General features: G+C 47.5%; 2 protein-coding genes across 2 annotated transcripts in view; both read right to left on the minus strand.

Moving 5' to 3' along the window:
• The window catches only part of LOC144170353 (uncharacterized), a 313,794-nt gene extending 286,976 nt beyond the window's left edge, over positions 1-26,818 (minus strand). The window contains exon 1 of the mRNA XM_077700102.1: positions 26,587-26,818. The gene's annotated coding sequence lies outside the window, so the exon portion shown is untranslated. The remainder of the gene's footprint in view (positions 1-26,586) is intronic.
• A 6,178-nt stretch (positions 26,819-32,996) lies between these two features.
• Viaf (viral IAP-associated factor) lies at positions 32,997-57,523 on the minus strand. Its single transcript, XM_077700108.1, has 6 exons — positions 57,352-57,523; positions 56,629-56,767; positions 53,730-53,817; positions 50,902-51,045; positions 47,566-47,774; positions 32,997-36,411 (listed from the first exon to the last, which is right to left on the minus strand). The coding sequence occupies exons 1-6, from the start codon at positions 57,355-57,357 to the stop codon at positions 36,284-36,286; spliced, it is 714 nt and encodes a 237-aa protein (XP_077556234.1). The 5' UTR covers positions 57,358-57,523; the 3' UTR covers positions 32,997-36,283.
• Positions 57,524-63,469: the final 5,946 nt, after the last annotated feature.

The raw sequence follows: 63,469 nt of genomic DNA on the forward strand, positions 1-63,469 counted from the left end.
TCGGCACTTGTCCGCGCACATGCAATCGGGCCGGAATGAAACCGTTCCCCGGAACGCTCGCTCTTTTTTTACACAACTCCCCCGCTATGCGGCGCTCGGCGCAAAAAAAAGAAAAGAGAAAAGAATTTAGAACAGCGGGGGGAGAAAAAAGGGGGGGTGAGGACAATGAGAGTTTAAAACAGGGGTGAGGGGGAGACGGGGGAAGGAAGCAAATCTATTAGGTTAGCTAGGAGTAGGGCAAGTAAGTGGAATATAACAGGCAAGTCGGTTGCTGACAACCGACGCCCCGATTCAAAGGGAGAGCCACTAATCATCATCATCATCATCATCAGGCAGCACAGACGACCGGTTGCGTACGGTAATTCGCACCCAAGATGCGGTAGGTCGACACCCACAGCAATGTCCACTCACTTACGAACATATAGTAGCACCATAAACGAATGTGGCAAACTAGCAGTTGCATCAAAACATGCCGTTTAAAAGCGACTGGTGCGCTGCAAAACTAAAAACGTTAAAGACGTGAGGGCTGAAATTATGCATAAAAATATGGAACAAAGACGGACGGCTAAACGAAAAATTTGGAAGAGCTGCCGCTCCAAGATTTTCTCAAACAATGCGAGGCATGACGGAAGGCTAAACGAAAAATTTGGAAGAGCTGCCGCTCCAAGATTTTCTCAAACAATACGAGGCATATACGTTCAATCCCGAAAGCATATGCTAACCTTGAAAGATGCTACGTTTAGCTCGTTTCAAATCAAGCGGGCCTGTACGGTACGACTAGATTTAGTATTTCCGGCGGCCTCCTAGTTTCGCGGCCCTGTATAAGCAGATCCTCCAAATAACATCAGCGTTCACAACGAAAGAAAGCATTCTTAACCTGGGACTTTACACTGTATGTTTAAACATGCCCGCATTTTTGTGACTGAAACCCCGTCGTTCCTGCCCGTAACTTCATATTTTTTTTACGGCAGGGGTCGGCAACCCGCGGGGCAGTATTATGCACCTCCAGCACGACGTCAGAACTCCCCCCCCTCCTCGTGTCCCTACATGGCAGTTTCGACATCAAATGGGACCTCAAAGGAAGTTAATCAAACCATGCTTGCATTACCGATTAACCGATGGATGCCTTCACGACTCTGCGTCTGTCGGTGAGCAACCTTGATGCAGATATTTGCGAGTTGGCTAAGAATACGCCACCAAAAGCTGAATTGAAAAAATATTTTTGCTTGTAACATATGTTTGTAAATTGCAACCTTGTGACATGCGTGTGAAAATAAACACGATTTCAATTAGTTTTGTACATTACTGAACAATTCGCCAATTGTTTTTGTTTTTGCCTGCAAAGCCCCCTCCGCCGATTTGCCATCCGGCCACCGCCGTGTCGGCTTCATGCAGCCCGGCCCTGTGCCCCAAAAGGCTGCCGACAACTTCTTTACACCAAGATGGAGGAGCCGGCCAAAGACGGGACGATTGCACGCGGTGTTTTTTAACTGTACTCAATCTATTTACACAACCTCAATAGCTTCCACCCTTTTCTGCTGAGCGGTCAAAACTCCTGTGGGAATGTTCGACGTCATTTGAGCGCCCGACCTACAAATTCGTGGCATGTTTGCGAGCCGACGTCCCGGAAGGGTTATTAAAAGCGAAAGAGCCCTCATCTGACAACTGTGCGATACTTGCCTTAGAAGAACGGTGGAACCCAGCTTTGAAGACGCGTACACGAGGTACACGCGTACACGAGAGAGGCTGGGTTCCACCGTTCTTCAAAGTTGTACCAACAGGCCCAACACCAAACTCTTCTGCGAAACTTGCCCCCGAAAGTTCTCGATCAGCGAAAACCGACGCGGTGTCAACTTGGCGCCAGGCGCCATGCCGAGCGTTGTCTCGCAGGCACATCATCTTCCCGCCGCACCTCGCCAGCATTCCGGACGAAGCCACGGACACGAGACGGCTCTCCGAAGGGGAATCGCAGTCACGCCCGATTGGTTAGCCCTCGACTTCGCAGGGATGGCGTGGGAGAGGCCGCCCAAGCAAACGACGGACAAGCACCGCGGCGCCCACACGCCAGGCCGCCCTGCGGCGACATAACGCCGAGTGCAGCCTCGAGCACGCCCGCAGGCCTCTTTCCATTTTTCATTTTTTTCCGCGAGTCGCATACCGGCAGCAGACATAACAGCGTGGGTCCGCTTGCTCTGCAAGGGGAAAGGAAACGGACCCCGCACAACCCGACGTCCACAATAGAACGCCGGCAGCAATAAAAACGGCGAGTTGTCTTTCTGGAAAAGCTCGCAGCCAGTCAGCTGCGTGTGTACCGGAGGCCTTTCGCAACCAGGCCAGAGGGTTAAATATCGAAAGGTTCAGCGTGCCTTCTCAACTGCACGAGTGTCTGCTAATGATGCACTCTTCCACTTGAGCAGTTGTGAAGCCTGGCCTAACGATCAGCGTTTCCTGCATTACTGCTGTCTCGACAACGTCACCAAGAAGGGTTAAAAGTGCTCAAGCTGAACGGCTGTACACGTACAGGGAAGCGGAACCCGCGGAAATGGAGACATTCCAATAGCCACGCTGTAAACAAAGAATTCAGCTAGACCTATTAGGTTTGCATAACTTGAGGGCGCCAGGCGCGAGTGCTGAGCTGCTTGACGCTGGTCATATGCGCACTGCACCCGGACCTTAGCATGCAGTGTGCTGAGCGTTTAGTAAAAACATGTTCACGGTATTTAGGACACCGAGAAGCCAACGAACTTGTGCGGAGAGCACCGCCTCATTCTACGAAGCGTAACTTTTTTCTTTACTTTTGTATCTTGCAATAGCAGACTACTGTTCTAGCATCTGTTTCTGCGGCATAAAGATAAAAAAAACTCGGCCACATTTATGTAAGCTTGCGTTATTTCGGTGGAGCACGGCACGACGGCAACTCCCGGAAACACACTCCAAATTTAACCAACCGCACCCTTACTGGACTCATTCCGAATGCCATTATCCAGAAAGAAAGCAAAGGCCCTTTCTGCGTGCCGGCAAAAAGAAAAAAAAAAAAAAAACTCTACAGACGTGTAATGCTCGATTGCATCCCAGAAGCCGCACAACGCGCCGGTACAGCCTTACCGGAGGCCCATTTAGGCTCACTAAAAAAAGGACAAGGAAATTCCAACGCCCGCTTCCCCGAGCATCAGGCGGAGGAGGACGCTGCATTATTAGCGGATTCCTGCCGGCACGCGCAACCCGAGCGCGATTATTGGCTTCATTATGCGCAGCGGAGGAACGCGCAACACGCCGCGCGGGTTGGGACATTCCATCGCTGCGCAGCCATAACCGGAAATGCCTCGCACGAAGCCGGCTTTACACGAAGCGGCCACGCCATCGATCAGCATGCCGCCGGGGGCAAGGTCACTTTCCCCCACCCGAACCATCGGCAACGTCCGTACGAAAGAAAGCACGGACTCGAATGTTCGCGACATTCACCTGCGCACGCCGGCACGCGTCAGGAGTCACGCGTTCCGTTATTGACGAGCAAAGGCAGCTGGGCCGCCTATTCCGGAGATCCGTTGAGAATGCCCGTTCCGGAATATCCTCGGACGGCACGGACGACTGAGCGCACGTGCCCAGCTCGAGAAACGCGAGGCTGGAAAAGAGCCCCTCTCCCCCAGAAGGAGTCAATGCGCCGACAAATCTCCATTCCGGCCAGTCGCTGCGCTATTTCTTTCCTCGGAAATGCCGTCGCCATCCGATAAGAGAGGACCGAATCCAATCGACCGGACAACCTCCGACACGTTTCCTCGCGACGGCGGCGGCCGTTTCGGGAAACGTGTTGCCCGCGCCCAACTGTGCGCCACGCCACCTTTGTATCAACGTGTCGGGCAAAGACTGGGAAAACGCCGCGCTCTTTTTCTCTTCTTTCAACCTTCCGGTTTGCGCGAGTACGCTGCACCTCCCGGGGGCTTTAAATTCCGCTTTGTGCGAAGAGGGTGTATATAAAAACAGACGCGGCTACGGCACGCTGCTTCCGAGACGTGATCTCAACGACCCCGCTTCCGCCTTCCGTCTTACACGTGCGGAGAAGCCAAGAGTCAATCCGAGCCAAGAAGAGACCGTATTCCGCCAGAAGAAGGAAGCACTCAAGTGAGCAATTATCACGCCGACGACAGCGGCAGAAAAAAAAAGGAAGTCGGCTTTTCTTGCCTCCATAAACAACGGCGGAGTTTTTCCCCACCACGACGGCTGGTTTTTCCACTGAAACAATTCGCATACACACAACACTGGAACTAAGTAGACTAGGAAAGGAAAAATGGGCGGGAAAAGCAACCAGAAACACGCGGCAGCGCGGCGGATGCGAGCGCGTAGAGAGAAAACCCGCTGGGTGAATCGAGCTTCACGGCAAGCCAGAGCGCGCGCTCCAAGCTTCCGCTGCCACGAGCCTTCATTTGAGACGGTTTTCGCGCACATTCATGTTGCCGGGCAGTGAAACTATCTGAAGTTGGCTTGTCGAGAGAAAACAGGGCTCTGCGATCCACGGAAACAGCGATAATATTTTGAATCACATTTCGAGCACAAGCACTAAATATTCTGTCAACAGCTGTTGTTTTACATAATTAACGCTTGCAAATTTCGTCTGACACCTCAATTATTCAAATACATACAGTAAACATCCTGTAAACTGATGTTCTTTTACATAACTAAAGCGTGCCAATTTCGCCCGGTATTTCAATTATTAAAATTAATGAGCAAATATCGCCGGGGGCAACGGGTAGGAAGGAACCAACCGGAAGGACTGTGGGCAGTAATGAAACAAGCATCTCGCGCGCGAGGTCAGGTCACGGTCTGGTGGGTCCACTAAAACTTGCAAAAATAAAAATCGTTTCTGCAGCGGAAAATAGAGCAGGTCACACGCCCAGCAAAGTGTTTACTATACAAACAGCGCTGATGCCTGCTTTTGTAGCCCTATTTATTATACACGCTGTGCGCTGGTTTCTCTATATTCTTCCTCATTTTTTTTCTTTTTTTTGCTCATAAAGAAGTTTATTCTCTCTCTCTATCTCTGTTTCGCCGCCTGCGCCTCGTGAGTTCATTTCATTCATTTGGTCGGTCTTAAAGGCTCAATGGAATAGCAACAAAAAAATGAGGAGATAGAGGCCGGTGGGGGTTGGTAGAGATCAAGGTTGGTAGAGCTTCAGAAGAAAGTAACAAAAGCGAAATGTACTGTAGCGAATGGTTTTAGCCTGCCGCTACGATAGCATGTTCGGTCCAGGCATGAAGTACGCAATGGCCGCGTGGGTCCTCGGGTTAACTCTTTTTAATCTATGGACGACGACATTTGCTTTCAACTCAAAATATACCAAATAGTTTAATGAAATAGTTAAATGCACTCAGCTAAACATATTTAACTCTCGGGGGTCAACTGATCGTCGTTAGGTCAACTGGTCCTACCTCTAGCTGAGCCTCAAAACACCTAACACTTCAGTTATATTACACAAAAACCATGCCTCAAACGGCATGTCGCAACAAAGAGTGAGGAGGGCCTACTAACACACTCTAGGACTCTAATTGGCCACGTCAATAAGAACAAGGGTTTTAACGCAGTCACGTGATCCACGCTCTCATTCACCAACAATAAGGTATTCATCAAAAATACAAGCACACCCCGAACAAAGGTAAAAAAAAAAACTAAAAACGACTCTCAGCGCTGGCCACCAACCTTCGGGCAGAATCTCAAAGTATTGTCCATACGAGGCGCTTCGAAATTATGCCCAAAGCCGACGAAATTCGTCTCTTTGTCAACCTAGCGCGCGCCTAACAAAAGGAGCCATCAGCCCCTCGACACCCGTCCCCGTCGTCGTGGCGACACATTAGGGAGTTTTAGAATAGGGGGCCCCAACGCTCTGGGGCCCCCAAGCGTCTTGGGGCGTCGTACTGCGCATGCGCAGAACCCAAGCCGTCCTTGGTGTTTTGGGTTTGCGTTTAGCGCGCACGCTATTTTGCAGAAATAGCGGGCGCCCCAAAGCTGGCGTCTGCGTTCTTGCGTCGCTCTCGCAGCCAGCGAGACTGCGCGTTACCATGGCTGAAGCGAAACCTGCGGCTCGTCACCCGATCAACTACGACGATCGCTGAGCTGAATTTGTTCATTCCGCGCGTCGTTCGCTAGAGATGGATAAAGCAGGTAATCGTGAAGCGTTTTCTGCCTTCAGAAACAGTCCGCGCACACGCCGGCCGCGCCTGCCAGATCGGCACGCTCAGCGGCTCGAACCGGCGCAGACCACGGCAGCAACCGCTTGTCGCTGCTCTTCCGAATCAATCTGATCGCTAAAAAGAAACTCCACATGCGAGAAAGTAAGTGTTAGTGTGATGAAAAATTGTGCTAGGGCTTGTTGTCAAGGCTTATTTTAAGAGCGGCGATCAGATATCTGCCGCGATGCTAAGCCTACGCTGAGCGGCCGCGGACGTTCGGCGATCCGACCGATCGCCGCGGCGCGCGGTGCGCGGAGCGGCTGAGAGATGGCGCTACCTGCGCTGAAGCATCGAAACAGACAATGCAGATGTCTTGGTCACCGATCGCTGAAACGGCAGTTATAGCTGAAATACACTTCCACATGCGAGAAAGGGGATGATAGTGTGGTGAAAAGTTGTGTTACGGATTGTCATTCGCAGTTGCACAGATAGCGGCGATCAAATTTCCGCCACGACGCTAAGCCTAAAGTTTCCATCACCCGAGCCGAGCTGAGCAACGCAAGCCGGTTGCGGGTAGAGTTCCTGTATATACAGGAACTCTAGTTGCGGGCTGTCGGGGGCGCCCCTCTTCTAAAACTCTCCGCGCGCGAGCGCCTTGCGTTTGGGTTCCCCTAACTTCTTGGGGGCCCCCAACGCCGGCTTCCCCTATTCTAAAACTCCCATCGGAAATACGCTGCGTACCTTGGTCTCTACAACCTCTCCAGACGCGGGGCCGCGCCTTTCTCTATTCATAGTGGGTGACCCTTGAGATGATCTCACAGCGAACGCCACGCCCTTGACCAGAACGCACATGCGCCTCGCATGCACTAACGCGGTAATTACCCCCGACTATTGGTCAGACAGTGATACAGCGGATGGTGCTAGAATCCCTGGGTCCGGACAGGCCGCCTCTGGGACTTGAACTAAGCAACGCTCAACACACGAACCCTCTCTAGCGAGGGTAGCTGAGCTGTACTATTAGGAGAACTCAAAGACGTTAAATGGGACATTATTTGGCTAAATGAGGTTACAAGAATGGGAGAAGGCTTCATAGAACGGGTCAAGGACATTTCAGTGAAGCAGTGAAGAACATTTTGGAGGGAACATTTCGGTGCGCAAACTTTCCGGCAAACGGTGCTTACTTGTTTTAAACAGCCATTATATATTTCCGCGTAACGTGGGTTACGGAGCACAACAATCTACTGCAGTGCCTGCGCATTTATATCGATGCCATGTTTGATTTTTGCCAGGTATTTGTATAAATTGAGCATTTCTATATTTTTGTTTAATACCTCGTCAGGAAACACCTATAATGCAGCCAACTAAATTCTTTTGCAGACCCCTTTATTTACGATAAGACTTTACAATGTATATTCGCTCTTTTTTGCCGCATGCACACCAGCTAAGGAAATCAGCCGGTGTTTACGACGCATTTTGCGAGTAATTTTTTCTAAATAAGAGGCACACTCTCACTATCGCAAGAAAGCAGCTCTACAAGCATTCTGTTGCCCCCGAAAATTCAGAAATTAAGTGTTTCATGCGGGTAATGCTGTGACGCTAAAACAAACTTGCAATACTGCTGTCGGTAGCTTTTTCTTGCGGAGAAGTCCAAAATATTGTCGCGGAAAAAGAATGGGCCTCTGATGTTTGGATTTTAATGGCGCAAGGCCAACTAAGGGCAAAGAGCGCCGAAAAGGGTCTTTTTAATGGCGCAAATACCAGTCAATCCCGTGCTCAGGGAACTTCAGGCAAAAGCGCGATGTCATTCTCCTTTAACCCCAAGCACAGAAAACGCGAAGGAAAGGGTCCGCAATGTTCCAAGCTATGTCAGTTTTTTTTTTCTGTCTGCTTTTTTGTGCGCCGCGGGATGAGGGGCCTTTTAATATCTGTAAAAGTGCTTATGCACACGTGCTTGTGGTGTCGCAAATTAGTATGACCATCATTCAGCGGAACCAATGGGTAATTTGGTTGGATAAATTTACTATAAGTAGGACCCACACAACATACAATGAAGATAAGCATTTGGCTGCGATCTGTCTGGTTGGGAAACTACAAATGAAAAGCTATAATTACACTGCAAACAATTGTACAAGAAAAACTCCCACCTCCCCTCGCGGGAACCGCTGTGTAGATGCGACGCGTAGGCGGAGCGGCGAAGGGACCGCGTTTTATAGCGCGCATAACGTTGAGGGGGCTGCGTAAGCCGGTCCCAGTCGATGACGACGTTGGCGTACTTGTAAAGCGGCGTGGACTCTAGGTGTTTGAGCCAAGCGTGAATGTTGCTTCGCCGGAGAACGGCACAGAGGAAACCGCGGAAGAGAGTACTGCACATGCGCCGGCCCCAGCGCGTCTGCCGCGGCTATGACGAAACGTGGCGCGGCTATTACGCAACACAATCCAACAAAATCCACTTTAATCCAATCCAAATCCAATCCAATCCAATCCAATTCAATGCCCCTCGCGAGAGAGTGTTCGCTATCGGAGAGGAGAGGGGGTGAGCGGCGGAGAGCTCAGCTGGCACGGCGAGGAGAATGGGGGAGGGGTGGACAACGCCGACGACAACGACGACGACGCCGGAGGGACAAGGCGAGTGAATCAGATGCTCAGAATCTAAAACGGAGAACCCCAAGTACCTTTCTTTCTCATGGGTGACTGGGCTGGTGCGGCGTCTGATAGTCTTTCAACGCGTTAGGTATCTCACAAAGCCCTTCTCGGCGGAGCGCAGCGGGTGCGTGTGCACAAAGGTGAGAGTTCGAAGGTAGCAAATAAGGTATTGTGAAGTTCGCTGAATGTGGCAACACTTAAGTAGAAGCCTCTTCGTCCAGTGTTGTTTTGTTCTCGACGATGGCCGTCCCGACGAAGTCGATTCTATGGCCCGATGCCTGGCAGGGCTATAGCTATACATGCGCCATGAGCTGCCCCAATCTCTTTTGAGTGCAACAAAAAGCCACCGAAGAAGCCCCCGAGGACACAATGACCAGTCTTGTTGGCCCTAGTGTCGCCCACCTCTAGGAACAAGCTTGCTGACTGCAACCTTCCCCGAGTCGCTGTCATACCCAAGAGCCTTAGTCATACCGACCGCGCCCCTCTCCAGGAATCGCTCCTTCTTCGCCACGGTGGCCCCATCGGCAATTAACTCTTCAAGCCCGGTATACTAACACACCATTACATTATATTAACGTGCCATTACATCCAACGCTGGATGTGCTGGCTCATTGGATGTAATGGCACGATGGATGTTTTTGGATGTAGTGGCATGCTTTTTGGATGTAGCTGCTCGTTGGATGTGGTGGCAGGTTGGATGCAGTTGCTCACCCTTCTGAAGAGGAAAGGTGTAATGACGGCAGCGTCGTAGACCCTGTCGGGACGATTACCCCCTTCCCTTCTCGTGGCTTTGTTGTGTCCCCCTCCGTCGGCGGGAGCGAGTTGTGGCCTCCGCCGACGCCAGCGAGTCGCAACCCTTTGTATGGACCTAGCCGGCGGCTGTTTACACGGCGTCGGGGAAGGCTTTCCTGTCCTCCTCCTGACCTTCGGGGGGGGGGGGGGGGGGGGTGGAGGACAAAACCCTAATTGGTACGTGCACTGAGGTGGGGAGCCAGCTTCGCTTACGACCGCTCGAAAGCTGCCTTTAACGAGTTCGTACGGAGCTGTGACCAAGAGCGGTCGCATGAAGACTTGCTCCCGTGGCGGTTTCTGGGCTCCTGAGGATTTCTGATGATCCTTCCGAGGATTTTTTTTCATCGATACCCTCGCGTTAACCATCCCGTGATCTTTTTCGCTTCCTCACGTTCTGCGGAAAAAATAGGGCATTGGCACCCCCTTGCCTTGGCTAGCCCAAGCTGCAGCGCGTAATTAGCGACACAAAGGGCAGCGGTGGCCCGATCCAAGGGCGATTGTTTTAGGCGAGCTCCCGCGCAAGCAGGCGCCACGCACGCTCGTTCCCCACTTCCCGTGCGTCCAGAGGAATTCGGGGAAGACAGGTGGCTGACCCCGACAGCGAACGTCCATCGGAATTCCGCAGCCCTTTCGGTCCAAAATCCCGGCCCACCATAACAAAATTTCGGGTTTTAATGAGTTTTCGGTGCATTAAGATATACATTTGTCTTTTTATTTTCCTTTTATTTTGATTTGTTTTTGGACAGGATCTCCAGGTTCTATTTTTTTTAATACGGCACCTGTGCTCTTGGAATTACGTAACGCCTACTTATAAATCCGCATACTTTTCAAGCGATTTCTCCTGTAAATAATTGTCGGGTTAGTTCCTCGATCCTCTTTCATTTGCTTGCTTTTCTCGTAAATGTTATTTGAATTGATTATTCAGTTACTTAAAGATATTCCTTTAATTTTTTTCTGAGTAGCGAAGTTCTATTTTACAAAAGTACCGAATGTGAGCTTCAGAGACGCCAATGAACCGCGATCCAACGTCGCTGATATTCGGGGACGCTGCTTTGACGTGCACGACTGCTGCGGAAAATATTTGTTACGCACTAAGCGCTCTTCCGTGCTGTTAAACAAAGTAAGCACCTAACTTATAAAACTCATTGTAATAAACAAACGCAACGTTTTTTTATGAGATGGTTTAACACTGCAGTTAGAAAAAAAATATCAGTCGGAAAAGTAGCATTAAAGTGTTACAAAACTTTAGGCTCATTGTAATAAACAAAACGCAATGTTTTCTTTATTACAAAACCCAGAGTCCCTCAAACAAATGTCTGCACCACCTGCCATTTTCACGGTGGTCAAATTAGGATTCCTCGTACCAAACACTTGCACGTGGAAGAGAAGGCGTAGCGTAGCGCACGCTGCCCGCGACGCTAAAACACTCCGTTCGCGGAGTTCAGTCAGACTGCGTGGAATTAAGGCTAAAAATGTAGTTAAGCTACGCAACAGGGCATTACGCGCTGGAAGCAATGAAACGTTGGATGTGGTGGCGCATTGGATGTACTTGCCGAAATTGGATGTAATGACACAGCTTTGGACGAAGTTGCTCGATGGATGTAATGGCACGTTGGATCTAATGGCGCGTTGGATGTAATGGCACGTTGGATGCAGTGGCCAAAATTGGATGTTTCTGCTCGTTGGATGTAATGGCACGATGGATATGCTGGCACGTTGGATGTAACGGCACGAAATTGGATGTTTCTGCTCGTTGGATGTAATGGCACGATGGATGTGTTGGCCCCAAGCGGAGGTCTCCTCGCCTTTTTCCATTATAATAGACAGGAAATTTTAATCGGCTGGTGTGGCGAGAGCTGCAACAGTCGCTTATCAGCTCTCGGCGCGCACTTTGCACATTGGAAAGGAACAAATGGCACCCCACGTCCTAGGAGGCTGGTCCCCCAGCAACCCCCCCTCTACGAATCCCCTTAGCAATACCACTGTAAGTGTGATTGCTGACTATTTTTAAGTAGAACCTACACCGAATGCAACGACAACGGGGGGGGGGGGGGGGGGGGGTGAGGGGGGGATATAGAAAATCACGAAATTCGAATGCACGCGTGCTTTTATTAAAAGCCAGCTTGGTTTCTTTCCTTTTCATTTTTTTCGTGACGGTTGAGGGGTCGGGGGAAAAGAGTTCAAAATCAAAGCGCTTCAGTAACACTGAGAATGAAGGATTGGGGCTGTTCATTTGTACAATAGAATTTTAAAACAAGTTGAACGAAAGTAATATTTCAAAGGGACACAAATCTAAAATGTTAGTCATATCGTCTGACAAAATTAAAATATTAAAGAATCGTAGAAGAATTCTTCAGTGTTAACGAAAGGTTCGGAGTCGTTGTGATCAAGCTTAACGAGCGGTACAGGTTCGCCAAGCGCTATAGATAGTTTAGATAGATAGATAGATAGACAGGCCGTAGATAGTTTCTACGAAGACGTCGAGTCAGCAATGAATAAGGGAACCGCACAGTTCACAATTGGAATGGGAGAATTTAATGCAAAAGTGGGTGCAAAGAGAGCAAGAGAAAAATCAGTGGGAAATTTTAGAATAGGTACTCGGAACTGTCGATGTGATACACTGGTTGGTTTTGCAGAGAGACATAACCTCAAACTACTGAACAGATTATTCCGCAAACGCAAGAGTAGAAAATGGACACGGAAAAGTCCTGACGGGATGACCGAAAACGAAATTGACTTCATTCTGAGTGACAACCCAGGAATTGGCCAGGACGTGGAGGTACTAAGCGAGATTCAGTGCAGTGATCACAGGATGGTTAGGTGAAAAGTAAGGCTAAATCTCAAAAAAGGAGAGAAGGAAGCTCGTAAGAAACCCAGCGTCAAGTCAGTCAGACACAGGACGCAGGAGTTTAAAGATAACGTTTCAGAACAAGTTCGCGCTTCAAGACAGTCAGAACGAGGACAGTTTTGACACCCTAAATGATAACCTAACAGCAGCAACGCCGCGACGCGCGCAAATACGCGACGTCCCGGTCATCCCAGAAAACGATGAAAAGCGGAAAGTGTTCCCACGGCTGCTCAGCGTCCCTCGAACACGCCAGCCTCACCGGCACAAAGCCACGCAGGCTATAAACAACAACAACGCAGCTGCCCGCGGTAATCATTGATTAACAGAGGTACTTGAACTTAGCCGCCCGTGTACCCGACAAAGACGTTTTCAACCGAATGCAACGTGGCCTGCTCGCAAAGCGGGAAAACAGCAAACTGGACCATGACTTCGCGACAGTACACTGAATGTAATAAATAAAAATAAATAAGTAAATCAAATAAATAAAATAAATAAATAAAGTTAAGTAAAAATAAATAAGGGGATGAATGAATTCTAGCATCTGAGTTTGGGGCATGTGGAAAGCGACGTTTGGGTTACGAAAACCGGTAAGTTTTTCGCGAAATGCTTTGCAGTCGCTGCACGAAGCAGTAAACTATCGGGGAGTGCGCTCGCGCTCCAAAGGGTTTATGGCAAGAGAGCAGACTGAGTTGCTCATCGCCGACTTCCGGCCTGTTATCGCCGCCAAGGGGTCACTGTGAGTGAAACCAGACGATGCCCCAAACAGGCGCTTTTCAGAGTGGGCGAAGCAGAAGTGTGAAGAACGCCAAGGCTATAAGTTATGCAACATAACGCCAGCGAAGGAAGATATGTTTTGCACGGCTTCTGAATTATCAATGAGATAAGCTTGCGAGGGATTACAGATGGGTGATGAGCACTGAGGTTTTGGTCGTACGCATGTTAGATATTTCAGACTCTTTACCCTACCGCATGCGCGAAGCTTCACAGTGAGTGATTTGAATATGCTTCACCAATGATAGTGACGGCGTCATGCGAACTTCTAGATATCCGTAAGCGCACGCTTCGTCAATATAGCAACAGAATGAATGCGATAAGTTCGGTGTATGGTGGAGAACTGCACGGTTAATGATTACAAGGGCCCCGTTGGGTATACGCGAACCACGTTTAGAGAATCGCTTTCAAAAACGACGTCTTTTTTTAATGATGTCGAGGTCGTCGCGGGGATCGCATGGATCGCGACATTATATTGTGCCGCAAACCATGACGCGGACATCGCGTTGTATACATTAGACAGGCAACAAAAAATCCGCGCTATTTCTCTCTTTTTTTTTTTTAAGCTGGTGACGTGCGGATAAAATCTTGAACCAACTACCCCTACCCCGCCTGTGCACTCCCGAAGCAGTCCGCTTAAACACAGCGCAGAATAATACCCAGCTCGCCTGAAAGACGGTGCACGATAAGCAGCTGCGCGACGAGACGCGTCCTCGGCATTTATTATGTGTGTACGTGCGGCAGCCAGACAAGGCAAGGCACGAGTGACAAGCCGGGCGCGGGCTGCCTGTCGCCGTGGGTGCAACCCCCTGTAGCGACGCCTGCTCGAGGCTGTCCTCGCGTGAGAGGCCGCGATGCGCGACGCAAGGAGCAGCGAGTGAATCAGCGACGACTCCCCAAGGCTAGATCGCTGGATTTCCTGGTGTACAGGTGTGCGTGGCAGCGCGACCGGTTAGCAGGCAGCGTTTAGCGTTAAGGAGACTGCGCGCGGCAAGCAACGCATCCAGGCGTGCTGCCACGTGAATCACACACACTTTGCGTTGCTTACGGACGACCTGGACTGTCCAGAAGGCGTGAGAAAGGCACGCTACTAGTTGAAGCCGTTGCGATGTCCACCCACCGCCCGCCCAGTCTCACTCGACGAAATAATAACATCGTTTTCCCACTCAATGCAGGCAAGTTGCCAGTAGAAGCGGCAAGCCTTAAGGCGACAAAATTCGCGCCGGCGAAGAAAAGAAGGGTGGTAATAGAGAGTTGTAGCAGTCCGTCTGTTCCGTCGTGTACGTAGTTAGCGTGTTGACCGGGACCCGTCTGGGCACTAGGGCATTCGTCGCGGTAGGGGGATTAGTTCCGCGGGCCTGCCTTCGCCATGTCCGCGCCTCCTCGCCCTTCCGCTCGCGCAGGCGCAGACGGGTCCCGGCCAACCCGGTAACGGAACAGACTGACTGCTAAAACTCTCTAATAACTCAAAGGTCGAAACACCTTAGGTGCTCGGGCTGTCGGCGTCTTTTGTCGTCGTATTCTCATGTGATCACAGAACTAAAACACGGGGCACTCCTTCCAACCCCTCTTGCTAGAACGTAACGCGTTCTAAAAGAACACACCGGGACACCCGTTTTCCAGCGCCTCGCGATACTTCTTAGCATACTTCTTAGCTTGCTGCTGCGTGTGACACGAAGACAACTTGTATTCTGTCTGTCTGTATCTCATTTAATTGCTTAAATCCGGTTCAACGCAAGAGAGGGCGCCACCGCCTCAGCAAGCGCGCGATTGCTCCTTCCAACGGCGCTTCTCCGGCGCCCAATCAGCGCGCGCCGTGTGGCGCAAGAGAGACTTACAATCTTTGAATACGCTTGTACACTGCATGCTTCGCCCCTCTCACGCTTTCACGTTAGTGGAGATGGCCGGGGATTTTTTTTTAACTCGTTAAGCTCAGAAAGAAGGACCACGTGACGATGCTCCCATAAGAGAGAACCAAAAGCAATACGGGGGGGGGGGGGGGAGAGGAGGGAGCGAGGGGGAGGCAGAATTTACTAACAGCCCAGCCGGCGATAAATATACATCATAATGAGCAGGCCCGGGCACTCGGCCTGGTTTTATAACCGACCAGTTACAGCGTGGGGCAGTCATCTTGCCCAGATCCGCCGCCACAGTTCACCCACTCACGACGCCTGCACCACCGACCGCGAGGGCGGGTGGTGGCACACTGCGTTACACTGATTTTTTACACCGGCTTTTACATTACAAAAAGTGAACAGCCGCATTTTCTGACAGCATTTCCATCTGCACCCCCCCCCCCCCTCCTTTTCTCTTCCTCCTTGCCGTGTACGCCGAACCCCTAACATAACGAAGGGAAAGATATTCCGGCTTCTTTTCCTCAGCAGCCGCGGGCATTGCATACCCGTAAATAGCAAAATACTGAAGTAGGGATGCCAAGACGGTGCGGTTACTTTCCTCGGCGCATGCCACTATGACCGATGACACGGGAAAGCCTTTGTTACGAAGGACGAAAACCGACGATGTCCCCTTTCCACCCCCGCAATGTGCCAACGGCGATGTATTTACTCCTCGCCATCAGCTTTCCTGGTACCGTACCTTGCAAAGGACCAGGTGTATTTGAAGCCACTGCCAACAAAAATCCCCTGGATTAAATATAAGGTCTTCAGGTACCGACACTGCACCTGTGTTAAGAGGAGCACAATAAGGAGTGCTAGAGACTCATTTGGACCATCTGAGAATATTTAACCGGCGCTTTCGCTTCTCTGTTCCGCACACAAAAGAACACGGCAGGCAGGCAGACAGGTCGGCCAAGGAATTGAACCCGCGTACTCGTGAAAATTGCCTTAGCCACCGTCACACTGCGGCCGGCCAACAAAATTCCCTAACTTCTTTCTCTGTGAACTTTCATGCACGCACACCAATTTCTAAAATGGGTGGGGCCGCGCCAAAAGCATTCCACGCCTCACAAAAAAGCGTCCTCTGTGATCAGGGCGGATAACGTAATCCCTTTTTATACGGTAGCGCGAGGTGCAGTAAGCATGGACCTTCCGAAAGGCCGGCAGTCAGCGCTGCGCAAGCTGCTGCGACGACAATGCACCTGAAATGACGGCATGGTCGGCGAACAGTTTTCCACGAAAAGAAGAAATGAAGAGAGAAGTCGTGCGTTCCTCAACGCTCGTTATAGCCACGACGGAAACTGCCGCCCGAAAGAGGCGGGCGCCAATCTTTGTGTGTCATCGATTGTGCAAGCGCGGAAGGGCTTCAGCTACGAGCTGGAAACACAAACGAGCACCGCAGACACCGCCGCGCTCACATCTTTCTCTTTAAGTAAGTGCCCCGAGAAACGAGAAAATGAACTGTTCTCGATTGTTGGCCGAAAAAGGCGCAGGTCGGGAGCGAAGTGAAACACAATCGCCGGAACAGAGCGGCCGAAGGGAATAATAAAGTGAGGCGCAGGAGCAGACTCGGCGGTGAACGCGGCCGGATTGGGCCGACGGAACGGAACCAGAGGCTGTTCGGTTTCGACACTCGGGCGGCGTCCAGTCCCGCGGCAGCCGAACGGGGCTTCACGGCGGGAGGAGCGAACGACATCGACGGATGTGGCTCGCTCTCAACTCAATCGCTGTAAACCACGGACGAAGTTACCGCCGGGAGCGCGGGACCCCGCCTTGGAGGGGACCGGGCGGATACGCATTTCTGACGCTCAGCACGACACTTCCCGATACGCAGCCGGGCTAAATATAGACAGCAGATGCTTTTGTTCCTTACGCACCTGTCTTTCGTTTTCCTTTGAGGTCCTAAGGTGTGCAGTATGCTTTGAGCAGGTACACTGCGAGAACGCGTGAGAGCATGTCCCGGGTGATAACTTGTACAGGCATACTTTCGAAAACCTTCCGCATACTTTACGTAAAGTTACGAAAGAATGTCCACCCAAAGTGCAGATAGATATCAAGTAAAAAATGCGGCATGTGCGAACTTTCGGGTCAGGTGCGAAACAACTGCAAAGCAGTGGCCGCATCGCCAACCAAAACTGTAGAGATAAAGAAAAAAAAAACGATATAGGCAAACTTTCGAACCAAGTGCGGAAAGGGTAAATACGTGACGGAATCAACAGATAAATAGACAACTTGTGTTTATTGTTCACTGATTGGCGCTAAAGCCATCGATTTTAAGGGGTGGGCGATCGTTGGGGTCTTTTAGCAAATTGAGTATTTCGCGCCTAAACGGGATGCGCCAGATTGCGGGGAAGATGTTCTCTCGGAACTTTACGGTACGTAAAGAATTGGAGTGGGGCGGAAGAACACCGGTTATGCGTTCCGACACTTGACGCCAAGCGCTGTTAACACACAGACAATAAAAAGTACTTTTATTTTGTTAAGCAAGCCTCGTTTACGTACTCAATTACGTACTCGGCACATCACTGGCTTACGTTAGGGTAACGACAGATTCGACAGAACAACAGAAGCAAGCCTTGGCGTGGTGGAGGATGAGGCAATGACGGCGTTTAGGAAGAGGTTTACAGAAGGGTGTGTTCAGATAAGGACAGCCAAAGGGGTGTCATGACCATTTTAAGTGCGAATGCACTTCTTAAGCGACCCTGAACCTGCGTCCACCGGCGATGTCCGCATAGCATACCCACGTGGGGGATTGGCCAGGAATCTCCTCGTCTTCCTTGGCAACGGGGGGAGATGGGCGCGCGCTGCCTGGCCGATGACATGGCACATACCCACGTGGGGGATTGGCCAGGAATCGGGCGTGAGAAGGGCTAATGCACCCGCTTAAAGGAGTACTGACACGAAATTTCAAAGCTGAGATCCGCTCTAGCAATCAAGTACAACGACAACACAAATAGGTGTCTGTGAATAAATGCATCTTTCTTTCTTTGTAGTTATGTGTGTGTGTGTGATCTCTCTTTCGCGAACATTACCGAACCGCGCAAATTCAACTTGTGCATTCGCACTTTCACATTCTTCCCCTCGGGGAAATGCGGGGAAATTTTTGTTTGAGATGAAACATTAATATAGTGTAGAAAAGTGTATCCTCCCATGGAGCTGGCAATATTTTAGTGAGAAACGCCATAGTTGGTTTATTACAAAATATTTAGAACGCGATCGGCCAGGGCTACTTTCGCCATTGCGTAGTATGGCCACTTTGGGGACCTGTAAAACAAAGCGAATTTTTTTCTGAACATTCGTGATTTTTGCGCCAAATATCTACAAACATTGCTGCTCGATCCAGAAAAAATGACTTCGTCATCCTTATAGTTTTTGAGAAAATAATTCTCAAACTTAGTAGCGAGAGCAGTGCCGTTCAAACGTGGCACTTTAAAAACAAGATTTTTTTACACATTGCCATCAGGGCTAAGCTGTCTTACTTTTTTAAATTGTTTACCAGGGGCTGCTGAACACTTCACATCCTGTTCATTGCTTTAAAAAGGAAACTTTAAAATCATCAACACCAGCCTATCTGCGCCCACTGCAGGGCAAAGGCCTCTCCCATTATTTTCCAATTATCCCGGTCCTGTGCTAACTGCGACCAATTTATCCCCGCAAACTTCTTGATCTCATCTGCCCATCTAACTTTCTGCCGCCCCCTGCCACGCTTGCCTTCTCTAGAGATCCACTCTGTTACCCTCAATGACCAACGGGTTATCTTGAATTCGCATTACATGCCCTGTCCACGTCCATTTCTTCTTAATTTCTACTAATATGTCCTTAACACGCGTTTGTTCCCTGACCTACTCCGCTCTCTCCTTGTGCCTTAATGTTACACCTATCATCTTTCAATCAAATCACGTCTTTATTTATTTTCCTTTTGTTACAGAGCATGAGCCAATCCCAAAAAGCTGCTGTTTCAAGCAGCTTGACGAGGTGGCTGGCCCAGTACTGGCAGCAATGATCGGCTGTGATTTTAACAGAAAAGTAAAGTGATACATACTCACACACAGTATACATTTTCATTCGTGTGACCTAATACAGCATACAGATAAAAAACGTAACGAGGAACACAATTGAACTCGCACACACGAAAATATAATGATAACCGCTATCTTACTATTCGTGATAGCAAAAAAAAAAAAAAAAAGAAAACAGAAGAAAAGGATGCCCTCTCTGCAACTTCGTTTTTTCCAGTTGCGAACATCAGTTGAACAAAAGAAACCAAATATAAGAGCGCATCAAAGGAACAAATCGTGAAGACGTTTTCTTGACAAAATAGCAATATGAATGTTTTGCGCTTCAAATTTGTTGAGTAGTTGTGGAAGAATGTAAGAGAGTGATTGCATGTCATAATTATTGCGTGGTATCGGTACAAGCCATGTTTCGGTAAAGCGCGTATCATACAATCCCGTTTTCTTCTTTAACTCAGATAGGCCAGCCAAATATGCATCATTATTCTTCACTCGCAGGCAAAATGAACGCGCTAAGTGGTAATCATAAAAACTATTTGCTTTGATTATGCGGTACTGGCGAAATAATTCCGCTGCAGGATCCAAAAACGGCACGTTTGCAATGATTCGCGCAGCTCTTTTCTGCAACAGATAAAGCGTGTTCAAATTCTTCATAGTAGTCGTTCCCCAGACTAAATGAGCGTATCTGATATGAGGTAGAATTAAAGAATTATACAGAAAAAGTTTTATACGCTCAGGTAATACAAACCTATGTTTGTTTATTATGCCTACAGTTTGGTAAACCTTTTTACTTATTGCTTCGACATGCTTATCCCAACTAAGAGTACTAGAAAGATGAACCCCTAGGACTTTAAAATTTTCTACTACCTCAATGTGTTCAGTACCAAGTGTTATTTTAGGCGAAGTGACAATTTTATTTTTTGGACGAAAAAGAATTGCTTTTGTTTTTGCTAGGTTAATTGTTAGGGCATTTTGTTTTGTCCAGTTTAAGAGCTGGTATAGGCTGCGGTTGGAGATTGTTTCGATTTCGCTAGTACTCCTTCCTGTGACTAAGAGACTGGTGTCGTCTGCGTAACAAATCAACGAAAGTTCAGGCTTTTGGAATAGTGTGTGAAGATCGTTTATGTACACACTGAAAAGCAGTGGCCCTAAAATACTTCCCTGAGGGACATTGCTCGCTGAGTCGTCCTCAATTTAAGTCGAACCCTCTTAGTGAGCCTCCATGATATCAGAAAGGCGTGCTCATTGAATAGAGTGCATAAGGTGCATTTTTTTGCAATTCCTCTGCCTACGGCCCGTGGAAAGAAATAAAAAGATGAGGGGGGAACGGAAATTCAAGAACTAAAGGTAAAGCTGGCGAAAGTACGGGCGAAGTTGCAGCTCCCAGTTTATTTAATTGTTCAGTGAAAAAATCAGACGCGTGCACGTAGCAATAAGGCAAAGCCACTCCCACTCCCGTCTAGGCTTGCGCTGCGAAACTCCGCGGAAGGAGAAAAAACAAAACAAGGAAAAAGGTGGCTGGTTCGTACCTGTACAAACAGATAGGGAAAAAAATAAAAATATTCTGAAGACAGAATTTTTTGTGGATTTCGTGGTGAAATTTAGAATCGATTCACACGACGCTCTGGTCACTAAGGGAACGCCGAAGTCCACAATATCTTTACCGCACGCGCTGCAATTGGTGTAAATGGGGGCACCGCAACAAATTAAAGCTGCCATGTCCGTGCAGCGGCTACATGGCACTGTTTTAATGCAGATCACTTTATGGGCTCGCCTTGTCGTAGCTCGCTAACGGTCGATGCGACTGCCGGAATCAGGCGGCGCAGCGAGATAACGGACCCAAGTAGAGGCTTATGTACCCTCGTCAGGGAGTCACGCTGAGGCTTCGAAAACCACGCGGTTTAAATAGTCATAACCGCTCGAACCTCGTGAACCGCTGGTGCTGGTCATACATCTCCCCGTTATTTAGCGCAAAGAAAACTGCAGGTACATTTCAGGCAAAATCTGTCTGTATAACCCCCGCATTCATTTAGTGAGGAACGCTCGTTGGGTTGGTTTTTACGACAGTAAGCGAAAAAAGCGGCCGCGCAAAAAAAAAAAAAAAAAAAAAAAAAATGGCGCGTTGGAAATGACGCAGAAAGGCTCGAGCCTCGCAAGAAAAAAAATTACGCGTTCGAAATGACGCAAAACAGCTCCAGCATACGAAATTAAAGCAAGCACAAAAAGAACAGAACTCCCGCTGGCGCAGTTTCAGGCAGGGGGCGCGCGAGCACTGCGAAGGCGGGAAATTCGAAATGCATTGGGTGGCAGCAGTGAGCGGATAACGGCGCTGCAGCCCATTATGGCGAATCACTGCTCTGCACTTCCGACAGCTTTCACATTGAGTGGAACGGCTGAAAAAAAAATTTGTTTTTTTCTCCATTGCTCGAGCGAGGAGCGCCGCTGATTTCGCTAGCAAGCATGAATGTGGCACAAAGTCACACGTCATACCGTGAGAAAACTACAGTGCGATCCAAAGTGCTCCCTCACCTGCAAGCATGCGTGTCGGCGACGACGGAAGAGGTACGGAAGGGGCATCTGCCACACCTTGGGTCTAAAATCGAGGCTGCCAAGAGCTGAAGTTTAAATGTTGAGATGGACTCAGAGGCTCATAAACATTTGTTTTTTTAATAAGAATAGCTTAGAGGTATACTACTGTTTGTTTTCCCTTGGTTTTGTTTTTCAGATTTTCAACGAAAAAAGTTCAGCAGGAAAGAAAGTCGAGCCATAGATGAATGGGTTGCATACTTAGAAGAGCGCTAACATTTTGTCCTTGTCCCCGTAATGTTAACGCTGTTCGAAGGAAGAAGTTCATTGCACCATTAGATATACAAGTCACGATTGAAATCCTTGGGGAAATTGCCGTTAAAGTTTCCTAGATGGACAAATTTAATCTATAACCGTCCGCTACAGCGCGCCTGATATCCCAGGTGCGAATTTGAGAACCTGAAAAGGTTGCTGCCGATGCCCATGCTTGCGACTCCTCCTGTGTAGATAAACATTATTTCTGTGAGCAGGCCTACTGTTGTTTCCCCCTAAAGAAAGTGGAGTGGTCATCGCACCAGAAGCGTATTCTGGAGGTCGTGGGTTCGGATCCCACATGGCGGGCATTTTTTCTCCCCTTTCTTTCTTTCAAAAATATATATGACCTACCACATTTTCCCCTTTAGTTTCCTTGGCTTTCTTGACTTCCTCCCTTATTTCTGTCTTCATTCAACGAGCCCCTCATTTCCCACTCTAATTGGTTTTCATTGAGGCATTTAACCTAGCCCATCCTAGTATTTCCTATTTCCCTTGCTCATTCCTATTCGGAGCACAGTGTAAACTTTCTGGACGTCACCGTTACTACCTCCCAAGGTCGGCTTCAAACTAAACTGTATAGAAAACTGACAGACACGCGGCAGTATTTGCACTTCCAAAGTAGCCATGTCAGACACTGCAAGACAGCAATACCTTACAGCCAAGCCCACCGATTTAGGAGAATTTGCTCACACCAAGCCCACTTTGACTCAAACTGTCGAGAACTCAAGACCGCCCTCCTGAATAAAAAATATCCGGAACAAGTTATCGACGACACTATTGTGCGAGCCAACCAATTAGACCGTAACGAAATCTGTAAGAAGAAAGCCCCGAACGGTAACCCGCAAACTAACTTAGTTTCAACCCACTCATCCTCCGCTCCAAGAGTGTCAACCGTACTAAAAAAAAAACATCACAACATCCTAATGCAAAGTGACCCCTTAAAAAGCATATTCCCCGAACCACCACGCGTTGTCTACCGGCGTAATAAGAATTTAGGCGACTTTCTTACTAACTCTCGTATCAACCGACCGGAAACTACTGACTGCATGCCCTGTAATAAACCCCGATGTAAAGTATGCCCACACATGACCACTACACAGCGCGCCACCAGCACGGCTTCAGACTACTACGTAAATATAAAAGGTAACTTTAACTGTGACTCCGATAATGTCGTATACCTTCTAGAGTGAACTGTTTGTAGGCAACAATATATCGGCCAAACTGAAACGCCCTTCCGAATACGGTTCAATAATCACCCCTCTCATGCAAAAAGCTGCCCTTATTTGCCCCTGTCAAGACATGTGAACAGCCTCGGGCATGCATTTGAACATTTTAAAGCAACGATTTTAGAATACGCCTTCAAAACCCTCCACGACCGCGAGGTTCGGGAATCTTATCTCATTTATAAGTTTGGGTCAGCGACGCTTGGGATTAATGAAAGCCACGGAAAACTAACGTGCTTATCCCTCGATTAAAATTGGAGGCCTCATAATTTTTATAACCATGTTCATTAATCCTACCCTTGAGTTTCCCATCAGAATTCGCAGAAACTCTCCAAATACAGCAGCTTTATTAGCCTAATGCGGCTCAACAATGCCATTTGTCCTTGGGAAGGAGGCCGCGTTCCCACCACCACTTAGGAATTTTTAACCCTTTGTGATCTATAGACCCTACCTATTTCCTGTTCAGTTGCTAGGTTCTGTGCAATGCTCTTTTGTGCCCTGTATCTATTCTCTCCACCCGCGGGGGCACACCCATCTTCGCTTCCGACCCAACCAGTCTCCCCAGCCACTGAATACCTTACTGTATACTCTTCCCTTCCTTTTGAAACCGCGATTGTCCAGTTTTCCGCATTGTCTGAACTTGCAGCCCACGCCGCGTACGTTGCCCCGTCATGGTGCAACCTTGAACGCTGCTTTGTTAACACGACCCCTTTCTCTCTCTCGCTCTTTTTTTTGTTGTTGTTGTTGTTGTAACATAGGCGTAGCCGGACTGCATGCATACTCTCCGTTCCCGAAACATCTTCCGCTCCTTCTCACAGTTTTCTGCAAAGCTATGGGTCTATTCGTTTCACCTGCACCGCGTGAACCAGTTCAGGCGGTGCCGCACTTCGCCATTCGTTTCAGCGGTGCAGCTCGCGGCACCTGAACCGCGCCGTTCGATTCACCGGTGGTGCCGACGGATGCAGGACGGGTTCATGGCTTTGCCTGCACTCCCTGCCGAGGAGGTGCAGAAGCAGGCGAAAAATGTGCAGGTCTGGTTCCGCCGATGGCGGAACCCGCTTTGCACCGCTGTGAACTGGTTCAAGAGGTGCAGGCTGAATCGAATAGACCTTATATAATACCCCTGTCACACGGGCACTTTCAATCGCGATTGAGTTTTCGAGCGCGCTCGACGCACTGCCGCTGCTACACGGCACGTTTCAATCGCAGGAGGGTTGCAAGCTGGGCTAGTTTGAAAGACATTCTTGGATAAAACCAGCGCGAACTCAGACGAAGACGAAGGAAGTGAAACACAAGGGCAGACCAGTGGCTGTGCTTGTGTTTCACTTCCTTCGTCTTCGTCTGGGTTCGCGCTGGTTTTATCCAAGAGTTTCAATCGCGATCGAGAAGTTGCACCGGTTGCACTTGTGTACGACAGGCGTAACTATGTAAATGTTACCGCAGGCTTAATCGGGTCAAGTTATTTGACACAATTTTTGGCGTTAGTTGAAGTTGTCACCTTCTGTGCAATCACTGAGCGGGGACGAGAGTATCGCCGCTTTCATTCGATCGCGCTTGAGAAACCAGGATTGAGTTCGAGCGGGATCGAGCTCGATCGCGATTGAAACTGCCGTGTAGCAGCGCCCGATCCGTATTGAGCTCTATCCGGATCGACTCAATCGCGATTGAAAGTGCCCGTGTGACAGGGGTATAACAAATGTATTCCAAATGTTTGTGACAGCAAAATCATTTAACTGTACTCTGATGAAGGTAAGTCCCGTTGCCGCTACGTAAGTAAACCTTGTTTGTTATTGTTCTTGCTGTGTATCCGACTTTTTACTTATACTATTTCTGCGCGCTTTGTGAGTTGTATCTGTCTCTAGATTTATATATATTGACAGCATGGATGCCAAGCCACACGAAACCAGGGCACGGGCCACAATCGGTGAGCAAGAAATGCCCAAAACAGTGCATTGCCTGTCCGGCAGCAACCCCGCAGGCAACGTGACCGCAGCGTTCGGCGAAACCAGAACAAAAGGCCAACATTCTTCCGATCAGCCCCCCTTCCCCGTTTCATGGAACTCCCACGAAGCAGCGACATGGACCGAAGAGCGCCGCCAACTCCTCCTCCGGCTTCATGCATAGGTCGCCCACTCAAGGCCGTGACGCACAAACACGCCGGCAAAGGAAATGCAACCGCGCGTTGTGTAATCTATCGCTACAGTACGGCCCGCTGCCATCCGCGCAGGCGGAATGTATCAGCACAACTGGAAATGCTATCCGCGAGACGGCGCTATTTTTGTGTTCATTTGCTTGGCTCGCCGCCATACCCACAGAAGAACGCGTCCGCGCGGAAAAGCCAACACGCGCATCCTCGGTTTTGTGCACCGGCGGACGTATCTTATGAATCAGAAGGTACGCGATTCGACCGCCGCACAAAGAGTTGCTTACGAGCCGTGGTGCGGAGGCTGCTTGTTTTCCTAGAAGATGACTGGCTGTGAAGCGCACCAAGAATGCTAATGAAAGGGACCAAAGCGGCGGCGGCTTGTCCGCGAAAGCGTCACAGTTCTAAAACGTTGCCGGCGGATGAGCGAATACCGATGTCGACATGGCGGAAGCGAAGGGTCGAGAAAAGATGACGGCACGAAATGATCCACAAGATCTCGTTCTGAATCAACAGGCAGATCGAAGTTTAGCCACAGGCGGCTTGTGCACCAAACTTTTCTTGTTAAGCAGCTGATTGCTGACGCACCATGGGTAAGCGATAATTACTTCGCTTCGTTTCTGAGCTAAGCGGTAAAGTTGTCAAAACACATGACTTTCGACCAGTGTCAATGACCCTGCACTAGCGACCACAAAATGTTTGCGGTACAGCAGCTTCGAATCGACCGGGGGTAGATTTCGCTGCAAACACTGTGGTAAGCTGAACCCCTGTGGCAAGTTGTTCGGAAAAAGGTAAGTACGTAAACACCTACCGCCTATCAAATGAGTTTCAAAATGAGCAACTGATTACATCGCTGCTGCGTCATGACCACCGCGCCAAATCTCCGTTATTCTAACTTTTGTACTATAACTTACACGGCCATTGAAAGCTTTACAGTGTTTATACAGGATTTACGTTACAGCACGCCTTTAGCGTACGACGCAAAAATCACCGGGCCACGTGATGAGAAACGCAACTTTCACTGCCGTGTAGCAACCGGACGTTTCTTTCAGGCGCGCTCGGCAAGCACTGAAGCATTCACCGCTCGCCCTGACAATTTTGCGGCTATTCGACATTGTAACAACTTTGTGTAGTCTTTAACACGCCCACTAAATGCACCTAGAGATGCCCACGGCGAGCCTACGTTCCACGGAACGTCCTTTCGGGAGTCACCCCGAAGAACGTGCAGCGATGACAGGTGTCTGCCAGCTCTTACCTGTTGTTCGGTGCTGTCCCAAACAGAGTTGACGCCGTCGACCAGTTGTTAATCCTCGTCTTTTCGAAGCACCGGGGTTATCCTGTGAACGCTTACCACACTTGGACAATCACACAGTAAAGCCTCGTTGCCCGACATACCGAAACACACGCACGTCAGGCAAAAGCCACCGGCCAACTTGAATCGTTCACGCGCGCCCGCAGCACGCCCGCCTACCGAGCCTCTTTTCGCTGCTCCGCGCCACTCTCTCCAAACTCGTTTTGCAAAATGGCCGCCAGGGGCGCCCCACTCTGACACCGAAAACGAAACTGCAAGCGATAACGTGCGCACGAGGCTGTTCCTCATTTTTATTTGCTAGTTTGTAAGGTCTATTTTCTCAGTGTGCAACCTTCACCTACTCAGAAACGTTTTTCATGTGGCAGTATGTCGGATCACTCCCAAAATAATTTAACAAATTTGATGAAAGGACTCGCTCGATCATTTTCATACATTGGCGATGGAAAAAACCAAACATTCCAAACGTCTGCGGGAAGGGACTTTCAATAGAACACGACGTTTTCTGCCGAACTAATTTTGAGGTAATTTGATTTCGGTCCCACTTCTTCCTAAAGTAGACTTAACTGCGGTATCACGGCATGGCAAGTTGCTCGGATTTTGTGAATGGAAATATGCGAGTAAAATGATGGGCATACGCCGTATACCCTGCGTTCCGTTTTAGCGATGTTTTACAGTGAAGTGTGTGTGGCTAGGATGCGGGATTTTGTGGCGTCCAAGTGAAAAAACGGAATGTGGAAAGACAGCGATTACAAAGCTCAAGCTTACACCGATAACGTCCTTGGGCCTTGTTGCCCCTGGAAGATTGTATTTTGTGCAAGGCATTTGTGTTTACAAGTGAAGCCGACTTTCACTGGCTTTCCCACATTGTGTATTGCACAGTGAAGACTACTCGCAAAAAAAATGCGATGCGAGCGGGGTCCGATAACAGCGACCCCCCGAAAAAATGGAAAGAGCATTTCTAGCAAGAAATCATCATTTCCGGCTTCATTTCTGACTACATTATTAGATTCTAGCTGTAATCGACATCATCTAACTAGAAAAATTCCTAGTCTAGCTAGAGAAGATTATTTCCAGCTTGCGGGGTTTTTTTTCTTCTAACTGTACTGACAAATGCTAGCTCGAAGTAAATCGCAAACCAGCTAGAAATAAACTAGAAACTGAATTTATAGCTAGAAATTCTATTTCTTGCTAGAATATTTCTAGCCAGAGGAAATTTCTGGTTCAATAATCCAACTAGAAAAAAACATATTTTCACCTGGGACGCGAGTGTAATCGTCGACGGCGTGCCGATACTAATACTGCGTCTGACTAGGGTGCCCGCGAGACGTACTGCACATAAAGCTCAATTTAGAACCGAAGATGCATGTCAGAGAATGAGGCGCCTTCATCGCCAATTGGTACCAATTGGAAGAGTTCGAGGGTGTGTACGCCAGGTTCGGAAGCTATTTTCTCTGTCGTCATTTCGGCTGGGGCTGCAACGTGTGCGACATACTATGGTTTGATTTTTTTTTTCATTTTTGAATGAGCAGGAGATAGCACATAACAGTTTTGGAGGGTGACTATCTTGGCCACTGACTGGGCCGTCCAATGATCTTGCCCCCCCCCCCCCCCCACCCCCTTACAGACAGCTGGAGCACCACTGTGAAAGGCCGCACGAGGATACCGCGTTTTAAAAAGAGCGTATACCTGTTCGCCCCTTCCTCCGATGTCATCTCTTTGACGTAGCTCCTGCGAAACTCTTAATTGTCCTTCTCGGCAAATAACTTGACAGAAGACACCAAGGTGGCATTAACGTAGTCAGGCTGCAGGCAACATGAGGACACTACGAAATCGGGCAGGTTGTCCCGATGAATGTTACGGCATTAAAAACGTGCAAGGAATGCAGTTGACAAGCATGCTAAATTCTCTCTTTTCGGCAGCAAATGTTTTATCCGGTTTTTGTAATAAAACCTAGTCATTTACTTTGGTGGACCCTCCCAACACGCCTGACGTAAAAGAACCTCAGGGCATCAATCCTACCAATTTAGGGTCTCACAAATAAAGGGTTGCTCACAAAGAGCTAGTTTGCCAAAAGCCAGGGTCTACTCCCCTTAGCAAAAATTACACACACGCTAGCTGTCTCGTGTTGAGTATGCTCAGTCTACATCACTTTGAGCACCATGCGAAGGCCAGCAGCCTACTTATGCAACTCTGTGTTTCCAGACAATATTCGCGAGCTCTTGGCCAGTGCGTAACCATTTTACAGTGGAGCATTTAAAGGAAGGGCTTCCAGCAGCTCTGTGTCAGTCCGTACTCGTGGTTCCAAGTTTTCGCTCACCATCTGGCAGATAGCACGAACATCTTACCTTTCAGGTCGGGTTGCTTTGCAATACCGCGCATGGGTAACAAGACGCGTAGTAATGGATTGCAACAGGTTTGTTGAAGTTCACTAAAGTCTCGGACAAACAAACACTGTAACTCACATTTATTTTTAAAAACGCAAATTCGACTAGCGACCATGTGCTGAACATATGCGGAAACTAGCGACCCTGTGCCGAAATGTCTTTTTGGTTTCTATGAACATTCATGGTCGGTGTCAGTTATCAATTGTTGTCATGTGCTGAACAGCGCAGTCAACCTAGCCATCGCTGCAGGCATAATTTTGTCAGCACCATGTTACCCGAGAAACAGGTACTAAAAGAACACTGCATTTGTTCTTCGAGTGATTATTTCAAATGCACTTGCATTGAGGAGTTGTACCCCGCTCATTAACAATTATGGTGTTCCACTGAAAAGAAACAAAGTAAAACAAAAAGAAAAACTCAATAAATATATGACTGCCTCATTTTCTTTCTTTCACTGTACCCCGCTCATAAACAATTATGGTGTTCCACTGAAAAGAAACAAAGTAAAACAAAAAGAAAAACTCAATAAATATATGACTGCCTTATTTTCTTTCTTTCACAAAAGCTGTTCATTTCAAGCAGTTTGTATCCCCACCGAGTCGTCATTCATTCCCCTGCGATGAAATGTACCTCTAGCCCGTTTTTATTCGCAGTGAGCAGTCAAAACCACACATACATGAAGCAGGGCATATGAGTGCGGCACAGCTGTGATATTGCCCTTCTCATTAAGCAGTCATGCACAAATGCTGTCTCATTTCCTACTCTGGATTACTAAAAAGCCTTTTATTTTGATCAAAATGCTACGATCCCTCAGCTGCCAAGACATCTGTCCAACCAAAAGACGATTTCGGCGCTGTTGTTCGTGTGGTCCTTGAAGACCTCCAGAAGTTTCAGCGTTTCATTAAGAGTGTGTTCCTGCTAGCAAAGACAGTTTGTCTTGATGGAAACCTGCAATTAGAAGCTACAACAAAAAGAAAATTCAGGGAAGCTTGCACTCACGTGCAAGACTTGAATGGTGAAGCTGTTGTAGGTGAGCATTGCCGGAAACACAATTACGTGTCAGTATAATTGTTTATTTGCAAAGTTGCGGTGCTAGCAATGCTCATCATGTGCATTGAAGAGGTCGTCAACTTCTTCGCAGCGAGTGGTGCATACGAAGTCATCCTCAGCACTGTAGACTTCCACCAGCTCTTCGTCATCGACTCGAGGCAGCGGTGGGGGGATCTGCAAGTCGCCCTAGGAAGGATTGGCACACCCACAGCCATACCTCCAATTACCCATAATGCCTTCTAGAGAATGCGGCAGCCGCAGTGATTCCTCCCAGGCAGGGTGTCTTTTCATCTTTAGCATTAGCGCCGGAGTTTTTCTTTTTACATGCGCAGTAGCTCTTGACGACAGTGCTGGAGTTTTTTGGGTTTGTTTGTTAAAGCCTCTGCACGAGCAAGGAATTCGGCAGTCGCTGCGAGGCATGCGCTCACAAGCGCTCGGCATTTTCTCTCACCTCGGGGTTTTCGCCTGTAATTTTTTTTTGCTAATGCCACTACACATGCCGAGGACGCCCGGCGGTCGCTGTGAGGCATGCGCTCATGAGCACTCGCCATTTTCTTCACATTTTTTCCTGCAATGGTGAACTTTACAGCTTTTATAACAACTCCGCTGTTAAAATCTCAGCCCAGGAGCAAGGAAAAGTTGCGCGAGCCTGCATGCACCAGCCATCCTGGTTGTTTTGCATATTGTTGCCAGATTACAAGACAAACTTCAAGTTTTCAATGTCAAGAGCATAAATATATGGTCTTTAGTTATTACAAGGTGCTGCCAGTGATGACTTATGTTGCATCCCTTAAGTTGTATAGTGTCGTTAGTTGTATACCATAGTTGTTAGTAAAAGAGGTAGCCTACTATTCATATTTATGAGCGCTTACCAAATGCATCCCAACCAACACTAATAGTAATTCTACAGCTGGTTTCTTTCGCGTGCTTTAGGTCAGCACTGACAGCTCCTTCAAGGTAGTTATATCCATCCAAATCTTTATTTGATTACATTGAGTGATGAGGAGGATTTGTACATGGAACATCTAATTAACGTTGCTTTCGATTTCTTCATAGGTATCTAAGGGGGACACTGGTCTTAAAAGGACTTTCAATTTTCAAGTAAACTTTGTGAAACTTGTCAGCCTTGCTGTTTTTTTTCCCAAATTTCAAATATGCCATTATATCTTCAGTTGGTCAATTAGTTCCCAAGATAATTAGAGATAATGATCCATTTTTAGTCAACCAATAGACAAAACCATGTGTAGGTCATAAAACTGTAACCTTTATATTTTCCAGTTCTATGAACACTGGTGAATTCAATAATCGAAGCATTTTTCTGATGCATCGCTTAGAACTAATTTTACAGCTCATTAAACTTTGGTGTTTGAAATGGGCTCTCAAAATGGTTCCTTGCCACTGATGCCACCGAAGTTTAATGAGCTGTAAAATTAGTTCTAAGCGATGCATCAGAAAACTGCTTCGATTATTGCATTCACCAGGTTTCATAAAACTGGAAAATATAAAGATACAGTTTTACGACCAACACTGTTTTGTCTATTGTTTGACTAAAAATGGCAGATTAACTCTAATTATCTTGGGAACTAATTGACCAACTGAAAAAATAATAGCATATTTGAAATGAGTGGGAAAAAACAGCAAGACTGACAAGTATCACAAATTTTACTTGAAAATTAAAAAAAGTTGTTTTAAGACCAGTGTCCCCCTTAACCCTATGCCTAAGCTCCATTGTTCCTGGCAGTTTCTTTGCAGGTATTCTCTGGACTAACTGAACAAGACGGTATCAACCGCAAATTTTCGAACAGCTCAAGTGTTCTCCATTTACTTGTATCCCAAAGTTCTCCAAATCAAGCTTCCTGAATGCCGCCTCTAGACTGGCTGCAAGTAATTTTGGAGCCGTAATTACTTACCTTTAAGCAACCAAGGCACCACTTGCCATTAAATAAAAGCCAAAATTGCTGATGTTTCAGTTAAAATAAAAAGGTATTCATCACTTAGTGTGTCTTTAAATATTACTGCTGTTATGGAACCAAGTACTAAAAAAGTTTGCCACTCGCATTTTTCTGCTTGAACTTCTTGCTACAAGGAGAACATTGCAAGAAAAAAGTTTACAGCACTGCTGTCTATCAGATAAAAGCTGTTTATGAAATATTTCACTGAAATAAGTCAGAGTTGCAGCCAATGGGCGAGGTGTGTGTTCAGACATGTGCAGCATAGGGAAAAAACAGGGCAGGAAGAAAAAAAAAAGAACTGCCACGATGATGCTTAGGCCAAAAAGCTTTGCCACAACTGGACAGGAGTAAGAGCAGATACTTGTGGTTTAATTTGGGGGCTCGTGGCTTTTTTGTTTTCTTTTTTTTTTGTACCATTTTGCCCCAACAGCCCTAACTCTGAACAGTTTCAAACCGGCTCAATTTGGCGGAAATAATCTTTAAGCTAGAGGAGAAACAGGGTCGTGAAAGGTTGCTTTGGATGCTTTTAAAGTCAATGACAAGGGTTGCAGCTTGTTTGGACAGAAAAATGTGACGTCACGTTGTCCCACAAATACCCCCGGGCTCTCAGCGGCCAAAACCAAAATTGGTGCCATGAATGGCTCTGTAATTCATATTCGGCAGCACGTTGGCGCCTCTTAATTATTTTATTGGGTGGTACAGACACATTGGACCAAAAAATATTTTTTTATTTTTTTCCACTTTCATCAGGACAACAGCACCCTCAAACTCAGCACGTGATGCTTTAGTTACTGAGCGATGTAGTCAGGTATGACTTTTGCTCGCTTGAGGGTACGGGATACGCATTTTTGTAGCCTCTAACAACTCTGCACTTCCCCGTGTAACAAATATTCATTGGGGCAAAAAGCACTGCAGTTAGAAAAACAGCCCCAACAGGACAGCCACACAAAGCAAAGAGAAGAAAATGTCAAAATGCATAAATTTTATTTGGTTTCCTTTTGTAATAAATAGAAGAATTTATAAAATGTATGCCCACCATTCAACTTTGCCGTCATGTGCAGCCTGCAAGATATTTAGAAATTAGGAATTGTCGGCATATTTTCATCCCTGCAGCATTCTACACCACATCTGCTTGCCTCGAAATGTTGTTGAAAGATGATACTCTTTTGCTGACCCTGCCCCGTAACAATGTACCTCTCCTCTCACCCAGCCAGGGAGCTCCCACCTCGTACTCTCCCCCCCTCTTGTTCCTCCTGTGATTAATGCAATGGAGGTTAGCTCAATCTTCCGAGGCACGTCAAGCAAAGGCAGTTGTGGTTACCATATGAGCAGAAAGTGAACACGCAAACTGAAGGGCGCCTATTTTTTTTCTTTTGAGTGTCAAAGTTAGAGAGAAGGCAGCATGCACTGCGTCAGATGGCTGATATGGTCTTTTTTTTTTTTTCTTTCTCGTGACCTTAAAACAATACCCCAGCTGCGCCGGTTGATCAGCAGACCCGCCAAAAACCGCAATACTATACACCATTTTCCATAAACTGCCGGGAAAGGAGGAAAATACTCTCAAACCAGTCCTCTCGGCGGCCGACCAGTGTTGCCTGTGCGCGCTGGGCTGCTAATATCGCTCGGCGCGGTATGTTCCGCTGCGTAGTTCAGGGGTATTTCGCACCGCGTGCTTACTTTTTGCGGAACTTTCAACTGTTTTAGCCAATGCTGCGATGCTGTTCAAGGTGCAAACGTCGCTTGGTCAGCACTGCGCGGTGGTGGGGTTTTGAACAACCAGAGAAAGCGAGAAACAGTCGCTGACAGCACGCATGTGCACGACACTGCCTGGAGAAAATGCAGTGCGGTCGCGGCGTGTTTTCGCTGCATCGCTTCCCAACACACACCGAGTTGAGATATTGGTGGATGCCGTTGATAATTCGCAACGACTTTGTACCAACGACCAACTCCAGGGTTTGTTGGGTGCACTTGGACGGCAAGCAGACGGAGCAAAATCCATTTATCACACGCAAAGCTGCGACAGGGAATGGAACCCCCTGAAATGTTAGAAGCAACTGTATCCTTTACCATACAGCATTGATTGATTGGTTGATTTATTAATTGATTCATTATGGCGTTTAACGCCCCGACGCTTCATGGGTGCTGAGGCGCGCCGTAGTGGAGGGCTCCGGGTTAATTTTGATCACCTGGGGATATTTCACGAGCGCCGATACAATACAACATTACAATAACTTGTGGTTCCTTGTAGTAAATTTAAAATACTATATATTGTTGGTCATTACAGCCGATTGGCATTGAACAATCCCCCTTTAATCTAATCTAACCTTTAAAATCACGGCGTTTTGTTTACTTTTTTCAGGCCAACGCATTACACCGCCAAACGATATGAAAGGATAACTTTCTCCATCGCACACTGCTGGTCGATATCAAGATAAGCAGGCAGCCCAATGCGGAAATGCAGCTCGAGATACGCGTGAACGCTGCATTTGGAAAATAGCTCAACCTGTCCACAACGCGGTCGAAGGCAAAGCTTCTAATCCTTTTGCGTTGTCACGGACTCTAAAGTATTACAATTACAAAACATTACTGCTGGTCGCGTAAAGCATTTGTGGTGCAAGCAGCGGTTTCACAAAGGTGGCCTCGGAGCGACAGGCCACATGCGCTGCGCAGAGTTAGGTCAATCATAATCACGATCATGATCAACGAATATTAACTCACCCGAGCGTCGACCTAGCTTCTGCTCAACCTTCGAATAGTAATTTGACTGGTTGTGCGGTCGTAATATTTTTCCGCCCAGGTAATCTCGTTTCGTCAGTAACCGTCATAAGTCTAGTTATGAAAGATTATATTGCATTGCAATGTCAACACCGTAGCAATCGCCTCGTCGAAAGTCCATCGCGAGCACGGGTCACCGTGACCCACATATGCTGTGCGCGCTCCGCATTCGACGTCCGCGCTTGCGTAAACATGACTAATCGGTGAACAAAACAAGCACGGTGGCATTGAAAACACGTATTTACTCCCCGATGTTGATTTCTATGTCAGTCGGTGCCATACCGGCACGTTTGCATCGCGGAACTGCGGAGCACCACCCGCACCACCACCACACTGCTACTGCTGCTCGCAACAGCCGGGGTCGGCATTTTCCACTCTGGCAGCAAATTAGGACCTGAAATCCGTCTGCAGATGATGAAAACAAAACAGAACACACACACACAAGCACTGCAACCGCTAACTTAACGCCAAACCACTACGGTTCACTCGGTAATGCACGGGTACCGAGCAGACGCACGGAAAGAACGGAGCACTTAACAGCCCAGCGCGGAGGTTTCGGCGGTCGCTTCATAGACGGCGCTAGCGTTCGGTCAGAAAAAAGCAAATGGCGGCGCCCACCTCTAGCAAGGAAAATGGTGTATAAACAGTGTTGTGCTTCAGCCAACCGCATTTAAAGCAGCATGTTTAAGGATTGTGTTGTATCGAAATCAAACTGGTGGTAACAAAAACCCACGTTATATCCGTTCCCGCACCATAAGTGGTTACATTATAAATGATCCACACTGTATCCATGTTCGACTGTTAAAAGTAATAAATGTGAGATTTTGTGTCAGTATTAAGCATGGGAGGCAGAGGAACAATTTCTGCTGATTCCTCCAATGATTTGTTGCAATTGTGAAGGCCTCTCGCATGTTCTTCCACCGATCCCATCTTTTTGACACGCTAGCACTGTCTCAACCAATCTATTGCCCATAGCACTGTGAAGGCTGGCAAACGTAGCGGGTTCGGGGGCAAGGTTACTCCAGCCACAAGAACGGGCTTAGTACAGCACCACCACCTGCAATGCTGGCAGTGAAAACGATTGTTGAGCTCTAACCAAGCATTCAAGATTAGTCCACCATGAAATGCAATTTGTGTGCAGCAAGCATTTCAATAAATTTGAATACAGCAGCAACAAAGAAGCCAGCGGCACAAAATTTAGAAAGTTGTTAGAAAACAGGGCTCAAGATTTACACCTGCATCTTGGTACACTTTATAAATCCTCTTGGATTTGCCCTTGTTCAAAACCACATATTACTAGCTCAGTTGCACTGCCCCTCAGTTAGAACATAGCTTGCAGGCTGCTTTGAACAGCAATGTACAGTGCAAAAAGGCTGCCACAATGTTCTTGTCAGCGCTTTCTGTGTAATACCCTTAATCAAGTAAGGCCGCATGAAAGATCCCTGCGAGTCCCAGTGCTTGAGCCACGAGTCATCAACTTCACCAGTCGTTGCTATCATCGTAGTCTGCTTTGAGTGAGCTCAAAAGGACATCCCTTGTTTTGGGCCGAGGGTCAGCTTCCAACTCCGTTTCAACAGCGCCAGCCTCTGCAAGCATCCATTCCAGCTCTGCAAGATGGAAAAAAAAAATTAGATGTGCATCAAAGTGTCATCCTTCCAATCACACTGCATTAAATTCTCAAAGCAAGAATAACAAAGACAAAACAGAAAAACTTTTTGTGCACCATAGTGAATGATAAATAACTTCGAAGGCTTAGCTTAACTCCACCAGCTAGTTAAATTACGCAAGTTCAATTAGCATCGAAGTCAATCGTACCTCGCAGCTTTCTGAATAAATTCACAAAGGAATTTGAAAATTTTCCACGTGGAACAAGTGTACACTTCAGCAGGTGAGTGGAACGACACCGATGGATGATCTCATCCAACGTGTTCAGTTGGGCTTCTGCTTGTAGCGGTGGTATTGCCGTTATGTCAGGGAGCCCAGTGATGGTGTGCATGGTGGCCCAGTTTACAAGCTCAAGCCAAACACAGTTTGGAACCGTGCTTCACAAGCAAGCCGCGGGTGTCCAGTGATGGTGTGCATGGCGGCCTAGTTTATAGGCTCAACCCAAACCCAGTTTGGAACTGTGCTTGACATGCAAGTGCACTAAGAGACGGGCAATCATCCAGCAGGCCCCACCAGACTTCTGTGGGACGTGTCAAATGAGGTGAAGAATTTGTCCAGCTTCCTGTAGAGCAAACCGGAGCCACTGAGCTGCAGACCCTGACACCAAGACCTCTAAACATAGAACATGCAAATGGCCAACAATGGAACTGGCATTCCCATTCAGTTGCACTACGATGAGGCAAATGGCAGCCACAAGCGTTGGCCACGGGCAATACAGTGGTCTTCTCTTGAGACAGAGTGAGGCTCGCATATTCGCATTGTTTCTGACAGTGTCAATGCTTGCTGGAGACACTCTGCTTGTCATACCAGGTCTGGATGCACTGTCCACACCATAATGCCATCAGTGTGCATACAGTCGAACCCCGCTACAACAAACTCCGCTTCAGCGAAATATTTCTAATTCCCCGTCAGCTAGCCATAGAAGTCAATGCAACAAAGTCCTCGCCACAACGAACCATTTGTCAGACTTGCTTTCACTTCAACGAAATTTTCGATGATTTGGGCTGGGTTTGAACAATTATTTTACATTAAAATAAGCATAGCGCGAGCTATCTAACTTTTTATACATTCAGCACGCTTAGTTTCACCGAAGACATGCGCGGTGCGCCCACACCGCCACCCAAAACAAACAAACAAAAATAACCTCATAGGCGGACGCCATTGTTTGATGGTGGTAACGATGTGGCTGGCCGTCTTTACATGAGGCGCAGGCCCGGTTCGCCAAGCCGGAGCTACAGCCAGTTGAAATCGCACGAATGTGCTCTGCTGCTGGCACGGCGCCGTCACGTATGCATTGTGAGCAGCTGTCCTTGCCGTTTTTCTTCTACAATTCTTCATAGCCAAGACCCAAAATCATGTTTGCTTGTTTGATCTTGAAGCCAAGTCATCCTATCTTAGTCGCGAGCGCGCAGTCATGTTAAATGCAGGCGCGCGTGTCTTGCCTGCCACGGTCAGTAGCTGCCGTGCCGTCAGAGGATAAGATAACGGCACTGCTCCTGCCACAAGCGAGATGGGGGCTTCCGACGGCCTCGCAGCTATCTCAGGGGTGATCCAGCCATTCGAACTATTGGAGCAATTTTTGGAGCTGAAAAAATGTTATTTTGGAGCACTATTGTATCAGAGCTTGACTTTGGAGCAGCTTGGGAGCAGCACAAAACTTATGTTGCAGCTTCATTTATCTGGAGATAAAGAAGGCCGGCAACCATTCAAGCAACGCTAATTACTCCTTCCAGGTGTAGACTCTGAAGCTGGTAACTAAAGCACCAAAAATGAGTGCCCCCACAGCCTTTAGACAACGCTGCAAGTGAAGCAGATGACAAGCGTTTCTTTAACTTAAAAAAACACCAAGTAATCATTACAAAAACTTACTTGCCCATTTTATTTACAATAAAATTATTTCACTATCTCAAACATATTGCACTGATTTGTTGCTTCTTGCCGTTTCGTTCAGTTCATCCAGCTCGGAGGGTCCGGCTCAACAATATTTAGACAGAAAATATTGCACTTCACACACATCACACCATACTATTGCTTCTTGCTTGCCTTCTTATTAAGTTCATTCAGCTCGGAGAGGGTGTGGCTAAAGGCAGAGTTGCCTTCTACTAATAAAGCCTGCCCTGATGAAATAATGTTTTCAGCCCTTTTCAGCAACGCACGGCATGGGATCCCCTTTTCTTCCAAATTCCACCTGAGCCGCTTTTCATTGCCGACATCAGCATCACATTCCTGGCCACTCAGGCGGTGGATAAGAGCAATATGAAGGGGCTTTATTTTCAATACCGTCACGCAGAATGAAAAAAAAAAAGAACAAACAACAAAAACAAAGAGAAACCTGCTGCGAAAATCCCAAACGGCAAGTTGTTTAAACTTACGCTGATGCAGTTTTGGCTAGCGCTACTCCACTGCAGTAGCCCTAAATATAAGGCCGCACAGTAATAAAACGGTTCGCCGCGAGCGCAGAAAAGAATAGACTCTCGTTTGTGCATCTTGTCACGAGTGGCCGAACGTCAATCGCTAGTTTTCTACAAGCGATTCACATGAAGTAATGCCATTACGCTTCTTTGCAGCAGTGCGGGAAACCACTCCGTTGCGGTCCACGCCACCGGAGTGTATGCATGCCGACTTGCCGAATCACCATCTCTGCTCCGAAGCGGCACCGTGGCTGCACTATTGCTGCACTGTGGCTGCACCATGAGCAGAGCTCGGCTGGGGCAACCAAATAATCGAGCGCACCGCTCCTCCAAGTTGCCAACCAAGGAACCATCGTGCTGGTTAGCGGCAGAACGATCGCCTCTCGCTTCAGCTGGTTTGAGGGGACAACTCTCAGCCGAAAGACCGGGTTCAAACGGTTCGGAGCATTTGGCACAAGTAAAACACCACTGGGCGCAGCAGGGCGCAGGAGAGTACAATTGTAGCAAAATGGCGCAAATGGCGCAGCTGGATCCCCCCTGCTATCTGCAAGTAATCAGCTCGTTGGACACGCCTTGTTGTACAGCAATACGTTTTGCGCCTGCATTTCTTCCCCCCCCCCCCCCCCCCCCCCCCCCCCCCCCCCCCCCTTGTAACGCGTTCTTTGCGTGCAGTGAAAAAACAGATAACCATTGGTATGTTTGTTATCCGAATAAACATGACGTTATTGCCCGTCACTCCTTTTTCTAAACATTGTATTATGCTGCCAATGATGCGGAAACATACGGGGCTATTTTTCTGGCCTTTCCGTGGTGTTTTGGGGCAGATTTTGCCTCAACGAACTTTCGCTACAACGAAATTCTTCGCACGTCTCGTCAGTTTCGTTGTAGTGGGATTCGACTGTAGGAAAATACAGTTCCGGGATACAGTCAAGGCGCCAGGCAAGCGGCAACAAGACAATATTGAAAAGAAGTGGCAACAAAACGGATCCTTGTAGTATGCCGTCGACAGCTGAGAGGTTTCCCAAACTTGCACTGTTGATACGGATGGAAAACAGCATCAACAGATGGAAATTCAGAACTTGTAAGATGGAAGCATGATTAACATTGTCGTTTGCCTTGCATATGTCTATCATGGCGGGAGTGGCCTCCAACCAAAACCACAAATGACAAATATTCCAAACCATCCTCGGCATCGAGTGGGGCCAGAATGCAATTTGTGTTGAGTGGTACCACTGAAAGGTGTCAAGCCATTACAGAAGTCTTGTGGCAAGCATTTGCTCTAATAACTTGCACAGCATCGATGTCAAAGCGATGGGCGCATGTTTGCAAGTTAATGCAATGGTTTCTCGGGCTTGGGAGTAGGAACAATATCTGCCTGGAGTCAGGAGTCGGGTAACTAGCCAGAGAGCGACACCTGATAAATGGAGCCCAGAAGCGGCACGAGGAATGAGTCATTCAACCAAATGTTGCGTAACTGAGCCTGGGCTGGCTGCGCCCCGCATCAAGCTGCTTCCTTGTAGTCTTTTGTTGGTGGCCCATGGCGGCGTGGGGATTGTCCTGTCCCATGACAATATTTTTGTACACCTCATAAGCTATCTCGCCAGGACCTGGAGCCGTCTGCTGCTTAGCCTGATTGATTTCCGTCAGGAATCCAGCCACTGTGAATGGCAATTGAGTTCCCAATACGACTTTATCAGCAAGCAGTGAGCCAATGTAGTTCGGCAGGGCAAATGGGAATACTTCGGCCACTGGCACAGCATCACGGGCAGCAAACAAAGCCCGGGCAACCTCAAGAGAAAACTGTGCCGGACCTTCGTTTGATGCAATGCAAGCACTGGTTGCTGCATCCTAGGGATGACTGGCAGATTCTATGGCACAAAAGGTGTGCCAGACAAAGGCTGTTGAAGATGATGGAGCAAAAGAGGCTGGTCAGTCAAGCCAGCGCTGCCTGGACACTCTTTTCTCGTGCCGTCAGGCAGCGGCGGTAAGGCGCTGATACTAAAGCCTGGCAGGTGTAAGCAAAGGATGTCGTGTGGCAATTACTCCTGCTTGTTTACGTTTAGCCCACTACTGCAGGAGCCAAGGATCAGGCCTTGGGCGGGATGAAGACAACCTGTCAACTCTGGAATAGGGCTAAGGCGAATAGCGTGATGGTCGCTGCCCCAGCAGTCAGCTTCTTGTTGCCAGGATACTGTTTGTGCACCCAGCCACCATGGCAAGTCAGGTGAGTATAGTGGCACTGGGCGAGGGCACAACAGCGTGTCGGGCAAGAGATGTCATTTAGAAGTGTGAAACAGGCATCAGTTAAGTGTTCTACTACTACGCAGCCACGCCCCCTTGTTGATGGGTGTCCCCAATCACAGTGTGGAGCATTGAGATTGTGTGTGCTCCAGGTACCATGTTATTGTGTGGCCTTCTTGCCAGTTGTTCTTGAATCACCCTTTCAGAGCTTAAAGTCTCCTGCCACAAGTATGGGGCACCCAGGGTTAGCTCGCTGAAGTAGGGTCAGCCAACCCAGCCACAGGCAGGGCACACAACTGCTATAAGGGCACATGTAACAAGAAACCAGGATAACCATACCATGAGCAAGTTACCCTTTCCCCACCATGACCCCCTGCTAAGCTGTACAACTTGTGTCCAGAGGGATAGGGTTCTGAGGAAACCAAGTTATAACATACCTAAATGGCCGCATTGCCTGGGGAAGTAAAAGTGGAGCTGCATCTCTTATAAGGCATGGACGGCTCTGTGTGTGCTGCTAATTGGGGTAGGCGGCGTCAGAGAGAGTTCATTTCCTCAAGCAAGGAAGCCCAGGCATGGAGCTTGCCTACACAGGGCTGTTCACAGAGCTCTCCAATTTTTGTAGCAAGGTTACGACAGTTCCATTGCACAATATACTGTTGTGGTTCGGGTATGTTTATGGACTGTTTGAGGGGGTGTTACGATTCCGTGCGCCCAACCATGTTCGCGCGTTCTGCAAATTTTTGCGAGTTCAGTACAGAACTTCATAACCGCCCCGCACAAGAAGTTGGAGCAAGCCCTAGTGCTGTTTACATGGTTCAAGGATATGACAGCCAAGAATGTTCCGCTGTGGAGATGTGGTACAACAAAAATGCTGTGTTTCGCACGTCTGCTGAAGTGCTACACTTTAGGGCAAGCCCCATCGGGCTTATTATTTTCCCTGCAAATTTTTGGCGCAACGCTAAATAATCGGCAGGTGGGCGCTGCGGCTGCCGCAATTACGATGTGGAGGCAGCTGCTGGGATGCACCTCCCTTCAGACATCAAATTTATGGAATCAACTGCTGTAAAATGACTGTTCCAATTTTACGAAGATGTCAATTTGGCAATACAATTTGTGGTTCCCGGTGACCTTGTTAGATCGAGTTCTAACTGTGGTTCAGACTTGCACTTGGTAAGTTTGGTCATTTCACATTGCAGAATTGCCAGATTCTGGTCTGTGCCTTAAGTTTGTCTCCCTCAGGGGACTAAGGCATCTCAGAAACAGTTTGCTGACAACAGCAGGAAACGACAGGCATCGTCTCGGTATGTTGGCTGTGAGAAGAACTCTGGGGCTTCCTCCCCCATTGTATCCCAATCTCCTCTTTCACCAAGAAATCGAAGCAGTTAAATGTTAACGTCTGATTTGGCTGAGAGCGAGCTTGTTAGCACACTGCTTAGCACACACTGCTTTATTCTTGGTCAGGAGGCTTTTAGCTGTTATATCAAGGTCGTCACAGCAACACACACCACACCTGAATTTTGGCTGTCAAAATGAGGCCATTGCATCCTCACAGAAATCAGGTTTCAGAAGATGTACACGTGACCCCAGCGAAAACAGCAGTAGCAGTGCGCTACCCCTGCCTAGAATTATAGGGCTGCTAGGACATGGCCATTGTAGAAAAGCTGTGGGGAATGAGGCGGCGGCTTTAGCGGGCCTTGTAGCATCACAAGGCAAATGCATCCGGATCCCATGTACCTGAAAGCCGATTCACACGGCAGATGAAATCACTGATCAGGACCGCGGAATGCGTACCACATGATACGACGACACCAATTCGTGACCCTACAGACAACACAGGCTGACAATTCGAAGCTTCATTTCTGTTAGCGATTCTGGCGGGGGAATACAGCAAAATACTGTGCTTTGGCACACACAAGGCTGGATAGTCTAGCAACCATGCCTCTCGGTTTGGAGCAGTGGACGTAAAAAAATCGCCACTATGCCTTCGTTTATTGACATGGATAGAGTGGCTAGGGTGCCGGTGGGCCCTTTGCCCATGGGGCACGTGCTTGCTTAGGCACGGTAGAACAGTGGCACAAGGCTTTCACGCCAGAGCCATTTGACTTGTCAGACACAAACACGAGTGGGCAAAACACTGATCGCAGTGCTCGTCAACTGCCTGCCCAGCGGCGACACCAAAATGAGCAGTGATGCAAGCCCAGAACAATGTCAGGAGCAACATCAGAAAGCCGGGAGTATATGAAGCGACAGCAAGGAGAGCAGAAGTTTAAGAAATGCAGAACCAGAAAATGTGAGCACTACATCTTTGCTGCATATATACGTTGTCACCCAGCGTGTATCCATGATCTTATGCAGCTCATTCTTGTGGCCAATGCTACGGCCATCGCCGCGCTACGACACCTGTGGTCGGCGTCCATCTTTGCTGCTATGCCCAACCACTCGAACCTGTACCGCTTTCGCCGTGCGCACACAGTCTGCGCGTTGAAAGTATTCTCTGTCTGTCTGTGCTGTCGTCTGCTCGCTTTATCCTTCATGTGAATGCTTCCTTGAGCCAGACTGTCTGCTGACGTCACGCGACGTCACCAATCTAGCTGCGGGTGTGTCCGAAGTGTGAATCCCCCTTTAGAGGACACACGATGCGTGTCAGATTTATAGTGTCGTGAAGGTAGTCCGGTTATCCCCAGGGTCCACTACCACGACCACGTAGAGATGGATGTCAGTACCTAAAGCCGGGTTCGCTTGCACAGGGAGGATTGTGCCGGCGGGGAGAGCTACCGTATAAACCGGTATATAGGCCGAGTTTTTTCCCCAAAAAATCTGCACAAAAGTCACCCCTCATCTTATATAGCGGTCATTGGCAGAATGTAAATTGTTGTCTGGCAACAATGTGCAAGCGTAGTCCGTCGACATCGCCCTTTGTGTCGGACTGCTCTCGCACTATCAGGCCTTTATTTGCTTTTCGCTTTTCTCCAGTTTTTCGTCTTTTACTCGTCTTGTGTGTGTGCATGCGTGCATTTCTGTACGTGTCTGCTCTGAGATGAGGGGTGGAAGTCGGCGCCAGTTCACTGCTGCGTTTAAGCTGAAGGTGATGAGTTGCCGAGCAGAATGGGAATATGGCGGTGCAATGCCACTTTGGCATTTCGGAGAAAAGTGTGCGGTACTGGCAAAGCCAGAAAGCTAAGGTGTGCGCGTGCAACCCCCGGAACACATCGTTCCGTGGACGTCAAGCGGTGCACCCCGAGTTGGAGAACAAAGTGGCAGACTTCGTTAGGGAACTTCGCTCATGATCACTGCCGGTTACAGCGGAGGCCATCCACAGACCGGCTCCGCGAACTGTACAATGAGTGGATAGTCGGCGACAACGAAAAGGCACCTACGGGTCGGCAGCGGAAACCATCTCTCACGACCATGTCAAGCTGGGTGTCCTTCTCTTGGCAGTCGCTGCCCGATGACATGGTTGCACGAGCGTTTAGGAAGTGCTCCATCAGCAATGCTCGACAGCACTGAAGAGGACAGTGAGAAGCAGTCATCCTCGGACGACTCTGACAGCTCGGACAAGTGACTTCGGCAGGCATAGTGAGTGGCAGCGCCGGACGGGCGTCGAAAATAAATATAGACATTGTGTGTGCCCTTCTATGCTGAATTTTTTTTTTTGGGGTCAACTTTTCCCACCTGAAGGTAGGGGGTCGACCTATATACCGGGTCGACCTATATTCCGGTTTATACGATATGTGCTGCAGAGAGCACAACTTAGCTACTGGATCGAGGGACGGCACCCACACGGATGTCATGTTTGCTGGACGATGATAGGCATATCGGGTGAACCCCTTGGTTTAAAGGCAGAGATCTACCAGCTGCTGCAATATCTTCGTGGGGCGAGTCAGAAAGTTAAAATGCTGTTGCGGTTTGATGGCAGCTTTACACCAGAATTAGCTCTGGGCCTGTGGCAAAGGGCTCCACGGGGTAAGCATCGCCTCAGACACTTTCGCGGTATGTGGTGTTGAAGCTGTATCTGGTTGCAGGCTGCTGGGTGTCACCCGGAACACACGCCACTTTGCAGCAGGCTGTGGTGACTTTTCCTCAGGCATTTCAGTAGGTGTCTCATCTGCAGAAAGCTTTGTCGATGTGTCGGTGGGTGGTAATGGGAGTCATGTCCTTATCTCTACCAGTGACGGAGAGTCGTCAGTAGTGCCAGCAGCAGCATCAGCAGCAAAAGAAGCTCCTGGCAACTAAGTACTTTCAGACAAACACAGCTGTTAGCGCATCAGACATGGCAGCGCTGTATCTTGCCCATATGAAGAGCTCCGAGCTAATGGACGACCTTGTGGTCATAATCCCCGAGCTTGCTGCTGTGCTGTTTCGGTGCCAGGAGGGTTGCAGTGTCATTAGAAATGCACAGAGTGATGCAGCAAGAAAATAGAGCTCGTTAAAGGAGCACTGACACCAATTTTCGGCGTTAATATTACTGCACAGTTCGCTTCCTTCACTCAACAGAATACCCGGGGTGAAATATGAGCGGCCTGCGACGCGAAGAACATGGTTTAATTGGATATCATTTATCGCGCCGACGGAGCAGCGCGCGGAGCTGCACTCAGCAAATGGACATCAGCGTGACATCATCCAGGGAGAGCCAAAACAAGTGATGCGGCAGCACTCGTGAAAAGCTCGTGACGTCACTTCATGCGCGTGGCCCCACGAGCGGCGAGCGGGCGCAACACCCTCTCAAGCGGGTGCCGGTGACGTCCGCACAAAGCAGTTAGGTCAAGCAGGGATTCTGTCATATGCGCCGTTCGGGATCAAACCACGGGAATTCGAAACAAACGATTTTCAGGCCGTTCAATGTAATTAACTATCGCGTGCTGAAGTATTTGAAGTGCTGTTTCAGGTTCGCCAGGCCATTAAGCATTGATAAAAGCAATAAAAGTGTAACGTAAAATTTTCGTGTCAGTGCTCCTTTAAGACAGAAACGATGAAACAATGAGTAGCCAAGGAATGCAAACAAACCCCTCCTTTGTTGTGGTCAGCGCCCCCGAAAAGTGTTTGCTATGTGCAGAGCGTTATGAAATTTTCCAACGGCAAACAAGATGATGTAACAGAAAGTGACATGATAACTGGAAGTGAGAAAATGAAGATATTGGCAACTCCACACAAAAGCAGCCTCCCAGTAAAACGGAAATATAATAAACAATCCGATTCTCACGTTTACATTCCAAGTGAATTTATTAGCATGCCATGGTGTTTGTACCCACACAATGGTTGCATCATTTTCCTGACATTAACAGTGTATCTGCTGTGGACCTTCCCAGGACTACATCAAGTCTGCCTGCGGCACCTTCATGCAACCAGTTGTTCACCCAGACTGCCCTCCAATCCCATAGTGCTGGATGCATGGACTGTTTCCTGAGGACTCCTGAAAACTTCATACATGAAGTCGATTTGCTTGTGTACCTGTGAACACATTCACCTATTATGCCATAGGGCAAACTTTCAAATCAAAGTAAACAAGAACACCTACAACAAAATTAAGTTTGGGACACAGCCAGCGATTGACCAAACACAAAAACCGATGTCATGGCAAAAAAGCAACTAATGGAGCAAAAAATACTTTGTCCCACGAAATGCGTACTCGAAATGTGGCAGTTTTCCGGTGGGGTAAAGTGTGTTCATAATGGGATCAAATATGGTATATATCAATGCTAAGAGGAAACTAACAACCATACATCCGTCACAGCTTGCTAACAGTAGACAGGGAGTGTGTAACTTGTCTCACTGAATGAGTAACAGATCGAAAGCCTCTGTACAGACATTATATCGTCTTGCTGGTAATGTCCTTCCTACATCTGTCAGAATATTCTTTATTGAAAGGAAGTGGATATTCATTTTCTCAGAATGAGACAAATTTTTTTTTTTACTTCCCAGAACTTTCCCTCATTTTTCCAGACACTGAGAATTCCAGATTATCACTGCCAGTAGTGGCAAACGTCAAGCTGCTGTCTCACTAGTGTCCCTCTCGACTACACCAGACAGAAGGCATGCTACAATTAAAGAGGCACGATTTTAGCACAAAATAACGAAATGCACCTTAACCCGGAGGTAACTGTAGGCCAAATGCAGATTACACCTGCATCGCTGCTGTTCTCTGTTCAGCACGAGGCCACCGGCACAAAGTTCATGTGCCCTACATAAGCTGTCATGCTCCTTGCTTGAAGCAATGTAAAACTTCACCTAACATCCCAGCACATGCCTGACAAGCAAATGTAAAGCTTCACCTAACATCCCAGCACTTGCCTGACAGGCAAATGTAAAGCGTCATCTAACATTCCAGCACTTGCCTGACAACCAAAAAGAGGAAATGCGCACATTGCCTCATAACGGCAAGCCAAATATACCCAGGTGGATTCTAACGTGACACACAAATAAAAGCAGGGCCTTCATCATACGTACCGTCAACTTTTAGCTTCATGCCCCCAAACGCGTTGGGGCCGACAAACTGCTTCTTGAGTTGGCCGTCACGGTAGACAAAGATGGTAGGCAGGTTGTGGTCCGGGTAGTTGGGGATGCAGTTGGTGGAGACGCTCCGCAGGAACTTGGTGGTCCGGAACTTCGGGGCCAGCTGGTTCAGGTGCTGGTTGATCAGGGTACAGTACGGAATACTGGAAGTGGGGAAGGGGGGAGAGAGAGACAGTTAGGACCAGTTTTACAGAACAGACACAACAAATGCTGGCCACCCAACTACCTTTCCCTATACAACCCCTCCCGCTATAGTATTGCTTGGCCAGCAAACACCGTAACACTATGAATGTAAATCAAGCCACCTGTGAATCCCAGCACCCAAGAATATACCTTGTACAGAGTTTGATATTTTCTGCACATCTTTTACATTTCTTATTGATGGCTGACAGTACATTTCCAACATACTTCCTAATGCCCAACGACTCTGGCTGTCACATGTATAAACGTAGAGGCAAGCATAACCCCGACTAAATCATGTCACTAATTTTATTACTATTACAGATCTACAACAAAGTTTACTGACTAGATTTCCCAGGCATTTGGGCTGATGAAGTAAAAGGAAGATTGATTGATTGATTTTAGGGTTTAACGCACCAACGCAACACAGGCAATGAGGCGTGCCATAGTGGAGGGCTCCAGATTATATTTGACCACCTGGGGATCTTTAAAGTGCGCTGAAATCTCGTACACACGGACATTTTGGTTTTTGCCTCCATCAGAAAAGCGGCTGCCGCGGCCGGGAATCGAACCCGCGTCCTCGTGCTAAGCAGCGCAACGCCTTAGCCACTGAGCCACCGCGGCGGGCAAGTAAGTAAAAGGAAGAGACGAACTAGTCGCTAGCAGTGCATGATGGAAACTTCAAGTGCAGGTAAACAAGACACAGACGAGGAAGAAAACACCATCATTTTAGTTTGCGAACTAGCAATATGCAACTTGAGACTATGCTTCCAGACTCTGGGAGGTGGCACTGCGCTCGTAAAAGCACCTAGACAACATCCACTGAGTTGTGCAACGTACCAGGGTTTATCTCTCATTATGACGAATGGCACGATTAACATATGCGATAATGTGTAATTATAGACCATGAGCGCTGTCTGTAGGGGCAGCACTGAAAGCAGGCATGAGCCACTGTCTCATTTGCATGCGCTGGAACTAATTATTCCTGCGATGACAGTGATGAAAAAAACAGGCTTTAACAACTGTGCAATTATCTTTAATGCGACTGCAGTGTGGGAGTACACAGTTTGCACAAACACCAGGTGCGTATCAGACCAGAATCACAAAGCAAGCATTTGAAGTAGAGCTCATTATGATTTCACATCTACCAAATTTTCTAGCAATTTCTTAAAGCACTGTGTTCATCAAAATGGCTGCGATGTTGCGAGACACTGACGCAAAATTTTTTAACGCACAGACAGGATGTAGTGCAGAAATCGCGTCTCAAGGTGTCACGTCTGAAAATTGCTGAGACATGCATAAAAACACAAGTAGCATTCTGCTATCGGCTCATCACAGCCATGCAATACACTCTTTCTTAAAACTGCCATCTTCTAACATAGGCAGCACACCTGCCTGCTGGGGCAGATTGGCTAATCCCACCTGTGCATGCAGAAGCGTGCAGATCGAAGCACCAGGCATAGATGAGGTGACATTATACTGAACCCACATTTGACACCAGACGCCAGAGATGTGCTGTTGCTGCCATGCTCACAATGCCGACAAAAACAAAAAATGGGCACAACCATGTCGGGGGACACAGAGTTCTTATTTGTGTCCAAGCACCCCATGACACTGTAATCTTTTTTTACATCTCAAACTTTTGTTTGGTGGCGCACTAGGTAGGTATATCGTAACAGCTTTCATTCACATTTCAGTACCAATTGTGCTCAGCAAGTCGCAAACATGCACTAGCGTGTCATCATTGAGCGAATCCTGTTAGCAATGTATGCAGCACTTCTGACACAATGCCTCTTGTAGTTCAAGCACTCTCCGGCTATTAGGTGCGTAAGCTCCCTGATGAAAATGGTGCCCAACACTGCGGCTGTGTTTCATCCATCACCTAGTGCATGTTCACTTTACTAAATATAGTGATGACTATTCCGTACTATAAAACAGCTATCCAGGGTGACTATGTTTGCTGCAAGGATGATGACATAAGCATATTGCTTAGAACTCAGCTGGTACCATGCAGGGTCAACTTTTTTTTAATGGCCACATGCTGTGCGTGTCAGCGGTAGTGGTGCCCTTTAAATATGCGGGCACCTGCACAAAACCTGAACACTGCTTTGTGGCTCCACAGAGAAAGTGCCTCAAGGGTACCACCATATTCCATGATGATGGTGCCACACTAAATTCAAGCCCCAGTGCAAACAACACAATGACACTTCCCTCAGTCCAGAAAGGAGCGGGTGTTGTTATTTAAATACTTGTCACAACATGCTGTATACTAAGCAAGCCTCATGCCACATCAACTAGTTCGACATGTTTGTGCTACCTTGTGCTAACTGGGGAAAGTAAAAAGGGAGCAAAAGAATGCAGTGCAAGCATGAGCTTCAGTGTGAATGTTTAGAGGCTCCACACTTTGCAGCAGATGTGCTTAAAAAATTAGCAACACAATTGTATGCCGTATTTGGTTAGCAATCCCTCATTCGCTCATTTTGTCTGACATTTGTCCTGTTTGCTCTGGCTACAACGTCAAAGTTCACTCAACACCAACTAGCCTCAAAAGTCTGCCTTAAACAAATACAGTAGCCGACCGATTTTTTGGACCTGGAAGGGATTGAAAAATAACCAGAATAAAAGAGCAGTCCGAAAAATCCATGAGTCATTACTCCTATGGGACAACTGACGGTTCCTCAGGAAAGTCTGAAATATCCAGCAAGTCCAAACTTTCGGAGACCAAAAAAACGGTCGGCTACTGTATAGACGGACTGCTGTCTGATAATAAACTGTTATAAAAGCTTAGGCCTCCAGAAGGCATACTTTTGTCTGTTCTTTCATTTAATAATGGGAAGTTACCTTTTTTTAAAATGCCAACAATAAAAGCATGTAAAATACAAGCCCTTTTCAAGCATATCTGAGCAACTGTAACGGCTCCCAAATAGGACCCAACAGAGATAACTTTTCAAAGTTTGTAAACCCATCTTTGCTCAGTGAATAGAACAGTTCTCATTAGAGACTGTATGCAGGAAGCCAAGTCGCCTGACCAAGTGCGCGGAGGGAACATTTCCAGCGATGCGTTATGCAGCCTATGCAAAAAACACCTACCCAGACTTGTACAGATGGAGGACGACCCAAACTCCTTCGCCTGCCTTGTTGACTTGCTCAACGTAATCATCCGCAGAGATGTCCCGCACGTCGCCGTACCGAGATTTCTGTAATGTAGCCTGTATCTCTGCAAGGCGCCTCTGCCTGGAAACAGCAAAAGAGCAATGCAATTAGCATTGTTGCATCGCAATAGGCACGCGCGCAAACAGCAGGCCAACAACACACCTATTCACTCAGCACAACACTTAGTTGAAGAGGACAGGCAACTTAGGCACTTGGACGGAGGGTCTCAAAAAATGGCTGACTCAGGCACACCAGCACCATCGCCTTCAGGCAATCGGCCATTTGCAAATATCTTTCACAGGGAGATGGCACAATACAGAGGGAGCAATTGCTGGGATCCGTGACACATGCTTCGAGAGTGTGGCACAGCTTAGCCGGTATCCACGCGACAATATTTACAACTGGGTATGTACCACGCAGCACTTCATATGACATTTTTCTAGCACTCATATCACATCAATGCTATGCTTTCTATAACATATTTCAGGCCCATTTTCGGGAACGAAATTTAGCAATTCATTTCATCAAACACAAAAATATCGTGGCAAGAATAGCTGAGCTACTTTGAAAGTGTTTTTTTTTTAAACCAGTAATTTGTTTTTGCTTAACTTTTTCATCGTGGTAGCATATCATGGTACAAATTGCCTGGGGCCAAGACAGCGGGGCCACACTTGCCTGATTATTTAGAAATAGAGTAAAAACAATTTTCGCCTATGGAAGCCCCAGCCGAAATGTTGGCTGAGTGAACGATGTAGATCAACTCTGCTGCTTGTCATCACTATGCAACCTGCTCCCCCTCCACCAAACCTCTACATTTTGGTGAAGCTAGGTGGCACAGCTGTTCCACGTTTTTTCCAGATTTCATTTTGGCTGAGTTCCTGATTAGTCATAGTGTGGCGACGAGTGCACGCACTTGCGCGTTGTACATCAGGCTTTGTTCCCCCCTGCTGAGTCCAGTGGTGTTGCGAAGTTGCCTTGCTCAGCCTGCTACCAGCACGGCGCAGAGCTGAGCGGCGAAGCTGTCGAGCCAATGGTGCATTAAAGCAGCATTTATATACAATATGTACAAGGGTAACAAGGGGATGACATGGCTAGCACAAAGGCGAGAGCACGTCTCAGCTCGGTGACTCCGTAGAATGACGCTCTTGCTCGTGAGCCCGGGCTTTTTATTCCCCTGGGGATCCGTTGCAAAGGGGAGCAGTTAAAATTCCTTCAATCGAGACTCTCCGCTGGCCGCAGTTTGAATTCGACGAATGGAGGTGAAGGGGTTGCATCGGACGATCCACCGAGTGCGGAGGGAGAAGGTGACTCCTCATCGCTGCTTCGAGGCATGCCAGGGTACGTATGCTTGCTCCAGATTGCAGGACAGCGGGGCGAGATTCTGCCAAGCCATTTCGGGCAGGTCGTCAAGTCAAGCGAACTTTGTGTCAGGCGCTCAGGCACAAACAGTGGCCAGCGCAGTGACGAGTACGCACACTCGCATGTTGTGGCCTGTTTGCCCTCTTAAATCTCGATGCTTCGCATGTTCTGAGGTAGAGAAGTTGCAAGAGACAGGGAGTGTGAAAGGGTCCTTTCATGCTTGTGTCAGGAAGAGGCACAAGCCAAGAAGTGTGAACACTGGATTGTGTGCCAGGAAAGGGAAACCCCAGTGTGAGAGTAGAGTCGGAGCGGGACTCCAAGAAAGGGCAATGCAGCACGCACCGGGAAAGAGAAACTGCTGCAACAAAGGAGATTAGGCCGCTGCCAAAACGAGCCACCTTCAGAGGTGAAGGTACAGACAGGGGCGAACAGAATGCTCCTTGCAGTGGATAGAGAGCACAACAAGCTTAGGATGCTCCTGGCAACAGCGAGCAAGTGGAACGAGCATCAGAGGGTGCTGTCCAGGGCACTGTTAAACTGGTGATGGGTGCAGCCACACACTTCAACAGAAAGTTTGAAAGCAGGTAAAAAAAAAGCTCTTGTTGATGACCAGCTATTGGAACAAGCTCCGCAGGGTGCTGTCCAGGATCTAGCCAAGTGGTGACAGGCACGGACGAAAAGTTCAACAAAAAGTTCAAAAGTCTTTTGCTTTCCAATTCTTCGAAAGTTCTAAGCATCCCCCGTACTTTTTTCATCAAGGTAAGTGCACACATCATCACCTAGGCATTGTTGTTTCAATGAATTCCTCTCCTCGAACATTAGGCATTTTTGTTGCCTCTACTCCACTTGTTATCTTGAGGTGATGTCGAGTTGCCGTACACAGCAGCACCTCAATTCATAAACCGCTAGAGCCAATTACACCTAGTGGTGTCCGAGTGCTCTATGCAGCTCTGGTCACAGCAAGCGTGTGCATGCCATATTTTGGGGCAAGTGCACGAAACATTTGTAGTATGTGTGTCGTGACTTTGTGTTTACGTTTTGCAGATTCGTTTGACAACAGTGCATTGAGCAGTGCGAGGGCCTAGTCCCTCCATCCGGGGTTGTGATCACTTGAGCCTTGAATGTGTATGTGAAGTGCGCATGAATAAAGTTTATGCAGAGCAGGTATGCGTGATGTTGTGTATATGAGTTCCTAACTGGCTCAACCCCACAGTGGTTCCTTGCAGTGCGTGTGAACGCTTTCTGAAATGCATGCATTACACCTGTGAGAGAGACCACATCGCTTGCAGCCAACAAACCCATGAAGTGCCAGCAAAGCAGAATTTATACTTTTCAGGGATTCATACAATGCTGAGACGTTTTGCAGCAGTCCTCTGAACATCAAGGCAGAAAAGGCAAGTGCCCACCTGTACTGCAGGAGCACTCGTTCGTCTTCTTCGTCCTCAAGTTCTTCAAGTTCCTCCAGGGTCATGTCCTCTAGTGCTTTCTGTGCACCTGCAAATTGAAAGTAAGCTTTAAAGCAATAAGGACAAAGCCTATACTTCGGAACAAGTTAAGAACGGCAATAGCTCATGTACGGTATCACTCCGCCTATGCGACGGACCCGGATGTAGACGAACGTGCGCATTTTGAAAGGATACTATTGCTATGAGTGCGTGATGTCACCTGCCATTTCTCACGTAGTTACTTTGTCGTCGTTGCGGTAGTTAATAAGCATATAAGGTCCGAAAAATCACGGAAACGGCTCGCACCATGTCCAAAATCCATTAACACACTACTTGCGCCGCGCGGAGTAACATCCAGCCGCGGTGATGAGGCACAGCGGCAACTTCCGTTGCCGTTCTTAAGTTGTAACCGAGTATAGCTAGCTTCCCCAAAAGCTTTGTGACGACACGTTGTGACGACATACATAAGGGCCAAACTTTCCTCGTAAGCCTGGCTCCAAGGAAAAGTATTTCTATACGTAGGTACGTCCCGAGGAAGGTCTAGTTTCTTGTTAACCTGATGAGTGGAATCTCTTACGAGTGGGATCACAAGCCAGTGAGAGTTCTTCACACTCTTCTTTGACATGGAGGAGGAACGGTCCTGCTCCTCAAAAGAAACAGTCATGGATGACCGGATAGCAAAGTAAAAAACATTCTCTGTCGTTCAAGCAGTAAAGTTTGGTCGTTTCACGCCATCCTAACACAAACAATTGATGAACCTACAGACTGAGAGAACAGATTCTGATCTGTGCTTTGATTTCTCGGTTGCCCTGATCTCTGCTGTATTTTTTCGCCAAACTTCGCAGCAATAAATGTCACTTGTAAGTCAGCGCCTGTGTGGTCTTGCTCTCCCTGTCAGCCGTGTCTGCTGTTTGCTCTGCGGATTCAAGAATTCGAAGGGTAGGTTTCAGTTGATCGATTTTTATGCAAGGCATTCCACATGCCTGGATCAATTAGTTAGGCTGAGCTGGCCAGTCTTGGCACAGAATAGCCAAATTTGTGATTTAGGACAGTTCTCAAAGGCTTATATGGATATTCTTTCGCAAAAAAAAAGTGGCGAGATCACATTGGGGATCTGTTTAGCCTCCCCAACAATTGTGCGAGCCCGAGGTAACCAGGCTGATAGACTGTACCAATTGTCTTCATGCAGTGGCTAATACCCCTGCTACACTAGCATCCGAATGTCATGTGAACCAAATGTCATTTCATTTGACTCAAATGCCAAGTTGTGGTGCTACACTAGGTTTTGAAATGCCATTCGGCTCAAATGACATTCAAGGCAAATGAGCACTGAAAGAGACATTTGGGATTTCAAATGCCATTTCTAGCACTCTCGCACGCAGCGTCTTCGATCGGCAATAAAAAAATATACTTCCGTAGGTGAACAAACAAAATATTTTTATTTCTGGAACTTCGTTCACTGTTCATTTACTTAAAATATAAAATAAACATATTTAATTTTCATACTCTCAAAACCAGTCAGTGGGTCAGTTGCAAAAAAAAATAATAAATAAAACTACACAAACAGCCACCACATTAGAGTCAAAACTGGTGTCTCTTCTAATTTGATATCATTTTACTGCCTTAGACTGCTTATAAACTTGATTGTTGTATTATTGTATGAAAACGGAAAGGGGCCACAACAGCGCCACTACAGCACGGCGAGCAATTGTGAAAGCTTTCAAATGCCATCGAAATTGTAGTGTAGCACAGCAGATTCTGAATGGCATTCGAAGCACCCCATTTGACTCAAATTACATTCGGACCCTAGAGTAGCCGGGGTATAACAAAGATAGTGGCCAAAGTGAGAAGAGACGGTGGTTCCTGAATAAACGGCCCTTGAACATCAAAACAGCAGAACAGAGCAATGACGTGACAACTACCGGTCCTCAGTCTGGGATGTCAAAAGACCTTTGACATACGTGTACTGTGCATTCACAAACTTTTCAGTCAAAAAACTTATCATTACACACACTTTTTTCATGAAAGGGGTTCAATAATAACTGTAGTATCAAAGATTGGTTCAAAATAAATCAGTTCATCAGATTGCACAGATGAGTGAATTGAGATCTACGGAGCATTCACCAGAAAGTTTATATTGCTGCAACACACCTTGTCTTTGCATGCACTCCGTTTTCTCCAAATCCTAGCCTGTAACAGCTCCGCTGTAATACCTTCAATGTTCGACCAGCACACCACTTCGTAGATAGCATATAATCAGACAAGGTTGATCCCCGCTCTAAAGGCAGCTGCAAGCTACATCTTTTGTTGCACCTGTGAGAGCAGACCCGCAGCGATCGTTACATGGCGCCACAGTGGCTGCCGCGAATATCGAAAGCACATCACTGGGAAACGAGTGACCAGAGATGCCTGATAACGAAGTAAGGGAGCATGCAGAACGTGCGCTTGGCGCGGCGGATGCCGCAGCAATGCAGATTTGCGCCGCTCTGCCATGCACTGCACATCCCGCAAACTTTTGCGGCCGACAGTACGGTGAACAGGCCTTTCTAGATGCAGGATCAAGTGTTGGTAGCCCCTATTTCTGCGCCGATTTCCTCTTTTGCAACACCCACACGAGCTGCATCACCATAAATTGGCGTGCAGGTTAGATATTTTTTTCAGGTATCCTAATCTTGATAGATTACTGAGCAGTAGCCACATAACATCAATTTTGTCTCAAGCCGGAATGTTTATACCCATTCAATGAAGTTACAGTCGAGAATATTGGTTATCGTTCCATGCCTAGCAAGTAAATGATCAGCATGTGATGCCTTACAAAAACCACCTAACAAAGACCAACAGACACAAACAAATAACTGACCATTGAGTTTCTCTTGTACAGTCGACTCTACGATGTTCACAATTTCATCCTCAGTAAAAGCTTTTTCTGCCTCTTTTTTCGGGGGCAGAATTCCCTTCTGTCTGAGGACGTCATTCCACTGCGTGTCTTCATCAGGGTTCTGTAAAAAATGGGGACACAAACGCTAAACACTAAACGAGCAACAAAACAAGTTTGTCCCAAAATTTTCTTTAAGCACAATCACAACACAGTGGCACTTCTTTAACATGGAAAATTGTAAGTGGGAAAATGCATTCGACGCGCTGCGTCTAGTACAAACAACGAAGCTGAAACAAACGGTGGTTGATGAACAAAATGTACAAACAGTTTCGCGGCTGCAGTTGACCAAACTTATCCGATCACATCCTCCTGGAAGTGATCATGGATCATAGAGTACCATAATAAGCAGAGTAGGATGTCATGAAATAACTTTGTTTTATCTTTACCGGTTAGGTTATGCGAACGGCTCTTTCGGGCCCTGTGTCTGCCATCGGAATGAATTAAGACACGATCAGACGAAAACATTGCTATTTCAGATGAAGCATTACTAAACTCGCGGTATTCTCATCACTTCACATGCCGGCACAGCGCAACAATATCCCATGGGTAATCAGGTAACCAGGTCACACTCAACACAACGCCTAATTTGGACATGAACACGAAACTGGAAGGAAACAAGGGCCCAACACGTGCCCGAAATCATACCGCCATGACGATAACTTGGTGTATTCGCAGGCCAAGAAGTTGTATTTACATTAACTGTTTTCAGGAATACAATGAGTCAGAAGTCCTTCCGCTAATTCAGTTGTTTGACGCTCCACGGACACCCAAGCAACCCAAGTTCACACGCGGAAACGCAACGCACCTGACGCACCCGGTAACCACCGCCTCATCATGAGGTCACGTTACTTACTATATGTTTAATAATAATATTTTAATACGTTTTAATTATGTTTACTATATTTCCCAAGAAAAACAAGGTCACACAAACGTTGTGTGCTGTTCAAGCAGGTCATTAATTTAGTTTCGAAACTCCCCTCTGACGCAAGGAATGCCTTGGCGCTGCAATCGCTAGGCTCCACTTGCTTCCAGGCAGACAAATTATTATCAAACACTCTGCACACGCCTGAAAGGACTCAAAATACTGACACACACAGAACTCTCCCTATTTTATAAACCACATAAACCCCACCAAGGAGCAAGGAGCATGCGGCACCAATTAACGCGTACGCAACGTTACTAGATCTATTAACGTTGCGCGTATGCTCGCAAGCAGACGCTTCCACACACCGCACAACGCGCGTTTATGTAGTAAATTTGAAGTTGCCAAATGCACCGCAGTTGTAAAAATAATATACATGCTGCTATTGTAAACAAAACGATGAGGTTCAGGCACTTACTGACTAAGCTGGATTATCCTAATCAATCACAAAAGGCTTCAATGACAAATGATGGCTGGTTATATCGTTATATATAGCCCAGGATTCATGAGCTACCCACTAATTATTTTTTTAATGTATTTGCACAAGCCTGTGATCTGGCGTCTTATAGTGAATTTAAATGATCTGGTGTCATGAAATTGATGATTACCTAATTTCATTTTTCCTCATTTCGTGCGTGTAGGGAAAGAGGCAGGGTTCTAATCTCAAACAATGCACATAGTGTACTTTTTGATGGATCCTGAAATTTCAAACGAGATAAGATACAGCAAGGATAACATTTCCCATTAAACTTAATTGACGTCAAGAGAGCGATTTGACCAGAGACAATTTCTTTTTTTTTTATGTTGCAGTTCTTGCAGTGCATTTATTTACTAAACCAGTTCAACATCTTCTACTCATCAGGAAAATCTGTAAAAAAGGAAGTGGAACGTCTAGCAGGCCAACTTGTTGGAAAAGAAAGTTCACACATATTCATGAGAGAGAGAGAGAGAGAGAGAGAGAGAGAGAGAGAGAGAGAGAGAGAGAGAGAGAGAGAGAGAGAGAGAGAGAGAGAGAGAGAGAGAGAGAGAGAGATAACACACCTAATAGATAGATAGATAGATAACACCTAACATAACACACAATATTAAAAAAGGTGTAAGCAATTTAAGCTATCACAATACACAGCTGCTTCTACCAGCTCTTACCAAAATGCCAATACACTATGTTTCCAAGGGCATGTCCTTTAGTGACACCACATCGCCTGCTCTGAAAGCCCGCTTGTTCAACCTACCAGAACGGCCTCTTTAGTGTAACGCCAGTTTCTCATAAACAGAAGCGTTGCACCAAATTTATGACAGATAAAAGTGCAAAGAGCAAAGCACGGCGCAAATTCATCACATGTGATAAATAAGACCAGTTATGTTGAATATGCGTATGTGGGGTACGCAGTGTGTGCAAATGTATCACAACAGGAAGCTGCTTCTGTTGATTCACTAATGACTAAACCAGAACAGCCACATTGTCTCCTTTACAGTAACTCGCGCGCCGGATCCATGACATTGACCACACCTAAAAACCTACTTGTTGAGCAAGTTACCAGAACTCCCTTAAATTTCCCTTATGCAACACGCGTCTAACAGAATATCTTCATCAAATAAAAACAGGACAAGCAAAACAAAGCATACATCCCTTCCAAATGGCAATATCGTGCTTGCATCGCGGAGTAGGTTTCCGAAGCACACGCTACCAGGAGGGTTGACAGCCAAGGACATCGATGGTATCAAGCGGCCATTGTCATTAAAGCTATGGGTGGGCGATTGCTAGATTACCCAACAGATTAACCGATTAATGTATTAATCGCGATAAAAAAAGTTTTACCTGTTAATCGGTTCCACTCACGTGAGCACATTAAAGCAGAAAAAAAGGTCCCGAAAACTCAATGTTAGATTATCTCACGCTGTCGCCTTATCCGCACGTTTGAAGTTGCAACGACGAGATGGTTCGCTTCTTTGAGAAACATCGATACTAAGCACGCGTTCCAGCCACTGCAGTATGCCAGCCGCATATACTACGCGAGGGTCTGTTTAACGCGCCATCTGAAAACGCCCATTGACGATATCTTGCCTTAAAATTCAAGAATATCTGTGATTATGACTCTTCCGTGTGGAAGACCCCATAGCAAAAAAAAAAAAAAAAAAAAAAGACTTCGAACTCAAAATGCAATTTTTGGCACCACCTGTTTAACCGATCAATTAACTGATTAATGCCGGTCGATTAATCGGATTAATTTTTTAGTCGATGCCCCACCCTAAAAATTCCATGGTAGCGCCGATGAGCGTAGCCACAGCCGGCGCATATCGAAATGTGGCACGAATCGCCAGGTAAGCTGTTCATCACCAGAACCCCGACCACACATATGCTCACTTCAACTGTGATTAAAGTTTCTCTCTCTCTCTCTCTCTCTTTAGAGAGAGAGAGAGAGAGAGAGAACAAATTTAGAGAAATTCATTTTTTACCATGAAAGGTCCGTATTCAGTTTTTTTTTTAATTTCTAGCCATTTTTCAATGTATAAGGACATTTTCGAATTTGTTACCAGGGCCAGTGACGAAATTTGAGTTCTTGAAACAATGTTTAGGTAGTACACGAATTATGCAGCACTTATAAATTAGGCACCGATTGTACGCTCCCGATTTATTAAAACGCCAGGATTAGCTTCCGTAGCGCTTTTCGCTACTCCCTGGCTGATAGCAATGTGCTCGCAGCGTGGTCAGCCTCAAACCACTTTGCCCCTTTCCTTTGAAAGCCTTTTTTGTGTGCACATACGAACTTGCCACGAGCTGTCGAAAAAAAAAAGGAAATAAATACGTGCAACGCTCACAGCAATCTCGGGGGGCGCACTTTTGTTTATTATGGCCGAGGCTACGGCCAAGAATAGCAGACGGGCAGCCCGCGCATGCGCAGATCGATACTGAAAAAGGTCCATGCATACAAGGACCGACAAGAGTGAAATTTGGGGATTCAAGGATGGGTGTCCAGAAAAACTAGGGGGGGTCTACACACCCCCTAGCCTCTTCAGACCCAAGAATGCGGAAATAGAAAAATCTTTCGTAACACACTTTTATTCGATTCAATATCCATAGAAATAAACGCAAAAAAATTACAGTAGCAAAAAAGCAAACGAAAGTAATAGAATTTCATGGTACCCATTTGGGTACTCTGGGTTTCAGTGCATGTGGAATGCAAGAGCCAATATTTTCGAAATTCTACAATTCTTCGAAAGTGCTACAAAAATGCTACAACACACTTTTATTTGGTTCATTGTCCATAGAAATAAGTGCAAAAAAATTACAATAGCAGAAAAGCAAACGAAAGTTATAAAATTTGATGGTACCCATTTGGGTACTCTGGGTCTTTTTACTCGGTGGACGCATTCGAGCCCTCGTGCCGCTGAAAGCCATTTTCGCCGCCTCGCTCTTCAGAGATTCCTGGAAACATCGCGCCACCTATAGGGGCCAAGTGAAAGCAAGGCCTGCTTTTGGCGGGGAGACAACTTTTGACACGCTAGTTTCGAAAGGGGGAAAGCTATTGTCTTTATGGTTGTGGTACCCATTTGGGTACCCCGGGACTGAGGAGGCTAGGGGGGGTGTAGGGAAATCACTGCCGCCAGCACGCTCTCGTAAGGCATACTGCTGAGCTCATCATGCTTTCTTGAAGAAAACCAGCGCACAGAAATGGATACAAAAATAAATGCATGCCGCCTAAATTTTGATGGCCCTGCAATGTTTTGCGTTCGTGATGCAGTGGCTTGGGAATTGAACAATGAGCTGGCCGCCAAGAATGCGCCTTTGCTTAACGGAGTCATGGCTGAGTCATTTATCGGGTTCGGGGCTTGTAGCAAACGATAGATACATTAACATTAACAATATACATTATAGTTATACATTACATATACATTACATACATATACATACATTACATACATTAACAATATACATTAACTGCAAGCATTGCGTGGGCTGGGAAAATTACTGGCGGAATTCTAATATTAACAAAAATTAAGAAGGTTCGCAGGTCCAACTATTCTAAGGCCAGTTGCCCTTGCAGAACAATTTGGCGGCCGATTTTTTAGTGTTCTTTTTTTTTTTTTTTTTGGCAGGCACCTTAGTGCTTGTGGAAATCTGCGGAGCCGGCAGCACTGAGCATGGTTTGGGCGTGACCCAGATGTTCATCGTTTTTTGCGCAAGTTATTGCACCCCATATGCAAAACTATCTCGGCAATGTGACGCCGGCACACACGGGAAGCAGGCGCTCGTGTCATCTGAGCACACAGTGGTCGCAGATGCGCCGCATCGCTAACAATTGTTTTCAGTGCTCTTGCGGCATGGCGACAAGGCAAGCATGCGAGCGAGCAGAGGGCAACATATCGCTGTGGGACACGCAGCCTCGTTCCCGCCATCTCAACTGCGCATGTCCGCGCGTTTTCGACGGCCGCTGCCAGGTGACGGCACCGGTACCTTCGGTCGTGCGCTCCGCGGTTCGTATTTGAATTGTCCATGACTGTACATCAACGCTTCTCGCTACCGACGGCGCGTTTCGACAAGCGGCGTGCTTCGCCCTGCCGTTTGACTCTGGGGCCGCGGCGCGCCGCAGCGGCGTCCTGGAAGCAGACGACGCACCCCCGTTGCGATAGCAACGGGGCGCATGCGCAGAGAAGCAGTAGTGGTGAGATCAAGTGCGAAAAACCTCTCCCATGCTGGGATCACCAAGCATAAAGTTTCATGCTAATATATTAGTATGAAACTCTGTGCCACCAAGCAGCGACCCACGATGCCGATGATGATGATGATGATGATGATGATGATGATGATGATGATGATGATGATGATGATGATGCGGCTTCCGTAAAGAGGACGATGACGGTGTGTTGCGACGTAAACCGGCAAGTGCCATGGAGGAAAGAATGGTACACGCGGACAAGGGCTTGCTCTGAGTATGGAAGACAGAAAGCATTTTTCCCATGGATATTTCATTATTTCAAAAACAGATATTTCGTTATTTTAATAGTTGGTAAATGTGTTTTAAATCGAACTTATAGTCGTATACACGGCTGCGAAGTCTGAAACTACAAAGTTTAATACAGAAAATCTAAAATGCCTCGCCCGATGGTCGCGCTACACTCGCACACTTGAAGTTGACGTCACCGGAATTTATTTTTGATTGCTTTTTCTCCCAAGTTGCGCGAGCTGTTCGAAACGACGCTGCACGAACGGAATTGTTCCACCAGCCAAGCAGCAAGGTTCGCTACCTGCGATGGCTACGTCAACAGCCCTGGACGAGGAGGCGTGCTCGGCTAAACGTGAACGGGCAGATGGAGATTCACACTCCGACGTTAAAGAGCAGGGCGAGTCTAAACCTTCCATCCAGCACCGGGGAATTGTAGAGAAAGCCATGGAGGACCCTTTCCTACTGGCGTCGAAGGAACTGGAGTGTCTCGTGCGTATTCTCTGCGCCAAGGTCGCGCAACAGCCTGATATTGCCAAACTCATCGCTGATTTCTGCATCTCTGTCAGCTCGAAGCCGCGTGGCAGAGCCTTTGCCGTCCTTCTGATGACGTCCATCCACCAGTGGCTCGACAGGCAGGAGGAGCTGTTCCTTCGTCGACTTCCACGCGCAGGGGACCATCCGGAGGGGAAGGCCGGAGGCGAGCTTCGCTTTAAGTGGACGGCGTTCGTTGGCTTCTTGGCGGAGCTAGTGGCTGCCATGAGTGGGGCTGGATGCAACACGCCCGGCCATAACTCACTGTGGCGGGTCCACGATTTGGCAGAGCTGCTCCGCGACTGAGTCTGCTGGGACATCATGCTCCGTGATCCGATTTATACGATGTCCTGGATGAGCTGAA

This window comes from Haemaphysalis longicornis, unplaced genomic scaffold (genome assembly GCF_048455015.1).
Source record: "Haemaphysalis longicornis isolate Haplotype H1 unplaced genomic scaffold, Haemaphysalis longicornis Haplotype H1 scaffold_2, whole genome shotgun sequence".
In the NCBI taxonomy this organism is placed as follows: Eukaryota; Metazoa; Arthropoda; class Arachnida; order Ixodida; family Ixodidae; genus Haemaphysalis; species Haemaphysalis longicornis.

What these genes read in the sequence shown, in the direction of transcription:
- Viaf (XM_077700108.1), bottom strand. An exon ending in TGTACAAGAGAAACTCAATG is followed by an intron (nt 53,818 to 56,628) that starts GTCAGTTATTTG and finishes TTCAATTTGCAG; the next exon opens with GTGCACAGAAAGCACTAGAG. An exon ending in CTCCATCTGTACAAGTCTGG is followed by an intron (nt 47,775 to 50,901) that starts GTAGGTGTTTTT and finishes CCCCACTTCCAG; the next exon opens with TATTCCGTACTGTACCCTGA.